Source organism: Cheilinus undulatus, linkage group 12 (genome assembly GCF_018320785.1).
Source record: "Cheilinus undulatus linkage group 12, ASM1832078v1, whole genome shotgun sequence".
Classification (NCBI taxonomy): Eukaryota; Metazoa; Chordata; class Actinopteri; order Labriformes; family Labridae; genus Cheilinus; species Cheilinus undulatus.
The window spans coordinates 8667687-8739775 of NC_054876.1; the positions used below are offsets into that span (position 1 = coordinate 8667687).

The 72089-nt window shown below is 39.0% G+C and overlaps 1 protein-coding gene across 2 annotated transcripts; it reads right to left on the reverse strand.

The window, feature by feature from the left end:
- Positions 1 to 1708: 1708 nt before the first annotated feature.
- igsf5a (immunoglobulin superfamily, member 5a) lies at positions 1709 to 34071 on the reverse strand. Of its 2 annotated transcripts, none has more exons than XM_041802142.1 (9): positions 34039 to 34071; positions 30442 to 30592; positions 26893 to 27213; positions 15157 to 15447; positions 10780 to 10899; positions 8703 to 8727; positions 8484 to 8572; positions 8295 to 8359; positions 1709 to 2352 (listed from the first exon to the last, which is right to left on the reverse strand). In XM_041802142.1, exons 2-9 carry the CDS (start codon positions 30509 to 30511, stop codon positions 2248 to 2250), a joined length of 1086 nt encoding a protein of 361 aa, XP_041658076.1. In that variant the 5' UTR covers positions 30512 to 30592; positions 34039 to 34071; the 3' UTR covers positions 1709 to 2247. The 2 variants fall into 2 exon arrangements, with proteins under 2 accessions (XP_041658076.1, XP_041658075.1); XM_041802141.1 differs by lacking the exon at positions 34039 to 34071 and adding an exon at positions 32711 to 32757.
- Between the last annotated feature and the right edge of the window lie 38018 nt (positions 34072 to 72089).

The following is a 72089-nucleotide window of genomic DNA, read 5'->3' on the forward strand; positions in this document are numbered from 1 at the left end:
CCTCATCCCCACCAGAGCAGGTATCGATGAGCATGATATGAAAAGTTTGGTTATTTTTGTCTGATTTATTATAACACAGTCTTAATAGTGGTAATGTGTGTGTTTATTACCTCTGCCAAGGAGGTTATGTGATCGGGTGGGTTTGTTTGTTTGTTTGTTCGTTTGTTAGCAACATAACTCAAAAAGTCAGGGACGGATTTTCATGAAATTTTCAGGAAATGTCAGAAATGACATAAGGAAGAACTGATTAGATTTTGGGACTGATCCGGATCTGGATCCAGGAATTTTTTAAAGGATTCTTTACAATTGGGATATAGGGCTGATGGCGGTGGTCTGTGCTGTTACCACTTTACACCAGGAGATGGCGGACATGAGTAACTTCAATCCCAGCAGCATGTTTTTAGTGTGTTTCTAATCAAAGTTTTGGAGTTTATAGAGTTTGAAAGACACACGCCCGGTCGAGGAGACAAGTCAGAATGTAAAAGAGAGAAAAACAGCGAACTGTAGCAAGAATAGGGGGAGTATTCGGCGAATAAGATTTTTGGAGTGATCCAGATCACCGTCTGGATCCAGGAATGTTTTTAAAGGATTCTTTATTATTGGGAGATAGGGCTAATGCTCTCTGAGTGCTTTTCTAGTTAAGCATGGAGTGCAGTCGCTGTCAGCTCATGTGTATAAGCGCTTTGTTTGATACAAGTCTCCAGCCATGTTTGTAAAAGCTTGCACCCCTTGGTAAGCGGAGCGAGGTACGTTTGTTTGAAATTTTATTTTTACTTTCTAATTTTAAATGTTTGATTGTTGTACAGGCGGGGTGTGCAATACTGCTGTTTTTGTTAAATTAATGTTTGAAGTAAATTAAAGATGTGCTGATTTTAAGGTAAAACAAATTTTAAATATGAAATGCTTGTTGAAATGTGAAATTATTTCATATTGATGCACGGTGTATTAATTTAAATCATCCTTATTTGATATCTGATTATTGTGATTTCTGTTTTAAGTTTCACAGTGCTTATAGAGAATAAAAGAACCCGTCAAAACTCTACATGCCTCCACCACAAAGGCTGCTACACTAATTTAAGGCACTCAAAGGGGGTTTACTGAAGTGAAACTTATGCTGTATCGGCCGTTAGACCCAGGAGTTGCATCAAACGGTTCTGAGACAGGCTAACTAGCTTCTTTGTAGCTGACCACTGGTGTGTGAACCAGTGCTATAGAGTGCTATACCATATGCCATTTCGAGAGAACTGCAGCCAGCCAAAGTTACATAGTGCTGAAATCTGGAGATCGGGCCCTCTGTGGAAATGGGATAGTCATTATTCTCAATCTTGAGAGTGGTTGTACTGGTAGATCAACAGTCAAATGACTATTTTAAAGTGCTGCTAAAATCCAGTGATTTATCTCAAAGTCACATGGTGTTCAGTGGAGCATGTCCTGTTTGTTTTTAGAGTTTATGCACTGTGTGTGAAACCACTGTGGAAAACATAAAACCATGAATGACAAAATAACATGATTTTATTATTTGTATACATCTGATATGTTCTTCATGTTGACTTTTTGAAGAACTGGCCTGTTTATTTCTCACAAGACAGTTTCATGAGTTAATAAATTATTTCCAAATGTAAAAATAGGCCACTGATCAAAGAGCAGTCCCCATCAGCGTTACATTTAAGGAGGATTAAATTTGAGGACATTTTCAGATGCTGGAGAACAAAAGAGGTTTAAGACTGCCCCCTTTGAATATTTAATTTTGAGTTACATAATGCCTCAATAAATAGATACGGCTTAGTATAAACCCGAAACACACAGCCATCAAATGGAAATACAGCCTCTGCCCAATAAGTCCAAAAGTTTATGCTGGTTCGGCTTCATTTTTGCTGCTCCAGTGGTCATTAAATTGGTTATTATGCTCGGTTTGTTTTGGTCGGTGATGAAGCTGCTGCTGCAGATACAGCAAATAATAAGGGGAGCAAATTCACAACACCCAGAACCACTCAGAGGCATGGCAATATGAATGTTTCTGTATATATGTCTGATTTCAAATGTCATATTGTGCTGATACAGCTCCATTCACTGAATAAAAACTCGTCTCTTCTTGCTGCAGTGCATCAGTCCTTGGTGGAGCAGATTCAGCCTTTCTTCACACCTTTCTTTCTTTCATCTTCAGAAACCAAAGCAGACAGGCTTCAAAGTGCTGGCTGAATACTGTCCAAACTCATATTTCTGCAGACTCTCTGCTCCTCTGTGTCCTCACACGATGGTGACATGTCTGTGTTTCTTGAAGCCGGATTCATCCACAGCGTCAGGGAACCTGAACACATTTCCAGCCTGGTTACTGTTCACAACATCAGGCATCTAAAACAACAAAAACAAAAGAATGATTGCTGTGTTTCTTCATCCGGTCCCTCCATGCTATTTAAAATCAAAGTTTATACAACACATTAACTATGAAACTTTATTGCTCCACATAAAAGGCAATCATCTTAGAATAACGAGGCAGTAATTGTGGACTTTAATAATATATTAGTTTAAGAGGCAGCTCATTCATTACATAAATGAGTTGAATGGTGAAGCTATAAATCGTAGCATGTCTGATAAATGACACGTACGATGATTTACATCTCTATGATTTAAGGTAATATATTCACAGGACTCCTCATTTCTTCATTTCATTTGTACGAGCAATGCAAAGTGATTTAAATAAATCAGCAGCTCTTTTTCTCAGTACAGGAAGAGCAAAACATTTTCAACCTAGAGGAACCATGGCTTTAATTTTAAACCTGCATTTCTTGAATGTGCCAGGATGAACACAGCATACCTTCAGTGAAACTAATATGATCTCAGATCTCTATTTATTGAGGTTTACAGTGCCTATAAAAGTATTCACCCCCTCTGATTGCATAAATCAACCATGGTCACTATAATTTGGCTTTTTTGACAAAAAATATTACAAAAACACTCTTTAATGTGTAAATAAAAACAGTTTTATACAAAGTAATGTCAATTAAATAAAAACATGTAAGATAAAATAAGTGACTGCGTAAATATTTACTCTCTTCATGTCAGTATTTAGTAGAGGCACCTCTGGCTGATATCACAGCACTGAGTCTGTGTGGATAGGTCTCCATCAGGCTTGCACATCTGGACACTGCAATTATACTCCATTCTTCTTTGCAAATCTGCTCAAGCTCTGTCAGGTTGCACGGGGATCTGGCATGAACAGCCCTTTCCTAATTCTCTATTGAAATGAAATGTTGTTGGAGATAGTGGCTGTTGAGTCCTCAGGGCTGAAGAAGAAAAGGACTATCCAAATAGCAATCAATGAAAAGTCCAAAATCCAGCATCTGTGATGTTGTTCAGGTGTATTAGTGTCCATGATACTGGTCACTTACACATCTGGTAAGGCACCATTAATACTGAGGTACAAGCAGGTTTTGGAGCAGCATATTCCTCCATCAGACGTCTTTTCCAGGGACATCCCTGCAGATTTCAGTGAGACAATACCAAGCTGCATTCTGCACTAGTTACAACCCCATGGCTTCACAGTAAAAGAGTAGATCCAGACCTGTCTCCCAATAAAAATGCACAGTCCATTAATGAGCGTGAAATGTTAAACCTTGCACTGTTGAGCAACTTAAGATGAACATCACTAAATATGGAAGAAGAATTATAAATTCAATACTTCATCAGCTAGTGCCTTCAGCCCTCAGATGTTTACAGTGTTGTTAGAATAAAAAATGATGCAATGCAGTGGTAGACAGAGTCCTGCCCCAACTTTTTGGACTATGTTGTGAGCATCAAATACAAAATGTGTGAATATTTATTTAATAGAATTTTGTCCATTAAATATCTTGTCTTTGTGCTGAATTCAACAGAATATAGCTTAAATATAATTTGCAAAATGTATTCAGTTTTTCTAAACATTTTTTGATATTTTTGTACTTGAGGTTTGCAGAATTGAGGAGATTGCAAAGCTTGTTTCTAACATTGATTGCTAAACATACTAACAGTGATGAAATTAAACCCAAGCCTCAAGTGTGATTGGAAAGCTGAGTGCTAGAAGCTGAATCAGCTTTGTCATCCTCTATGTAGGTCAAAGAACATGTCAGTTATCATTTGTGTACACTGAAACCTCCATTTCAAACTATACTAGTTCTGTTTTTTTCCTGTATCCCACAGGGGACGAAAATACATTTATGGTGTTAACAGAGAAATTTCCTCTGCTCTGCCCCCTGAGAAATAAAACACTTACCCTTCTCTGACCTCCAGTTCCCCCCAACTTATGACAGTCCATGAGGGAAATAAGATCAAACCATGGCTGAATACAAATGTCCATCCTCAGGACTCACTAAAGCACCAAACGGTAGAATGCTGAGTGATATATAAATTTATACATATATATTATTGGCAGTTACAAACATTGCAACTTTTAAACCCACAGCATGTAAAGCCAGCTTCCAGGGTTTTTTTAAAATCAAAACAACGACAAAAGATGACAATTAGAGACATGTTGCTTGGCTCCATCCACCACTGCTGAATTGAGGACTCTGTTCAATAAAACCTGCACTCTGTAAGGTGAATTGATTAAACAATAGACTGTTGTTTTCATAACACAAGACACCTTCCTGGTTCATATTGCAAGCGATCCAAGAATGCTGCATAGTTTGCACCATTTGCAAGGAAAGCCATTTTTTAAACACATTTATTTTTGGGGCATATTTGCCTTAATTTGGGAGATAGGATGGTGGATAGAGTCGGAAGCAGGACTTTAACCCAGGGAGCCCACTTATATGGGACGCGACCACTTGGCCATCTGGCCCTAGGAAGGCAACTTTTACACACTGTACAGAGTATGGATAGTATTTCAATTGGAGGAGAGTCCTCAATTAAAAAAAGAGTGAAAACAGGAGTAAACAAGTAAGGTCTCTACTTGTGTTAGTGAGGCCATAACTTAAGGACTGGCGTTTCGTGTCAAGCCTGGTGTACACCATGAGATTTTCCGCCAATTCAGTCGGATACAGATTTTTGAGTCTAACAGTTTGTCTGGGAGTCGGACTGACTTTCAGCCTGATGCTGTGTGTTTTTTGTACAGTGTACACAGGGACACAGTGGCCAACTACAGCTTAACTACATGCTCCTGACTGGTTGGATGGAATTCTGGCATGTTGGATATTTTGTTTGAGAAACACAAAGCAAATGACTGAGGATGAGTACAGCATGAAACATAAATGAGATTAAGCTACAGAATGGCATCTTACATTTGCAGTTCACACTGCACAATGAAGCAGTCCTCCACTTAACATCCTATGCCTCCACATAAACAACTAGAAAAGCACTCAGAGAGCACAGACCTCTGCCGTTAGCCCTATCTCCCAATAGTACAGAATCCTTTAAAAAACATTCCTGGATCCAGATGCTGATCCGGATCACTCCCAAAATCTTATCAGTTCTTCCTTATGCCATTTCTGACATTTCCAAAAATTTCATCAAAATCTGTCCATAACTTTTTGAGTTATGTTGCTAACAAACAAACTAACAAACTAACAAACCCTGCCGATCACATAACCTCCTACGTGGAGGTAATAAACATATCTGTCACAGTGGCTCTTTCATGGCCACCGCTGTGATAACAAATGCACCACTACAACTTCAAAAAAGGAGAATTTCTGGCTTTAAAACTGTCTGAAAAATGTGGCAATTTGACTAAATGTCCTCCAAAGTTAACTTTTCCCTATCAATGGCGCCGCTGTAGCTCTGTGATTTCCTGACCTCTCAGTGACCCTTTGCTCTCACTGCAGAATGAGACGTAATGATGATATAGTGATGATTTATTATCTGGAGTCTGTGCAATGTGTTGAATTTTGAAAGAACTGGTTATTCTACGATTGTGACTTCCTGTTTGAAGCTTTCTGATCGATGGGTATTAATGTGGTTTGGCAGCAACCAGCACTGAAAATAGACCTGCAGCGTATCTCGAACGAAGCAGAGTGGAGCTGCACTCCAGGGATGCGCTGCTGCTGCACTGGAGCGCCAGCTGAGGAAATGCTCTGATAGACTAGAGCAGGGGTTCTCAACCTTTTCAGCCCAGGACCCCCAAAATAAAGGTGCAAGAGACTGGGGACCACCACTGTACCTGAAGGTGGTTGAACACAGTCATGCACATTCAAGAATAGTTATGTGCAGAAAAGGCCGTCCATAAGGGGGGTTAAAGGGGAGAGCTTTAATCTGAAAAATAACCACTCTTACCAAAGAAGCAAGTATATTTTCTTATTCATTTGTGTAGAAGTTAGCCATCTTAAAAATGGGTTGAAATCCCTTTAGTTAAAAACAGAAATAAAATGGGTTAAAATGGCTAGAGTTGGTCAATAATGGCAAAAAAAAGGTGGAAAAGGTGGTTAAATTGGATTTTAAAAGTAGCAGAAATTGGTTAGAAGTTGCAAAATGTGATAAATTTGGGGAAAAAAATAAGGAAAAAGTGGCAAAAATTGGTTAAAGTGGCAGAAACTGGCATAGTGTTAAGGTGACTTAAAAAGTGGCTGAAATTACTTTAAATTGGCAAAAATGGATGGAAAATTTGGTGAAATGGGATGAAAAATTGATATAAACTGGCAAAAAGGGTTAACTGTGACAGAAAAATGTGCAAAAATGGCAGAAATGGGTTAAACTAAAAAAAGAGGATATCAAACAGTCAAATGTGGTTGAAATGGGCATAAAATGTGGTAAAAAGTGGTTAATAGAGGCAATACTGGTTTAACAGAGGCAACAATAGGTTCAAAGTGGCAAGACTTGGTTTAGAAGTGGCAAAAACAGGCAGAAAAAAGTGGTGGAAAGGGTTTAAAATCGGAAAAATTGTTTTTTAAGTGGCAAAAATGTGTTTAAATTGACAAAATCGTTGGGAAAAAGCAATAAAAATGGGTCAAAATTTAGCAAAATTGGTGTAAAGTGGCAACAGTCTAATTAAAAAAATTCTTCATTTTTTTTAGGGTATCTTGCGACCCCCTTTCAGTGTCTTGCGACCCCCATGGGGGTCCCGACCCCAACATTGAGAACCACTGGACTATAGAGGGAGCAATGTGCTCCGCAGTATTGTTTATAAGTATGATTTATAATAACCCCATCCATCCATCCATCCATTTTCTATACAGTTTATCCTGTTGGGGGTCGCATTATAGTAACCCCAAAACTGTAAATTTTACCACAAATACTAAAGGCATGCATTTTATTTTGTCTTATATTTTACGTAGCAATCAGATGTTTTCCATCTTTGTGTTACTCTTTTGCATCATTTTCTTCTTTTTTTAATGATTTAACCCTTTTTGCTATATTCACTATCACAGATTGTGCTGCATGAAAGAAAAACTTTTTAACTACTGCCATTTCTAAGTGAGGTGGAAAATCTTCTATTATGCATTTACAGTGCCTATAAAAAGTATTCACCCCTTAGATGTTTTACCCTTTTACTGGTTTTATAAAAATATTCCTTTCTTTTTAATGGATTTAACTGAACCCTGGGGGATGTTCATTGCCTTGGATTTTTTTATATCCATCCCCTGATTTATACTTTTCAATAACCTTTTCTCTGAGTTACTTGGAGTGTTCTTTTGTCTTCATTGTGTAATGGTAGCCAGGGATACTGATTAACCAGTGACTGGACCTTCCAGACACAAGTGTCTTTGGACTACAATCACTTGAGACACATTCACTGCACTCAGGTGATCCCCATTTCACTATCTATGAGACTAGTAGCACCGACTGGTTGGACCTCTGATGAATTAGGTCAGTCAATTTAAAGGGGGTTAATATTTATGCAGTCGCTTATTTTAGATTCTATATTTTTATTTAAAAGACATAACTTTGTAGAAATCTGTTTTCACTTTAACATTAGAGAGTTTTTTATTCTATATTTCTGTCAAAAAAAAAGAAATTATATTGACTATAAATGATTTATAAAATCAATAGAAGGGTAAAACATCCAAGGGGGTGAATACTTTTAAAGGCACTGTTGGTCTTTATCCTGTTGTACCAAACTTGTTTCAAACTGTGACCCCAAAACTAAACAAGCCAAACTGTGGTGTCTGTTTATCAAAAGTTGATAAGGGGTGCAAAAAACAAACTTCCTCCTACTAATTTTTAAATACTTTGTTCACTTTGTATTGAATATAGCAGTTGATGTTGTGTTTAGGTTTACTTCAGCTTTTCCTTTTACTTCCATTCTTTACGTATTTACATTTATTTTGTTAACATTTTTGTAATAAGATACCACTCTCTTTTTTCTGCTTAAAACATGACAACCATACCTCAAAATAACTGGATCCGTTAGCCTGAGAGAAACCACTGTCAGTGTGTTCACTGGGAGCGACGCCTATGAAGGCAAAGAGTGAGGAAAAGGAGTTTAGACCCGTTACTGTATAACAGCTCTATATGAGGTTGTGGTATGTTGTAAGAGGCTATTGTCTATTCTAGTTGTGCATTTGTTCTTATCTTACTTGTCTGACCATCGTTCACATAACCTCTGTTGACTTGACCTCGTGGTGTTCCAGTGACGGCACTTAACTGGCTCTGTGTCCTCACCCTCCTGTTACAGGTAAAAATGAACAACAGAGACGAGATTACTCTGGGTGGACAACTGTAGAAGACCATGCTGTTATGAGGAGGTGGAGGGAAGACATATTGATAAATTATTCATCATTCTGGTGTCTTCTTACCTCATTTCATCTTCATAGGTGGGCTCTAGAAAGAATTATAAAATATGAAATCAGTTCATGTAAATTTACTTACATGTCACATATTTCAAAACAATACATTCTAGGTAATTAAAAAGAAATAGAACTGCAAAGTACGAACTAAAAAAATTGTACAAGAAAGGTCTGAAGAAGAGAGATTAATCCATAAAAACTGCAGATAAACTCCTACACGCTGTTCACACAAAAACATTGCCAACATTTTGGTACTGAATGTTGCCCAAGTATTTGTGCAATTCAGACAGTGTGTAGGAGTTTATCTGCAGTTTTGGCAACTAAAAACATAAAATGACCCAATACTGGATACCTAGGACTTCTTTATTGTTTGAATTTTCCCACTATCAAATCAAAGTTTAAGATTCTTGTATAGACCTGTTACCTGAGGATGTGAATAAATCTGGAAATGAGACCCAAACACAGACTATACATGGAAACGTGCTTCGTGATGAAACTATCATAAAGTAGCCACATCCTTATCTTCTATTTGACTCTAAAGTGGAGCATAATTACTGGAAAATCTGGGGTATAAGGCACACTTTAATAAATAAAAAGGCATGAAAGGCATGCCTCTTTTACAGCTTTCCTGTCCTCTCTTGACATGAACATGCTTTTAAAGGAAACGACGATACACTATTCAGCAATGAACCTTGTGGGGATACTGTTGGATTAAAACTCAACATGAAACCTGACCAGGGAGTTGTGTCCTTCGCATATGAGCCAGTTTTAAGAGCTGGTGCCTTTTGTGAATGACTGAAGCCATCTCCTATTTGAGAGCAGGTTTCCTGTGTTCCCTGTTTATTTGTAGTCTTTGTATAGACTAAAAATAAAAAAAAGCCTAACTGGTAATAAATGAAGAGCATTTAGGGAGCAGAATGACTGTCCCTTTTTACTGAGCTGAGCCAAATAATCTTGATCTCTATTGAGAACTGCAAATCCCATCACTCCAAGAGCAGCTGGACAGACATAAATAAAGCTTTTTGCCTACTTGTAGACTACTGCAGATCAAATCAGCTGATGAAACAGTCTTAAATGCATGCTAGAATCTAAACCAGACTTTCTTAGCTGGGTGCATTCCAGCATCATCAGCGGCGTCTTTAGAATGTTTTAAATTTGACCAAGAACTGCTGTGAATTAACAGATCATGAGCTATCCCAGCATTAATACTTAAGATGGTCTCATATGCCCTTTTTCTGAAAGAGCACGAGTATCATAAAGGATTTATTTCTTTCAGTTTAGCTGTGATGCCCAAATGTGTCCAAGTGTTTTTAAGGTCCACACTCATTCAGTGAAAAGAATCATTTTAATTGTTTGAAGAGTGCTTTAATGTTGTTAATTCTGCTATTCCATGAATCCCTCTTCAGTCATAAGGATGTAGAATATTCGTTTTTCATTAATACATTTTGACTGGGGGGATTTGAGACCACCTCTGTGTGCAGTCTGAGCTATCAGATATCAAATCGTCTTCAGTGCCTACTGACATGTGTTCGCACCTAGCATTAAGGATTACCACTCTATATCTGAATACCCAAAACAGATGTTTATCCATGTTAATGCAAAATTTAAATAGGGTCAAAGACAACAAGTGGCCTGTAAAGGTGGCTTTAGGCTGTGGGTCTGTACCCGCCAAGAGCTCAACTACCATTTTATAGCTAGCAGGCAAAAACAGATATCACTTTTCTAAGCATTATCATTCAAGAAGATAGTCTAAACCTTATTTCAGGGAGAACCCAAAATAGCCTGGATCTCATTCACTCAGTGTGACTTATATTTCATGGTAACAACAGCATGCTGTATTGAGAAAGACTTGAAAGTAGAGATTAAGCCCATTAATTTGTAATTAAATTAGTTAATAAGTTAATGCATTAACTGGAACTAGGATAAATTCTCCTTCTGTTTCACTTAAAAAGTTTTTTTTTTTCACCTGCAACCATTTTAGTCGCCCCAATGTCCACTTGGAGGAATAAACACTGAAACATTTCTGCAAAGGTAAGAGTAGGCCCATTTCCTTTTGACAGTTTTGATTTTGGCTGCACACACTCACGTTTTTCTTTCCTGTGTTTGTAGCAGAAGATGATTCCTATGATGAGTAAAACCAGCAGAGCAAAACCTCCGATAGACACAACCATAGATATCAGCACGGTCCAGTCTGGGGGCTTAGGAACTGTGGGAGAAGAAAAGAAGAGATTTTAAGACCAAAGAGCCCATTATTTTTAACTCCCACTGTCAAAATTTAAAGTACTGAATGCCAAAAAGTAAGATGGAAGTAAAGTATTCACTCTGGACAAATCCTTCAAGTATGCTGACAAAAGTGAGAGCACAGAGAACCAGTGTTGTATAACTTTTCCTTTTTATTTCTCTTACATTTTTTGGATATGAAGACGGCGGAGACTGACTTGCGTAGCTGACATCTCCTGTAACTAAGCTTTAAAACTCCTATTTCATCTCTCAAACTACAAGCTTATGCTGCTTTTTTTGCTTTAATGTATTTTAATGGCTTTTTAATGCATTTTTGTTGGCTTATTTTATTATCTTTCATATTCAATTCGTAGTTTTGTGAATGTCATGTCATGTCTCCACGTCCCTGAGAGACATTTTAATTGTCTGAGTCTGAAGATTCATATAAACTAGTCTTGCTTTTTACAGAAACTGATTATGCAGCTTATCTTAAGTCTTCTCTTATCTATTATTACGGCTTATTATTAACATACCACCCTTCCTCCATCCCGGCTGTATCACATTAAACATTAAACATAGTTGTTATATAATCAAAATTCTTCTCTTCCTGTTCAGGACTTTTACTCTCTGTCAGAAATGTTTTTTTGTCCGTATAGTGAATCTGCATTGTGGTTTACATAACAATGACGCGTCTCATCAAATATTATCTTGATCTACATCTCACTATTGACTCATTCTGCTGGCGTCTCCACCTTAAAACACATTATAAGTGTTATCTCAGAGCACATCCTGGTCAAAGCTGTCCGCCGTTTATCTAATTTCTACACAGTATGTGGTAAATGTTTCTGTTTTTATTCAATTAAACCAGATTTTATCAGGTTATCATACAAACACACAGGTCATGTGTTAATGTCAGATAAGAGAGGGTCTTCTGTGGACAATTGTAAGGCATGGATGGAGAAAAGTGATTTAAAGCTTCAGAAATGTGTGCAATCACACCATTTTTGATCAGGCCGAGCAGGCAATACTTGTATCAACTTTATGTTTCTTTTGCAAAGAAATATTTTTATATAAATGACTTGAAGTTGATACTGTTGAAATAAATGTTGTTTCAAACACTCCAAAGTAAGATAAACTCTCTAGACTATCCGTCTTATTTGTTCCCCAGCCTCTGTCACAGGTTTTAAAGTATTGCTGTCGAGTTGTCATTAAAATTGGCTTAGATAATGCACTTTGTGGTGCATCTTGTGGTACGACAAGATGTTTTTTTAAACCCTACACTTGAACTTAGCAGATGGATGGTTTGATAAATCCACTGCATGGATATATTTCACATTCATCTGGAAAAGCTCCCATACAAAGGGGAGGACTTTTAAAAAAAAATTCTGAAGGTGATTGGACAAACATTCTGTCTGTCACATTCATGATGGGCCAATCAGAGCGATGAGACAAAATGAGGTAGTAAACATGCACAGCTCCAGTGCTAACCTGAGCTCTAAAAGCTAGCGCTGCTGTAGTAAACAGCAAAGCATGTTGGTGGCTAAAATTCATCCTATCAGGAGAAGAAGTGCAGAAACATCACCTCTGCTAAGAGAAGCTTTCAATCTGTCTTTTCACTCTTATTTAATAAAGAAATGTGATCGAGGTTTTATTAAACTGCAACTTTTCCACAGCTACATCCAAGCTAATGGCTGCTGGCTTGCAGTACAACTCAACAACCCCATAGTTGTCGCAAAATCACGCCAAAGCAGGTTGTAAGAAGAGTGAAAACATCTTTTCTGTCACAAAAAGCTTTCAGTGTCGCTTTTTGCCCATTTTAATGCAGAAATGTGGCACTAGAGCAGAGGCATAAAGTGCCACAGCCCGTCACATCCAGTACATCTGGCAGTTGCTTATACATAGAAAATAAATGGGGTAAACAGTTCGAAGAACATTGGATAGTGCTGGTGTGTATTGGGCTTAAGGTTGTGCAGTAATACCATAATACTATATCCTGGGGTATTTCCATGGTGTCCCATTGATTACCATCATGAAAAACCTTTGCTGTATAATGTGTGCATCCTTATAACAAAATGCCTTAGGAGTGTGTATCCGTTTCCAGCAGCAGCACCATTGCCTGTGTCTAAAGATGCTTTGAAAGTGACAACAGAACTCCTGTTAAAGATGTAGACCTCATTTGTGAGAGAAAGAAACTGTAAAGAAGAACGTGCTCTTCAGACACACCAATACTTGCACATCATGTGATGGCGCAGAGATATGGTTTCCCCTTATATTGAACTGTAGCTAGAAACCGCCGATTGTAATACAGTCTACAGTAATGCATGGTTTTAAAACACTTTATTTCTTCTTTGTTTTGGGGGTTAATTGGTAATAGGAAATTAAATGAAAGCTCAGCTCAAAGCTTGCTGTTGTCGTGCACCTATCAAGCTGTCTTGTAGGTCTTATTGAAATAAGAGAAGACCTTTAATCAAACTTTCTGACACTGAGCAGATCAAAAAGGTTCCTGTTGCAGAGACCATGGATATTAAAAGAGACTAAAGGCCGGCTCAGACTACACGATTCTTTTGGTCGTTCACGATGACACCATGTCAGACTATGCGACCAAAATCTTGTCCCGTCTTGGGCAACAGCCTGGCCACACAAGAAGAGTGGTCAGGACCGCTCAGCATATGCTGACATCACCACTGTCTCCACTGAGTGCAAGTTCACAGGTTTTTGGGGGGCGGGCCAAAGAGTGTCAATCACTCTACAACAGAAGCACTCTATATGATTGTAACAAACTTTTTAATCAAAAAAAAGAAAAGGAAAATAAGAAACAATTATGGATTGGATTATGGATATAAGTATGGATATATCAAAAGGAGGACAGTATGGACTGGCTCTCCTTCAGAAAGAACTTAAGGTATGCATGTGATATCGTAAATAAAATAAAATAAAATGTACACATTAGTTTTAGGGAATAAAAGGGGATAAAAGTGGTAAATCTTGTAAATGATGATGCAGAGATAATGAGCAAATGTTCTCCTGTTGTTAGACATCAGGATTCACGTCGTTGATGTCAGGTCAGGGTGTCAAACTAGACGACGATGTACGGAAAATTCTGACATGCTAGTCTTGTTGAATCGTGGTTGTGAGGAATCATAAGGAGTCTTGGACACGTGGTTAATTATGTCACACTACAAGACTGTTTGTCGTTCCTGACTCTCAAAATTGGGCTAGAGTTTTGAGGATGAGCTGCTACGTAACAGTCAGGCTTAAATCTGGCTGAATATGTCTAGTCTGAGCTGGCCTATAGTGAACACAGTCCAGTGTTTATTGAAGCACACAGTAACAGAGTGTATTGCAATAAAGCACCAAACAGTAATATAAACATTTATAGCCAGTCTTGATCTAATTCAAAGCACACTGAACATTTTAAGATTCTGATATTTTTTATTTTTCATAACCCTTGATCAAGAGATAAAGAGGAAAAAAAGAGTGTGTATGTGCAATTGCGCACAGAGGAAAATAAAAAAAAGATAAAACTTCATTTGATCCTCTGTGCTGGTGTCAGTTTGTTAGCCAGTGAAGTGTAAGAGCAGAGACAAAACATTCCTAGCACAACAATAGCAAACCTTTACTATCCTTACAGTTTTTTTTTTCAGTCTAGGGAAAAGAAGTATTTTGGCAAAGGATTTCACAAATTTCATATACAGTTATTATATAAATAATAAATAAAAGAATATAAATAATTAGATAAAAAGTCAGGGATATAGGAATAGAAATTATTTTGTGTTTTCATTTTATATTTTCCATTTTGCATCTCATAATTACAACTAAAACTTATGAGTTTGACTTTGTTTCAAATTTTGACATTTTATCTCATATTTTGACTTTTTTAAACTATGATTTTAACTTTTAGCTCATATTTTGACCTCTTAAAGTCATAACTTTGAATTTTATCTCATATTTTGACCTTTTAATCTCCCAACTTTCACTCTAAATCTCATATTTTGACTTTCCAAACTCATGATTTTGACTTTTATCTCATATTTCTACCTTTAAAACTCATGATTTTGATAATTAATTTGGTGTTTTGACTTTTCGAACTATTAAGTTTGACTATTTATCCCATATTTTGAGCCTGAAAACTTCATTTTGACATTTTTAATCTCACAATCATTTACCATCAGATTTTCCCACACATGATCTATCCACATGATGTTTATGAAAATCACTATAAAATGAATAAGCATCCACCTACCAACCACCAGGAACACAGAGCTTTTCTGTGGGTTTGTTAGTGTCTCCACTGTTGCCCGACACTCCACCGTGGTGTTTTTGACCGCCTTAAAGTCCAGCACACTGGTGGAGTTGTAGGAATCCCCATCCACCATGAAGGTGGTGTTAAAAAGGCTGCTGTCCACCAGCTGACCATTTAGAGCCCAGCTGACAGTCGGAGCAGGAAACCAGGCAGACATTACACACTGAAACTGTACCTGCTCGTCCTCCTCCACCTTCAGGTTTCCAGCTGTGATGTTGACTGAACCGCTCTCTGAGGAATAAAGACACAACAGTCAGTGAGAGAGCTGAGGGAAATGCAGACAGTATGTAATATTTTCCTGCATCTTCCTGTCTGTAAAGCACTTTTTATGATTAACTTTTAACTGAATTTCTTGAGGCTGGAGGACCATCATTCTTGCTTAGCTTTAGTGAGGGATCTTTATACTATTATCATTAAATCATAAGGGATTTTTCAGGGCCCTGTAAAAAGCAGTTTGATTAGATTAAAACTATCAGATTGGATACGATATTAAAAACACATTGTTCCAGCAAAAAAGGATTGCAAAATCTGATAACAGCAAGTTATCAAATCTCTGTTTTTATCCAAACAAGGCTGGACACACTTAATGATTTTAAGCCTGACTTCAGGCCAGATTCATCTTCCTTTCATGTCTGAACCGCCACAACCTGGAATCTTAAATATCAAACATGTTTGAAAATTATTATTCTCTGTCAAACTTCCTAAGCAGAATACCAACAACAACAAACAGAGCAAGCAGACAAGGCAGACTAGCCGGATCTTACAGACTTTAAGACTCACAAATGTCAACACAACTTCAGCTTCATCACAGCCAGGATTTCACTGATAACCTTTTTCTCTTTTTTTGCCACAGCTTTAAAGATATCAGAACAGCCAGCTGAAGATTTCAGTCATCCATCATGTTTCGTTTTTTTTAAGTCACAATACATCCCATGAGTTTTTCTGAGATGTCACGAGAATATTTACTTTGAAATTGTCACTACAGACAGCATGCAAGGAGTCTCATGGTCTGGTGAAGTCCTAGGTAAAAGTCAGCCTGATGAAAAGATGCTTAAATCATAAAAAGTGGATCCCAAATCAGGATCATTCTAATCAGTATAAACCCTTGAAAAACAGAGCTCTGAACAAGATCAAACAGTGTTTTATCCACAGCGGGACCACCAAGGCCGCAACAAACCAGAAGCATTTTATTTGTGCAATAATTTGATCTTTAAAAAGATAAAATAAAAATGGCCAATTAATGTGAACTTTTGTCCAGCAATGTAATTGTTTGTGTCTGTCAGTATGTATGTATTTTGGTCTTTTAAGAAACATAGTCAATAAAAGGTTGAGACAGACAGCACATGTCAGATCAGGTATCGGAGCATATGCCGATTCGACACTTCACAGGTCAACTTTGCTCCTGTACTGCTCTGGCCTCCTGATGGCCATCCTCCAGGCCTGCACCAGGCTGATGCCCCACCTCTGAGGCAGAGGTTCTCAATGTTGGGGTCGGAACCCAATTGGGGGTTGCGAGACACTGAGAGGGGGTCTCCAGATGTCTTACAAAAAATAAGAACATTTTTGCTACTTAACACCAATTTTGCCTAATCTTAACCCATTTTCATCACTTTTCCCACAATTTTGCCAATTTTAATGTATTTTTTCAACTTAAAACCAATTCTTTTTTTGTCCATTTTAAACCCTTTTCGCCCCTTTTGTCGGCCTGTTTTTGCCACTTCTAATCCATATTTGCCACTCTCTGGCTATTGTTGGCTCTGTTGACACATTATTGCCACTATAAACCCCTTTCACCACTTTCTAAGCCAAATTTCACAATTTGATATGCCCACTTTTGACAGTTTCTGACTATTTCTCCCTCAGCTAACCCTATGTTGCCCGTTTATGTCAATTTTAATCCCATTTCACCAAATTTCCACCTATTTTTGCCACTTTAATGCTATTTCAGCCACTTTTGAATCCCCTTTTACCACTTGATATGCCCATTTTTACCACTTCAACCCATTTTTGCCATTTTTTGGTTATTTATGCCACTTTTATGTAATTTTTGGTATTTCTAACCCATTTCTGCTACTTTTAAAATCTAATTTTACCATCTTTCCCACCATTTTTTGCCATTATTAACCCATTTTAACTATTTTTAACATGTTTTAATTCTGTTTTAAACAAAAGGATTTACATTTTTAGGAGAGCTACTTACAACACAAATGAATTAAAATTTGTTTCTTTGATAAGAGTGGTTATTAGTCGGGTTAAATATAAAATACCACATTTTAACTTTACCGTGGACCATAATTTTGCTGGCCCCCAGTTTGCCTGGGCCCCATAAAGCTCTCATTTTCCCCCCCTTATGGGTGGCCTTGTCTGCACATGACTATTCTTGATTGGACATGGCTGTGTTCAACCACCTTAAGGTACAGTGGGGGTCTCCGGTCACTGGCACCTTTATTTTGGGGGTCGCGGGCTGAAAAGGTTGAGAACCCCTGCTCTAAGGTATCCTGCAAGCTGACCCCTCCATGATACACACAACCACCCCTGTTGTCTGATCAGCCCCGTGCACCCATTGTGCGGTGAGCTGGATCAGGCCTGTGTAAGTGCGCCAGATGCCTGTAAAAGTTCTCTTCCCGTCCCCGCTCTCCTGAGCACGGCATTAGACACACAGTCTTGTCAATGATACCAAAGATGCACAGAAGAGAAGATGTCACAAAAGAGTCCAGTCAGCATTTATGGCCTTTAATCAATGTCCAGGCCTCACATTAGTTTAGCAAGACCAGGAGGACCAAGGACCAAAGGCTCAGATACCAGGAAAGACACACTGTCTTGCTCAGTGAACCCATATACAAGTCCAAGTCTCGGTTGATCTCAGCCTCTCAGTCAGTGGAAAGATGGATTGCGCTGTCCAAGTAGGTGAATGGCTCTACAGCTTCAACGCCCTCACCATTCACAAACACAGATTCAATGGCGACTGTTCATGGACTGTAGTCTCAGTTTAATGGGGAACATGTTCTTCCTGAGCTAAAGCAGTGCCTGCTCGGCATCTCTTATCAACATCCCTCTGCAGAAAGGAATCAATGGGCTCACCTGGCAGGTCTATTAACTGGATTTATTCACTTTGGCTGCAGGTTTGCTTCATGTAAGGAGAGTATGTCTGTAATCATGGAGGTCCTAATCTATGATGTGAGATAGAGTCCCAACTCTCTAATAATCAATAAAAATCAGAGAGTGGGGGCTGAATGTTAGACTGTGAGATTAGCTTCAGGTTACAGTTAAGATGATCTGTTAGTACATGTAGAGGAGGAGCAGACATGGAGGGTTTTCTTTGATTTACTTTATTCTGCTGTTTACAGCTTTGGTTTGAGGCTGGTTAATTGGAAAAACTGCCTCATAGAAGCATGTCGAGATGAGCTAAATACCCCCTCCTTAGTCTTCCTTCTTTTGCTTACAACCCAATATATCTTGTTTTTATTTTTAGAGAGAGTAACTTTAATCCAAAGAATTCATGTCAGAGATTTTCTCTCGGGCTCCACATCTCCATTTCTGAGCTTCTGATGTCAAAACATGTCCCACTTCTTCTACATTTATATAAACTAGTGTTGGCAAAACAGTAAACACCCCTGAAGTTATGTAATACATATTCATAAGACCACAAGTTATGCCCATTTTCCACAAGACAACTTTGAAAAGACTTTGAGAAGTGGACTTTAGCGAGGCAAGTCTGATGCCCTTACATCTGAGAAGTCTAGACTAAAGGATTCTGCAGGGTTTACTTTTCACAAAAATGTGGACCAATTTGGAGTAAATGTCCAGATTACATCACAGCATTTGCACATGGATACTGGTGGCAGAAAAACAGCATAATTAAGAGGAAAGAAACATGGAGAGGAAAGCGGGATCCCTGGTTTAAAAGGTAAAATGTCTCCTTGATCCACCTGAAGAGCAACCAATAAAAACTTTAAAACAAAAGTGTCTAAAATGTTCTTTGATACAGAAATTCAGATGTTTATGGTATATAAAGCATGATAGTCCAGCTGTTTAAGTGCAGTACATGGTAGGGCTGGCGACAGACTAGACAGTATTAAAATTTCTAAAACAATCTAAGGACATGGGAGACCACTGACATGAGGAGAGATTTAAACCTTTTTTTGCTGACCGCTGAGGTCAGCCCTACAGATTGCTCTGTCTGTGTCTGAATGAGTGACTGAGTGAGTGATCCTACTTTCGGAGTCAGACCATACAGAGTTGGGTTTGCTTGTTCTGAAAGCTGTTCATAATGGCTGCCTCCACTCTGGTAAATAGAGCCATACATACAGAGTTGTGCTATGGGTGGGGTTTAGTACTGAAAGCCCTCTAATGGCTGCCTCTACTGCTGGAAATACCTCAGATATAGCTTTAGCATCGCGTCCTTTTTCCTGGAATTGTGTCAGGTTGTCCGGTACATCCAGGGCCTGCTTGCATGTTAGCGGCAGCTAACCACCTAGACCACATTTCTTTTAAAAACAGAGCAGAGAGCCACACCAAAAGTTTGCCTTGGCAGAGAAGACGTCTCCTGTACGTGTGTGACATGTCCCCTCCCCACAAAAAGAGCACACGTTCTCACAACATTAGCGCTGTTGTTGACTAGATGTGTCCATGTTGTGGGCACGTTTCTGTGTAGCCAATCAGATGCTATAAAAAAGAAAATCAGGAGGGGAGGGGGATGATGTTGCTCAGTTCACCATTTAGTCTCCACAGAGAGAGAAAGAGGAGAAGAGGTAGCCATATATATTTAAAGGGGCTCTATGTAAGATTTTTGCTTTAAAACTTCCCACTTTTGAGTATATAATGGTGCGCACTTTATCCCGATGTGAAGAATGAGGCTCTTTATGTCTTCCTTGTTTGCCTGTATAAACCTGTGAAGTTGTTTCTCTGTGAAGAACTCGGGCCAAATTTTCCACGAAATCTCAACAGAAGTGACGTTGGGTACTACGTAATGCGCGCACCCCGTTGCTCTGTTTATACCTGACAACGGCATGTTGAATGGAGAAGGCCGCTTCCGCGAGAAAACGACCAGCTAGCTCAGCCCAAACACCCACACAAACTCTTCGAAAACATGAAAAACTAAGACAGTTTTATCTGCTGAAGCCCGTCAAGCTAAGAGAGAGTGTAACCGACGCAGGGGGAAATGGAGGATAAATATTGATGGATCATTTGAGAAATAGAGGGAGCTACGCTCAGCGCTCAGGATAAATACCGATCCAGAGATGTCCGTCTTTCTATGGAAAAGGTAAAGCATCACTCTGGACCATGAAATACAATGTAGTGTTTTATGTTGTATGAACCATATGCTACATCACGTTAGCTTGCTTACAAAGATGCTATCCAAACAACGAGAATGTCACGTTACTCATTTAGTGTTTTCCAGATAATATTTCATCTTTTTCTTGCTTCCTGGCACTGGACTCAACTTACTGAGTTTATGTTTTGATACTTAGTTTGTAAAATATCTTCAACACATAATGTCAGCTATCTGATTTCCATGGTAACCATTATCAGAGCTAAGCAACGTTAGCCCTGTTGCTTCTGCTCTAAAACGCGTCCCATTCAATACACATCACACATTACACACGTAAAAAGACAATTAAATTGGTCAGTGTTGCACTAAGTCGCTAAGTTGTTCATTCATAGAAATGGTCGCGAAAATATCGTCCTTTTTTAATAGCCTTTGTGCCGTGTCGGCATTAGAGGTTCAAATATGCTTTGTTCATTTTCATTTTTAGTTGGTGGAACTTTTAAGTGTTACTTCACTTACCTCCTCTGTATAGACGATGCCGGTAAATCACCTTGGTCTGCGTGTGTATCAGCTGATAAACCAGAGGCTCGTTCATGAGCAAGGAGCGTGCCGTCATGGACGAGCAACACAATATTGTTGTAGTTCGCCTAATGGCCGGCGGTGTCGCTACACTGATATTTTTCTAAATCTTGCATAGAGCCCCTTTAAGTAACCAGACACAGTAACTTCCATATCAATAAAGGCGGTACCACATTTTGTAACATTATGTAAAATGTACTTATTCTTTCAGTTATATGATTTATTTTATTGTCCCCATGCTCCATTTAGAGTTTCTTTTTTTTGGGAAATATTTTGACAAAGACAGGTTATTTATTTTATCATTATTTTTATTTTAATGGAACTCATAGAACAGAAGACTACTCACTGTGTTTTATGTTTTTCTGTAAAAAGAAACTCACAGCATTCAATAAGTTAAAAGTCATAGAACTGGTGCTTGATTGCAGTTAAATCAACAAAGTGGTACTGAATGAAGAGCCATTAGGGGGCCGGCTTTTCTTGCTGAACTGATCCATAAGATCTGGATCTCTGAACTGAGCAGGAATTATGATTCTTTAATTCTCAACCCACAGACATTAGAGACAGCACAATTACACACCCCATCAAAAAGTAGTTCTGCCAGAACACACAATTCAGTCAGGCTTTTCAACAGACATCCCAGATAGATGTGGTCAGCCATGTACTAGGTTTTAACCCAGTCTTGTTTACTTTAGGATGGTTAAAAATGGAGCCATGCAGGAACTGCAGCAAAGAAAAGTTAGTCTCGAGCCCTAAATGAGCCCTAGAAAAGGTCTACAGATGGTTAATATTGACCGCAAGTTCTCACAAGTTAACATGCTGCCACCAGTTTAGCATGTCGTCATGTGAACAAAACAGTCCTCGCTGCCTTTTCTGTGACATTATTTACCATTTTCTGTTCACAGATGATTTATAGAATGAGTAAATAATGATGATGTTAAATAAGACAGGGGAAATTATAGTTTATTATTTTCCTTGACTTTGAGAGCAGTTATAATATATACTTCTTTTTAATGCTAATTTAAAATGCTAAATAAATCAGTTGTTGTTTACCTTGAAGGGCTGCCACAGTCATGTATATTCTGCAAGTTATTTTACATTGTTCCCAGTAAGACACCTCAAAACTAGAGTGATTTCATATTTCTGAGTTTTTTCTGTTTTTTTTTTCTTGCATTTCAAACTCACCAGAGTACACGTTGCACCGTTCTGTGCTCCTCACTTAAATCAAAGTGAGAGCTATTTTGGTGGGAGGGGCAGAGTGCACACTGTGCTATAAAGAAAAGGAGAGTGCACTCAGTATTCCTTACATGTCAAAAACTATGGCCAAAATGAGTGCAAAACAGCATCTAGCACAGTAATTGTTAAATCTCAGTTGTCTTGTTTTATTTGGCAGCCAAAATAGCACTTGAAATTGAAAATGGATTAGTCATCCAGCATTAGTTTTACAACAATAAATTTCATTTTGTCTCCATTGTTTGTGATAGTTCACATCCGAGAGAATCAAACAGCCGGTTATTGTTATATTGTTAGTGGAAGAAGCGTCAAATGAACATGATGAACAAGACTTTTATGTTAGCAAACTAACAGAAGCAGAAAGTGAAGCAGAAAACCTGAGTTAACAGAAAAAGCTCATCCTGCTCCATAATACCTGTTTCCTCTGACTGGAGTTAAGCCAGTTCATTCAAAGAAACCCTGGATATGTTGAGAAACATGTTTGTGAAACACCCCTCTGCTATACAGAAGAAAGACGGCTCTGTTGTTTTGGTTTAGTCCATGCCTGATAATGCCTTCTTCCTCTGCACCTATTTCATTCCTGTCTGACATATTCAACAAGTCTAAGCTTTATTACCTTTGAATAGAAGGTAATGAGTGCTAGAGACAGCGATGACTCATACTGTAAATGATTTCTGTAGCTGCTTTTCCTAACAGTAGAAATCACTGCTGTTCCACTGTTGTGTTTTTGCTCTTTTATTTGAGTGATATTTTTGTGATGCAGGCTGTTAAGGCTTTAGCAGAACAACTTCCCTCTTAAAAAGCAACAGTAATTAGAGCGAAAGGTTGTTATAGTCCGAGACAGAAGTTATTACACACACCCACACACACAGTCCGCCTCAGTAAGTAGTGTTCACTGCACATTTCCTCTATATTATGCCTGTGTTGAAATCACTTTAAGATGACTGAAATGAACACAGTCCCTCCACTAAATGCAGCTCCACTTTAAAGGTGAGTGGGAGATAATGAGCCATCTACCATCATCACACCACCTCTGGATGATAGGTAACAAATTATGCCTGCATGTCTCTGTGTGTAAATGTCTGCTGTAAGAGAGAGAGGGAGGAATGTTCACAAGCACTGAAGATTACTGGAATTTAATGCTGCCCTCTAGAGTCCACTCTTGTCACTACAGTCCCCTCTCAGGGCTTATTCATATGTGTGCATGTATAAATATTAACTGATTATCAGGATAATGACCTAAAAAGACAGAATTTGACCAGACCATTTTATCCTCTGACTTCTCTAGAAGTGGCCTCTTAGTTTGTGGTGTCAGTTCATACAAAGAAATAAGAAAATATTTGGGAAAAGTGCATTTTCTCAAAATTAGACGACCCTGACTCTGCCTGCTCCTTCCATTTGTCACTCTGCAAAGATCTTACAGTCTTTTTGTATTTCGTTGACTTCATCCCAAAAAAATTCTTATGCTTTTACACCAAATTCAACCAAAAGTCCACTTAAGCATTATATTTCAAGATACAAAAAGCAAAAAATGTTGCCAGAATTGCTGCTGATGAGTGACAGAACTGCAAAATGGACATGTTGCTCTCTGTGTTAAATAAATACTCCTGTCCATAATTTCCATGTGGCAATATGTTTTTCAGATGATGTCAGGCAGCAGTGGAGAATTCCCTTTGGAAAGAAAGTAATGATTTCTGCATCAAAGATATGCCAAGCATTTAAAGAGCAAAAATAAAGACATACTTCATTTTTTATCTACTTTTGTGTTCTGGCAGTAGTGAAATATTCTGGTAAAAATGAGATGTTTAAAAAAAAAATCATGGTTAAACAGCAGCAGGAATTTAAAAAAAACGTCCACCTGAAGCCTGGACGAGTGGTGTCTTACAATGCTCGTGTACGGTCTGTTTCCACAAAGTGGTTTAATTGAGCTGGCTGTTTGGCTTCAAACCAGCTCTTTATTCAGAAACAGTTTGTCTTTTTAAATGTGGATTAAATAACAACAAAGGATGGAGGAAAGGACACTGATACTCAAGTGGATCTAGCTACAGCTGCCTACATTAAGTAGCTGTTGCGTAGAACTGGGTCATTCAGGAATGGCCATTATCACTCGGTCGCTCACCCCACATGATTTATTCGGTTGTTGGTATATGATCATTTCAATTAAAAGCATGTTTGTGGCGCGCAGATGGTCAAGTGGTTTAAGGTGCTACCCATGTGCGCAGGCGGCCCGTATTTGAATCTGGCCTGTGGCCCTTTACCGCATGTCTCTCCCCACTCTCTTCCCTGTTTCTGAGTCTATCCACTGTCCTTCCTCTAGCTAATAAAGGCATGAAAAGGCCCAAAAATAAATCTTTAAAAAAAAACAAAAGCATGTTTGTGAAAAAATAAGGATTTGTTTTTACTTGTTAAAGGGGCTGAGCTAGCCTCTTAGCTCAATACAAGACCCTTTTAGACTCTTGCCTCCCTTCATCTGACGCTAGGAGGTCTGCAGGCCTCAGTAAATTTTGCATATTGATCACCTCCAAGCCAGGTAAATAAGGTAAAGTGCAGGAAAAAAAATCACTGTTTTACTGTTTTATAAACTAAGGCATCGTACTCAATGTATGTAGTAATATTCTGATGATAACTGCAGCACACAGGTCCATTTAGAGCTTTAAAGTACTAACTTTCTTCCATTCCCATTCATTCCTAAGTGCACATTTTGTACCAGGAAAGTTAAGAAAGCTTGCCATGACATTATCAGATGAAACAAAGCAACATTTGTACCATAAGAACTGAATGGATTAACACTAGTAAACATCAGGATGAACTCCAGATGCCTCATTGTATATCCTGATGAGCATATTTTTTTACAATTCAATGGAACAATATACAAAGAGGTACTAATGTAAACATATACATCAAAATCAAGGTTTTAGCATTTTTTAACATGACATTCATGTACAGTAGAATAAATCTATTTTGTTACTTTTTCTTACTTTTACTGCTCCGAAATAAACCAAGAAAGTAGCTGTTGACTATAATACATAGTAGCTTAATGTCAGTAGCAGAACCTCTGCCATCCGCTGTTGTAAATGCCGTCTTTCCCAACAGTGAAAGGACAGTAGTGGGTTTCATGGTTGTGGGATGTTAGTAATCTTATAAATGCTTTAATGGTGCAGCTACATTTGTTGTAATACACTTAAATTAGAGAGCTAGTTAACCCCGCGAACTCCACTGCATTCCTTCACTCCTAAGCATTAGCATTGTTTACAGTATCTCAGGAACCATAAGACAGATCTCTGTGGAATAAATTGTGATTGGGAGGCCTGCTCTTTTCTTGAGCTAAAGAGGGCTCCTGGCGTCTATATCCCTTCCATAACATTTTTAATCAAGGTGTAAAGTGTTGTGTTTATGCAGAGCTTTGATACTACAATTCCACATAGCTAAATCAATGATGATAAGACTTTTTATTACATCTTTTTGTGAAGAAAAAATTAGCAGTTGCTATAAGTCCCCGATTTTCACACTAAAAGTAAAAGACAACATCTTTCTGTCAGCCTGTCAGTCAATCACACGCTCCAGTTTCTTCTTCTATTGTTTTCTTCGCTTCAGTGACCAATCAGGGACAGCCAAGGATCAACAAGAGACAAGATAACTTTATGCCAGTTTGGAAAGGAAAGAAAAGAATAGTTTTCTAAGGCCAAATAATCAAAAAGAGGACTTTTGCACTCCTAAAATGGGGTTCATGCACACTTTGAACAATAGGATACCACATGCAGGCAGCATTTAAATTGGTTTTACCAAGATAGTTGGTAGTAGTAGAGAGTTGATCGTTATAATTTCTGGGGGTCAAACTGATGCGCAAAATGAACTCTGACCTAAAAAAAAAATCCCTCAAAGCATTCTGAAATTATTTCATCCTTAAGCAAGTGATGAATATATGGCCCATTCACCTTGACCTTTGAACTCCAAAATGTAATCAGTTTATCCTAGAGTCAGACTAAACACTTGTGCAAAGTTTGAAGTGAATTCCTCGTATGATATTGCATCAAAAGGATAGTGCAGATGGGCTGTACACAGACATACAGACAATCTGTAATCATTATACCTCTGGCCTGTTGTTATATTTGGCATCATAATCAGTGAGTATTTCTCATTTTCATTTGATATTTTTGACCAGAATCAGATAAATATATTTGCTAAGATCTGAGTGTCTGGACTGCATTAAACCAGCAGGCAGAGTGGGATTATTCTGGACTAAACTAAGATGGGTACGTTTTGGATCAGTTGCTCTCTGAGTTTGTGCCAAAGATCATCTTCCTCTTGTCAGGATGCAGGACAAGTTTGTACAGGCACAGGTTTGCTGGTTCAGCACAGGCCTCTCCAATTTCATGCTGATGCATTCCTGAGTGTTAAACATGTTTGAAACTGAGATCGTACTCTCCAGGAAACAGAAACTCCCTCACAGGAGAGGCTCCGCATCCTGAGTAAACCAAACTAGATTTCTCCTCTGTGGTGTTTTAGTGAAGCTGAACTTTATCAGATGTTAATTAATTTTCCATTCCATTTAAAGAAGATCCCCACTGTAACATCCCACAGAGCAAGCATGGCCTCACCTTGTACAGAAAGCTGCGCCGTCTTTGATCCGTACTCTCCCTGCACAATGCAGACGATCGGCCCAGCGTCTCCACGGCTGACGTTTCGCATGGTGAACTCCACACAGCCGGTGTCACCAGTGGAGCAGAATCCTGCCGTGAACCGCTGTGAGGAGGACGTAACGTCACCGCTGACAGGGACAGTGACGACCAGGAGACCTGCAACTATCCAGGTCATGACCTGCCAGTTTCCCTGCAAGGTGGCGTTGAATTTGACGTCAGAGCCTCGCAGTACTGTGGAGTTGAGCGGCTCCAGCTGGAACTGATTTGGACCCGCTGAGTCTGAAAGAGGAAACATGGCATGATTCAGAAAGAATTTAACATAGATGATGAAAGATAGAATAAGTATTGTCTGCAGCTTGTTATTATGGGATGACTACTGTTTAGTTACATAATTGGATCCTTATAATTCACAATTTAAAGATGTAATGAGGTTTAACTAAACCTTTTGTCACCTGAACATCAGTCATTAGTGCTGTAAACGCTGAACAGTTTTGAAGCATTTCTGGAAGAACTGGCATTTATCTTCATGATAAACAGCCATATAAAGCCATAGCTAAATGTTTACAGTTATACTGATATGATATTTATATTGCTCTTTCAACCATTTAGTGTAGTGAATTCCACCTTTAATTTCTAAAGATGATTAGATTGGCAGGAAGAACACTGATGAAAGTTAAAGTTTATGCATTGACTAAAATTTGCTTGAAGACGCACTTTCCTCCTGGAAAACATTATTGCCTCTGTAATAAAGCAGCAAAACACCTTTTAATATGAGGATAAAAGTTTTCTTTTGAAAGTTGAAAACAGAAAAATGATGTCACAGTCCACTTAACAAATAAGTTTATATATAAGCACATTTAATACGGCAGGGATGTTGAGGATTTAATTTATCTTAGTCGAGTGCAGCATATTTTCATTTATCAGCTGTGTGCCAACACACACACTGCTGCCACATTAATGCTATGATTATCTTGTTACTGTTTCCTATTAGGTTTAGGGGATCATAGCAACTTCAGCAGCAAGCTGCTGAAAAAATCAAGGTTAGTAGGAGGAGGGAGTGCAACACCTGCCAACGTAACAACTGCCCACAAACTTAATTCAAATCTGCAGCTTTTCTTGCAATAACCCAACAAATTTTATAAACATAACATATAATAACTAATACATTTGCAGAGATTAATAGAGTTTGTGTGAAAATATTAATCACTCTCTTAGAATTGTATTGACTTCTCACAAATGTAATGTTAAAATAAAGGTTGCTGTCATTGTTTGTTGTTGTTTATTACTGCTAATGGGTTCAAGTCAGCTTAATCTCAAATGGTAATCTTTTTTTGTTTGCCATGAAATAGGAAGTTTTTCCAGAGTCTTAAAACACTGGTAGGTAGCGCAATAAATCTTAGCACAAAATTTCTGAATGACAAAGGAGAGGACTAATATCAATTTTGAAAAATTCTGCAAAATCCAAAGGGTTCTCATTTTTTCTTTTGCGAGTAAACTAAATTATCCTGAGACTAAAAACAAATTGTGAGTGTACAGGGAATTTAAGATGTCATAAAACAATACAACTGGCTGGGTGAACATTGTTTCTGTGTGTTATCTATACACAGTTATATATACCAGTGTTGTAAGACTCTGAAATAACTACTTCCTGTTTCATGGCGAACAAAAAACATGCCATGACAACATTTTTTGACATGACTTGAGCTTAAGCTAACTTGAACTAACTGGCAGTTGAAAAAACAATGAGCACAAACAATTAGTTTCCACATCTGTGGAAAATAACATTTTTTAAAGATGGAGATTTTTTTTCTTCCCACAAACATAATAATTACCTGCAAATGTGATAGCTATTACATTTGTGGGAATTTGCTATTATGCATGCGGTAGGCAACTGCTATTACATTTGTGGAAAATGTATTATGGTTGTGGTATTATTATGTTTAACTGTAGATTTGTATCATGTCTGTGGTTGACTACATTTGTGGGTAGTTTGCAGGAGTAGCACCTGGGATGCCAGGTGTTGTTGTTGAACCCTCTGGACATGTCATGGAACTCAGAACAAAACACCAAAGTAAGTAAGACCTTATTAAAAACAAAGCATGATATTTGCACTTCTACCAGAGCACGGCAGTTTCTGTGGGAGGATTTTTAGGTAAATTTGGGGCGATTGATGAATCTACACCTGACACTCCAACTATAAATACAAAGACACAAATATGATGAGTCATGTCTCATGCTTGGATTAAAAAGAGAGCCACACACTCCTTCCTTTAGCCACATCCTACCCGTGTGAAACAGTTTTTCTTTGTATGTTGATAAACTGTATGTTTATGTTTTGATATGCACTGGGAAAGAATTGGAAGACTTGAAAAATATTTGTTCAGCCAAAAGGGGCAAGAAAAGTTTGGGAGCCACTGCTAAATACCATTGATCCTACAACGTTTTTTTACTTTAGCAAAGATTAATCAGGTTTGTGAGAGGCAGCATACAGTTATAAGTAAAATACCAACAAAAGTTTTTCATGCGGAGGCCTGCAACATGAGGAACATAGTTCAAAAATGTGTCGGTGACCTCGTAAGTCAGAGATTTAACTGTGGCTGAACTTTTCATTGAATCAGGACAAAAAGAAAAAAACACTCCACATTCTTTGTTCAAATCAGTGTTGGTGTATGTTTGAGTTTGCTTAAGGAGTAAATATTGAAGGATGTTTGTTTTGTTAGTTTCTGACGGGACTGAAACTCAAACACACATTCGTCTGCACTCATCCTCGTATATAAACACTAAAAGAGTGTGAGTAGAAACACTTGAGTTTTCTCTTTGTGTGTTTCTGCTATCATTGTATCTTAAAGGAACAAATACAAAAAGTAAGTCTGTTTTTCTGTTTCTGAAATAAATAAAACTGTCCACATTAAACTGAGATTGACAAACTGGAACTGTATTCATTGGGTTAATTTCCTTCAAACAGCACAGAGAAAAAAACTAAACAAAAAAACTGTTGACCTGCTGTGTCTTGCTGCAGAAAGATTTCCTCTACACGTACTTATTGCAAACTTCTTTGCACGAAACATTTGAGTTTACATGCAAAGACTATAAAAATCAATTATGTTAGTCTTAGACTGAACAAAACTGAAATAAAAAAGTAAAGTCCAGACTTTTTTGTACTGACTTTTCCAGTATTGGAAGTATGGCTTGGATTTGTTGTTTGAGTAGAATCACTCACATCAGGAGCTAATATAGGGAAAGTGAGAAATGAATGCCTTTTCCACAGTTATCATTAAATATTTATGTAGCCTTTCTCAACTCTATTTACCTCACAGAGCTCTGAAGTTTTATTTAGTTCAGAAAATGTAGAAATAAATACATAAATTACACTTTAGAGAATGAATTACACCTTAGAATTAAGGCAACTAACCTGCAAGAACAAAAAAGCATTTAACTCTTCTACTCTGTGCCCAGTTAGCTCAAATATTCAATGATTTCTATAATGACTAGCAAATAAAAGCTTACCTCCAGTTGCAGAGAGTAATGAAAGGATGCAAAAGAAGGTAGCCCATGAGGATTTCCAGAACTGAGTCATTGTGATGTCGTTCACTGGAAGACGAGGGAGTGACAGCAGTGAGAGTCTGCAGAAAATATCCAGAGCTCACTGGAGGTTTCTCTGCAAGCGGAAAATCCTCTTTGTTAGAACAGTAACAATAAAATACGAAGAAGAAGAAAAAGATGATGATGATGATGGAGAAACGATCTGGGACTGCTGGGGACAATGGCATTGATAACGATGATGATACTGAAGTCTCATGATGATGATTTGATGTTTCATTGCTTCGTTGATGATAATATAAAACAGGAGACTCAAAGTCTGAGGTGGGCCTTCCCTGGAGGTGCCAATGCTATAAGACCACAGTCTTTATGCAAGCTAATGACAGCATGAGGTTGTGTAAACTCCAAGTCAGTGTGTGCAGGTTTTGTGTGTTTTGTCTGATCAGACTTGAAGCAGCTTGCGTCTAATGTTAATCCCTCCTCTCTAGATCATTGCTTGTGTTGTACTAACTCTCAGATGCATGTTGCTTATGACAAAAGTGTCCACTAAACAAAATTAAAGCAGCATTATTGTTACCAGTTCATCCATCCATTATCTACACCACCTTTTTGCGCCCAAGGAACACCTAAAATCAAGCAAAAATCTCAAGGCACGTCAAATCAATATCCACACTAAATAGCCTCCTCCTGACTTATGGAGTCGCACAGTTGCAGTCATAATGTATGGTTGTACAAATTCCTAGACTTGCCTCAAGACACACTGGTGTGCCTTTCCACTAAGGCTGAGTGATTTGGAAAAATAATTTAATTGCAATATCTTTTCACAATATAAAAATTTAATATGTTATTTTTATGTTTTTTTCAATTAAAAAAAAACAAGTAATAGAACATTTTATATTACTATCACAACATTAGGTAGATTAAACTAGGGCTTAACGATTCTGAAATTTTATCTAATTGTGATTATTTTGATTTGTACTGCATATTTGTTATAAACTTCTGTACTAAAGGGGACGATCATTTTTATGTCATTCTAACTCTTTCATCAACACATATACAAAGACAACAACAGTCTGAACTTTTGCAAACTATTCCAGAAAAAAATACACTTGAATGTTTGCATGATGCATAAACATCTCTGCTACAAAAATGTATTATTATTTGGTATTATAACAATTAAGGAATGACTTAATGTTTGATCCATTTTTACAGAAATCCACCTGACAGCTATTGTGGGCAAATATGATGCACAATAAACACATAAGTTCAGTCTTTAAATCAGTTTAGTTTAGTTTTTAAATCTGCAGTTTTCTGTATCATGTTTTCACTTCAGGTGCATGGAGATTGTGATTTCCCTGCCCCGGAATCAAAACAAACCAGTTCTTCCATTTGTTTTTCACCAATCAGGACACAGACTATTAGCATCAAATCTAGAGATGGGCAACACAGCAGTCCTAGAAATATGTAGCTAAAATGCCTATAAACAAAAGGGACTGATCTTACTCTTAAAGGGATACTTCAACATTTTGGCAAATTCGTCCATTGCCATAATTCCTATAGTCTTAGTAACAGGTTCGTTACCTTCAGTTGTCGGTGCAAGCTGTTTTTAGATCGGCCGCTGCCGAGTTCGGATGGTATTCCAGCTTTCCTTCATCAAACTCATCAAATACACAATCCAACAACTCCAAAACGTTCTCGAGGACAAGTTGTGACCTGTACATTCACCACGCTATGAAATAATCATGAAAACATTACGAGATGGAGATGTTTTAAAGCTAAACACAAAGCCAGAACTACACTCCAGGCATGGCTGCTGCACTGTGTCACTCCACCCAGTGGTTTACTCAAGAAATAATTCTGAGTATTCGCTTCATGCGTCGTAATGTTACATAATTATACGTTATTATTTCATAGCGTGGTGAATGTACAGGTCACAACTTGTCCACAAGAGCGTTTTGGAGTTGTTGGATTGTGTATTTGATGAGTTTGATGAGGGAAAGCTGGAATACCGTCTGCTGACATTGAGTTGGCACGGCAGGTCCGAACTCGGCAGCGGCCGATCTAAAAACAACTTGCACCTACAACTGAAGGTAATGAACCTATTACTAAGACTATAGGAATTATGGCAATGGACGAATTTGCCAAAATGTTGAAGTATCCCTTTAATGCTTAAAAATTACTTGCATTTTGAAAGAAAATACAAATTCTAATACAATAATATGTTATACGGACCAACCTTTTTATTTTAATTCATCTTATTTGAAAGTCTGGCCCCTAAAGCACCTGTCTGGCCCTTGTACAAATGTAGTTGATGACTCCAGCCATACAGAGTCGCGGGGGGGCTGGAGAGGTGGGGTACATCCTGGACTGGTCACCAGTCAATCACAGAATTGACAATCAACCAGGCACCCTTACATTTATACCTGCTGTCACTTTAGAGTCACCAACTAACCTGACAACCGCACCAACCACTGAACCACCGGGCAGCCCCACCATGATGAAGAAATGGAAGAAAAAGAAAACGACAAAGAAATACCTATAAGTGCTTCATTTAAGTACATTTCAGGGATCATAAAACACATTATCAGGTATAATTATATTAATCAAGGCCAGGGAAGATGGACTTTTAATGCAACCTATTAATACACCAAATAAAAGAGATTTTATGATTGTTTTAGAGATTAAAGCAAGGCGTCAGAGGAATTAAAATCTCTCTGGTGTGGAGTTGAACCTCTAATAAACCAAAAAAGACCAAAAGGATTTATTTGTCGGTAAGAGTTAGAAAGACATCAAGAAATACTGATTGCATCCTCAATTTGCATATTAGCTTAAATCTACTTTATGAGTTGTTGCCTTGCCTAACTGACTGGCTTTGGTATTATCTCATAATAAATCTGATTTCTGTTTTATAAAGCTGATTGATCAATCAAACAAATTCAAGTGAGTAAACACACCAAATATTTGACATGGACTTAACATAAACAATTTATACAGATTTACTCGACTTTGGAGCTCCATGAAAATGTATTTTTAATGTGAGAAATGCTTTTTTTGAGTTGTCCTTAAAAATAATTCCCATATTTAAAGGTAATAGCAAAGGACTGTGGTAACAAAATAACCAGCTAATCCATCAGAATAGAAGCTTTGTGTTATTTCTTCATTATTTAATTCAGCGTGATATATTTTGCTTCATGTAATACCTCGATCTGATGAATCATTTTTGCTTGACGTGTTACTGCTGGAATCCAAATATTTAAAACATCACTCAGTAAGTTAATCACTAATAAAAAGTTAATCATATTCAGCTACTGAAATGGGAAAAAACAAATCAAAATGGCTCTAAAACTGCTTTACCTACCCATGTAAATATATCTCTGCTCCCATATATTCTTGTTCGTTACTTCCTCACAAATCTGAGGTTAAGCACTTTCACAGCTTCTCCATACTTGTCTAGTCATGATATTGTAACATACGATCCCTCTAAATCCTCTTAGGAGATTCAATTTAAGCCTTCGTCAGTAAATATGCCTCAGGGTAACAGTATCTTAGGTTAAATAAACTTACTGTGTGAGCTCTCCCGCTGCCTTGTGTCGAATGAGCCAAAGCTTCATTTCCTGAAACAGCAGGTGAGCAGAGACTCCACCTGAGGCTGCGACACCTCGCAGGGAGCAAAGGTTCAGCTCTGGTCATGAACGCAGCTCTTATCAGCTCGCTGTCTCTCAGTCATTATGGTCCAAACAGACAATCAGCAGAGGGTGTGTCGCCACGTTTCTACCTGCTGGAGGAGCGGACAGGTGAGGTTGTATTTATTCAGCCATAGAATAATACAATGGTAGGTTTTCAATGAGTCATCTTTTATACTTTGGTGAGATTTTTTCTTAAATCTGAACGTACCTTATAACCTTCAAATATAATAAGTAAAAAAAATTAACAAAAGGGCCAAATATACTGCTTTCACTAGAATTTAAAAAAATATTGATACTGCATTTTAAAATATCGATACAGTATTGCGCCACGTAATATTGCGATATATCAGTGTATCGATATTTTCTAACACCCCTATTACTTATAATTGTAAAATATAATTGATACAAGCTTAGAGGATCAGGTTTATGTCTAGGCCCGGGCAGCAGCAGGATGGCAGCGTAGGGACAGAATGTGACTACCCCCGTCTCGCTCAAAGCGTCCCACAAGTCAGTAGAGCATGAGCCGTCACAGTCAGTGTGAGTCTCAGCCACTCCAGCCACTGAGAGGCACGAAGTCCACACTAGAATAAATCTCTTTGCTGGTAGCCCACAGGGGAGATTCCTGATCCACCAATCAGAGGAAAGTGCTACAGTTGCCTAGGATTAAAAAAAACAAAACAGTTTTTTAAAAGAAGGTAGATAATTTAAATGATTATGTCATGATCTTATATTTTCATTTAACCCTTTTAAACAGCCTTTTGTTGTAAACAATCATTAATTTGGCCTCAGAAGCAGAACTGGGGGAAACAGAGAGATTTGGTGCGTAAGGGCGAGATCTGCCCTGAAGAGATAACGACTGCTGTGATTCTAGGATTGTGGGTAATGTAGTGTTTTTGACATAACTGTGAATAGTCCTTGTTTTTTTCTAAAATTAAGTGTATAATATGAAATCTTATGTCTTCTATATGATCATTTATCTTCAACATACCTTGTCTTTTGTCAAACAAGTCTAGGTTTAAACCCAGTATGTGGCTGACCACAACGATCTGGGACGCCTGTTGAAATGCCAAACTGAATTGTGTGTTCTGGCGTGTTCTGGGGGGGGGGGGTTGTACTCTGTGTTTCAAATAAATGTTCTTGAACAAACCTACCAATAATAACTATTTTGTCTTAAATGATGTCTAAGGTATCATTGAAAAAGGTGAGTGCAACATGGGGTCAAAAGTATCTAAAACTTTGTAGGCAGGATCATGTGCTCTTCAGATAAGAGGACAAACATATAATGTAAAAAAGGGAACGATGACTTGCCCTTAACTTATCAAAAACTGAAGAGAACTGAGAATCTGAGGCACTCTGATGAATAGGGGCAAGGCTCTGTCTGCCTTGAGGTCGTTAAAATTAGATTTGCTCATATTAACAAAAATCATGGTATAACATTTGTAAATGATTCACACAAAAGTTGTTGGGTAAGGGAATTTGGGTTTGGGGCTATTTTGTTTGGATTTACAGTGCTTAACAAATTTATTAGACCACCTGTCATATTTGTCTCAGAGACCATCCAGCATCATGAAGTGCTTTAATGCAGAGTCTTTCATTTTCAGTCAGCTCTCCACGCTTTACCATTTTGAACAGAATGAGGGATTTCAAACTGAATTCACCCAACTTTGAGCTGGCTCACTGGGCTTCTCTGAGAAGTCAGAAATGAATCAAGCATAACATTCAACCACTAAAACTCATTTTTCTCTTCAGGAATGCAAGTTAATAACTATAATTTGACATATTAATCAAGAAACAATAATGTGCTTTACTATTTTTTCAGTTTTTTTGTAAATCAGTACATTTGAAAATTCAAAGATACAATAATAATTATATTTTAGCATTTAAAATATCATTTGGGTTAAAGAGCTTCTACATATTGGTGTATTAACCATTGCAGAAACATAACAAAAAATATTTTAGTAATTACCAATGCTGTTAATTTAGAGCAGCTGTGGCATAAACTTTACTTTGGTTAGGGTTAGGGTGGTCTAACAAATTTGTTAAGCACTGTATATAAAAAATAATTAAAATGTATGTTAATTTGGGGCGCAGGTGGCCTAGTGGTTAAGGCGCGCCCCATGTACGTGATGGCCCGGGTTTGAATCAGGCCTGAGTCCCTTTACCGCCTGTCTCCCTCCTGCTCTTGTCCCTGTTTCTGACTCTATCCACTGTCCTCATTTAACAAATAAAGGCACAAAGTGCCCAAAAATAAATCTAAAAAAAGAAAAAAGAAATTATGTTAATTTGGCCAAAAAGTATACCTATTTTGGTGCTGGTCCTGGGGGGCTCATGTTGTTTTAGATACAAGTGGGGGGGGGCTTTAAAGGAAAACTGTTGGGAAGCACGGGCATAAGAGATGCGTGAAAAAACATCTCCAAGTTTTTGGAGATGACCTCAATGACCATGACGTTGAGAGGATCTGGATTGGTGTGGCCAGCTGTTTTGTTAACGGGCAAATCATTGTTCCCTTTTTTACAGTGTTTAATGTATACTGTATGGAATGGGAGTGAGAATGAGCTCGACTTGAAATTGTATTTATCATTACTAGATAGTACCTGGAATTTAAAAAAATAAATCAAGTAGTATTACATTTTTAGAAAAGAAAGAAACATTTGCCTAGAATATGTCTTAAAATCATGTTGTGGTCAGCGTTACATTAGTTTGGTGGCCTGAAATATTCAACTGTGACAAATGTGAAAAATAACAACAAAACAGAAGAAGTGCAAAAACTTTTCCACAGTAAATCTGCACTGCAAACATTTCAAATCTCACCACATATATTTTTCAAATTTCTAGGCAAAATATCTCATCATTCTTAAACTAAGACACAAATACCTAAAGACTAATAATTCAGTGAGCTATAGGAACTTGTTTTTAAATAGTAAATCTTGAAAATCTTGATTGAAAGTGTGAAAACAGCATGTTTAGTCATCTCAGTTGAAACAAGTGTTTTTGGCATGCCATAATGTTTTTAAGCTACAAAAGCTGTCTGTATTTTTTACACCAGCTGATTTGGTCCATCCATCCATACTCATCTCCTCCTTACGTAAAATATAAAGATCTTCAACAACATCATCTAACTTTTATTTATCATCTGTATGGGTCAGAGGAGGCTTCAAAGAGGAGTAAATTTTTGTGTTTGGACAAAAACTTTAATGTTTTATATTTCCTGTGGACAACTATCAGTAAAAAATGTTCTTATATTGTGTGTGGCTCTGTTCCAGTAGCAGATATTATAAGGGCCGGTCAATGAAAGTTGCAAACCAGTTTAATAGACTAGTTGTTGTTGATCTTCCATGTTGTGTTTCCATGGTGATGAGAGTTCTAAACCATGAGTTCTAGACTGTTGAGTTCTAGAATGTCTATGATGTCACAGGGGCATTTATCTGTCCTTTGATCTCTGATTTAAAATCATTCTCTTCATTTGAACCAGCAGCTTCAGACCGATCAGTCTACTCTCCAGTCTGTCCAGTTCAGTTTTGCGAATTGTTTGGATTGCGTTGTTTCTGTACTTTTGTGTGATCTTTTTCTGCATCTTGAGAGCCAGAAACAGATTTAACATGAAGTTCGTCAAGGGGAGTCAAGGTCTCTACAGACCGATCAGGGCGCTGTTTAACACAACGCTCTACGAGCGTGCCATGCAGATCTGCTGGCACCAGCAATCCTTTAAAACGAAGGTCACTGTGGTGGCCGAGTTTTTACGACTGCAGCAGAAGGGCCAGCTTCCTCCTGAACTCAGTGTCGAGTCAATGACCGATCTGCTTTTGGAGGAGAGCAAGAAGTCCCTGAGAGTCCAGCTGTGGGAGTTTGAGATGGAGGACTTCGATGAGAAAGTAAAACCTCTTCTCAAAGTGGTCTGGGAGGTGAACAACAGGATGCAGAGCAGGGATGTGGAGTTCAAAGCCAGAAAACTGCTGGACTCTCCACAAAACATCCCTGCCTCCTACACACACAAGAAGATCCTCAGCCAGGCTCACAAGCTCGCCAAAGTCCTGGTGGAGCGGCAGGAGGCCGCAGTCATCAAACAGCTGAACCCATGGGAGGTAGTCCTGGAAGTGGCACCCAAAGTCCTGCAGGCACTTTGGGTGCCTAAAACAACCAACTTCAACGACATGCCCTCCCAGAAGCTCTCTGTGATGGCTGTTAGTGTCACCAAGGCCATACTGGATGAGGTCTTGTCATCATTATCACCCACGCTCCCCAAGGCCACCTTCTCCCGGCCCGACAGAGACGCCATGGCCCACGCTATCGAGGAGAAAGTCCGCCAGCACTACCCAGCTGACACTCTCAGGAAGAAACTCGATACCTTTGATGCTGAGGCTCTTCAGATCATCTTTTATGTAACAGTAGATCATGTGTGTGGTCTGTTTAAGCCACACACTCCCACTGTTCAACCTCCAGCCCAGCAACCAGATCCTGCTGCCCGGACGCCGTCCCCACAACCGAATGCCTCGCCAGCTGAAAGTCATGACATGTTTTCAGTCCTGTGGGGCGAGGTTGTGGACGAGCAGGCAGGTCTGGTAACCAAAATTAGACCTGAAGAACCAGACTCCACCGCTCTGACGGCGTCACCACAACCTGCTGATACCCTCCCAGCTGAACCTCTACCCACTGGTTCTGTCCTGGGGGGTTTGGTTGTGGTTGAGCAACACATCAAGGAACCAGCGGCAAACCTGGATCCCTCTTCGGCACATCCTGGCTCCAACAAGGATGTGGAAAAAGAGCGGTCATCAAGTAAACCAGCTGAACAACCTGCTGCTCGGACGCCGTACCCACAACCTCAGAATGTCCCACCAGCTGAATTTCATACCGTGGATTCAGTCCTGGGGGGCGAGGTTGTGGCAAAGCAGGCAACCCAAGAACAGCTGGAACCGGACTACACTGAACTGAACTTCCACCCACTGGTTCAGTCCTGGGGGTTGGGGTTGTGGATGAGTAACACATCAAAACCCCAGATCCAAACCTGGTTCCCTCCCCAGGACATCCTGGCTCCAATAAGGATGTGGAAGAAGAGGATTTATCAGGTGAACCAGCCGACTAACCTGCTGCTTGGACGCAGTCCCCACAACCTTAAACAGCCCCACCAGCTGAATTTCACACCGTGATTTTAGTCCTGGGGGGCGAGGTTATGTCAAAGCAGGCAACCCAACTGAACTCCACTGCTCAGACGCCGTCACCACAACCTGCCAATACCCTCCCAGCTGAACCTTTACCCATTAGTTCAGTCCTGGGGGGGTGGGTTGTGGATGAGCAACATATCAAAACCCCAGATCCAAACCTGGTTCCCTTCCCAGGACATCCTGGCTCCAATAAGGATGTGGAAGGAGATCGTTCATCAGGTGAACCAACCCACCAACCTGCTGCTTGGGCGCTGTCCCCACAGCCTCAATATGCCCCACCAGCTGAATTTCACACCATGGATTCAGTCCTGGGGGGGCGAGGTTGTGGCAAAGAACAACCAAAGAACCATAAAAACTGAACTCTACTGCTCAGAGACGCCGTCACCACAACCTGCCAATACCCTCCCAACTGAACCAACTGGTTTAGTCCTGGGGGGGTGGGTTGTGGATGAGCAGCTCATTCAAGACCAAGACAAAAAAAATAGTTTCTTTTCCACCTCTTTGGGTGGATTACCATGAAAATCAAGGTCTGGACTCCACAGGTGCAATACAGCCTGAGACATCTGCCGCCATTCAGACTGCAGAAAAGGAGCCGTCACGTGTGGGTGTACGACCATCGGCGCCTTTGACCCGGCCTGCTGAACCCCCCACACATGGTGCCATTCCTTGGGGATGTGGTGATCAACATGCAGCCCAAGAGATTGTCAGATTTCTTCAGATTTCTTGTAATACTGCGGAGGTCTCAGATCAGCAGCCCAGCAGAGAATCAGACCTGCAGATCCCCGCTGTGTCAGTGCAGGAGGAGGTCTCAGAAACTGTAGTCCAGTGCCTACTTAGGTGGTTTGGAAAATCCATCTTCTGCTGTGGCCAGTCTGAGAAAAAAGACTGAGACCTCTGTTAAATAATGTCAAATTTATTGCAAATAAATGTAAAAGTCAAACTTATAAATAAATGTTTTTGTGTCTCTCAATTTGCATTACTACATTTGGTTTTAATCAGTGTCATTTTGTTAAATGACACCTCAGACAAAGCTTGAAATCTTTGAAAATGTCTCTTTGTCTTTTAAGTTGGAAAAGTGAACAAATAAACAACATGACAATGGTTTCTCAAAGATATAACTTGTAGGAGACAGGTTAACAACAAGGTTTATTTAAATCAAATTCTATTAGATCAGAAAAATCTCACTGAGTGTAAGGGTCTTGTTTTCAAAAGCTGCATGGTCAAGAACAGACTAAAACCCAGATCAACCAATCCTGAGTCAGAGAGCAGAAAGACATCAGTCCCAGCATCTACAACCTGCTGCATCGCCTTCAAATAACTTTAATCTACTTATAAAATGATATAAAGACACCAGCTGGTCCAGATCTAACTCCTGCAGGAGCAGAGAACCTGAAACGTATTTTTACATTTAAAAGTGCACTTACTGGGTTGACCATCTGAGCATACAGAGTGATCTATGGTGTCTGAGTGTATGAACCTCAATGCTTCATGGAGTACAATACAGCAGTGAGAAGATCCATGAGCATTAAAAACAGTGTCTTCTTTAAAACCTGTAGGGTAGATTATCATGATGAAGAGCCATCTTAGTGAACAAGGTTGGTTTTCTTCAACTGGACAATATTTGAATAAATGTTCCCACTTGCACAGGTCCAATGGTTTGATAAATGCAATAAATTACCATAGGCTCATTTGAGTCAAGTTTATTTTCACTGTCAGCCTAACCCTGGGTTTCTCTAAGATGTTTTCAAATGAAATGCAAAATAGTTGATTTAAAAAACTGTAATATGCTGCAAAGAAAAGATCCTGAAACAGTTGCAAAAATGGGTTAAAAAGTTACAAAAAGTGTTTTTAAAGTGACAAAAATGGGTAAAAGCTGCAAAAGTGTAGCAAATGAAGTTTAAAGGGGCTCTATGTAAGATTTTTGCTTTAAAACTTCCCACCTTTGAGTATATAATGATGTGCACTTTATCCCGATGTGAAGAATGAGGCTCTTTATGTCTTCCTTGTTAGCCTGTATAAGCCTGTGGAGTCATTTCTCTGTGAAGAACTCGGGTCGAATTTTCCGCGAAATCTCAATGGAAGTGACGTCGAGTACTACGTAACGCGCGCACCCCGTTACTCTGTTTATACCTGACAACGGCGTGTTGAATGGAGAAGGCTGCTTCCGCTGGTAAACGACCGGCTAGCTCAGCCCAAATACCCACACAAACTTCTCGAAAACATAAAAAACTAAGACAGTTTTATCTGCTGAAGCCCGTCAAGCTAAAAGAGAGTGTGACTGACGCAGGGGGAAATGGAGGATAAATATCGATGGAGCACTTGAGAAATAGAGGGAGCTACGCTCGGTGCTCGAGATAAATACCAATCCAGAGACGGCCGTCTTTCTGTGGAAAAGGTAAAGCATCACCCGGGACCACGAAATACAATGTAGTGTTTTACGTTGTATAAACCGTACGCTACATCATGTTAGCTTGCTTACAAAGATGCTATCCAAACAATGAGAATGTCATGTTATTCATTTAGTGTTTTCCGGCTAATATTACATCTTTTTTTTTCTTGCTTCCTGGCACTGGACTCAACTTACTGAGTTTATGTTTTGATACTTAGTTTGTAAAATATCTTCAACACACAATGTCTGCTATCTGATTTCCGTGGTCGAGGCACCATTATCAGAGCTAAGCAACGTTAGCCCTCTTGCTTCTGCTCTAAAACGCGTCCCATTCAATACACATCACACATTACACACGTAAAAAGACAATTTAATTGGTCAGTGCTGCACTAAGTCGCTAAGTTGTTCATTCATAGAAATGGTCGCAAAAATTTCGTCCTCTTTTAATAGCCTTTGTGCCATGTCCACACTAGAGGTTCAAATATGCTTTATTCATTTTCATTTTTAGTTGGTGGAACTTTTAAGTGTTACTTCACTTTCCTCCTCTGTATAGACGATACCGGTAAATCACCTTGGTCTGCGTATCAGCTGATAAACCAGAGGCTCGTTCATGAGCAAGGAGCGTGTCGTCGTGGACGAGCAACACAATATTGCTGTAGTTCGCCTAATGGCCGGCGGTGTCGCTACATTGATATTTTTCTAAATCTTGCATAGAGCCCCTTTAAGTGACAAAAAGTGACAATCTTTAAAAGTGGCATGAATGGTTTAAAGAGGCAAAAAGATGGCAAAAATTGCATAAAACTGGCAAGAACAGTGGCGAAAAGGTCAAAGGGTAAAATAGGCTAAAAACGATAAGAATTGGGAAAAAAGGGGAAAAAACTTGTCTACAAGGGCAGAACAAAATTTTAAAAATAAGAGAAAAAAAAGAGCAATGTTGGGCAAAAGGTAAAAAGAATTGGATTACATTGGTGAGGTTGTGTTTAAGCAGCTCATCCAAGACCAAGACCTTAAAATGTTCATGCACCTCTTTTGGTGGATGACCATGGAAAACAAAATCAAGACTCCACCGCCGCAATGCAGCTTGAAACTTCAGCCAACATTCAGCCTGCAGAAAAGAAGCCATCAAATGTGAGTGTACGGCCTTTGACCCGGCCTGCTGAACCTCCACACACGGTGCCATTCCTCAGGGATGTAGTGATCAACATGCAGCCCAAGAGAACATCGGCCCTTCAGATTTCTTGTAATACTGTGGAGGTCTCAGATCAGCAGCCCAGCAGAGGATTAGCTCTGCAGATCCCTGCTGTGTCAGTGCAGGAGGAGGTCTCAGAAACTGTAGTCCAGCGCCTATTCAGGTGGTTTGGAAAATCCGTCTTCTGCTGTGGCCAGTCTGAGAAAAAAGACTGAGACCTCTGTTAAATAATGTCAAATTATGTCATTACAGACATAAATGTCTTTCAGACAAAGCTTGAAATCTTTGAAAAGGTCTCTCTGTCTTTTAAGTTGGAAAAAAGTGAACAAATCTACAACTGCCTCCTCCTCCCTGAGTCAGAGCTGCTGTCAAATGTTTACTGGTATCCGTGTGCTGGGATGGTTTCACTCAGCTTCATATGAAAGTAGTTCTCCACTGTAACTGGTATATCTGCTAAAGGTGTCTGAACCCATGTCTTGCTTGTTGCAAGTCCAAAAAGTTGAACAAAGCCTGAGTTATGGCGTGAGACTGCAGAAATTGCACACAAAATGTGAATTCGAATGAGTCTACAATTTTAATGCAGGGAAATGCTGATGAATTTACAGTGCCCTTGTAGGAAGCACAGCAAATCTTTGCATCATCCAATGCAGGGAAAATTGGTAGAAAAATGGTTTTAAAATGAGCAAAAGTTTGGATTATTTGTGCAGCAATGACCTCTGATTAAATAGCACAGAACTTGAATATTTTAGGTAGATATCTGAATCCAGCAGCCACACCAGCAGATAGATGAAAACGTAAAATTCTGACTAAACCTGCTCAGCTATTAGAGAAGTAGATCAAGTCTTACAGACATGTTATTTGTTAAGAATATGATTAGTCATGCAGGTATGTAAAACTGTGCATATAGACTTTAACCTCATGGTGTACAGTGTTCATTAAAGCAATGAGAAGAAGCATCACTGTGTTCAAGTACAGGCATAAAAGCGGAGGCAACATGTCGTCTATTGTAAAAAAGAAAAGGGGAGGTCAAAACAAAAACTCAGCATCAGTTTTAACTTCTTCTTAAGGTGTTTAATATGAAGCTTTAAAGAACCAGGAAGACCTTGTGTCTAATTTTGTAAAAACATTTTAGAAGTGTCTTCTTAGATGATAGTACATATATAGATACATAGATAGTACAGTGTGTAAAACCAGCAACATCTAACACTCAGTTCTAGATTGCGATGCTCACTTCTCTGGTGGAAACTGTGGCAACCAGTGCAGTTGAAAATAAAGTCTATCTGTTATTTGGTTTCTTCTGTGTTACCACAGAAACATGCAAAATGGAAAAAACTAAGATGGCAGAATGGTCAGCAAAATCCTAGTCCACTGTAAAGTTAGGCAGTGAAAAATGGACCAACTACATAACCACTCTTATCAAAGCAATGAAAAGTGAATTTTATTTAGCCATGTGGTGGTGCAATAATGCCTTTCCAAGATGGAAACCTCATTTCTTTAAATGGAATCAACTTTTTATCAGCTATGTTAATAATGTGGACGGGCACAATGAACCAAACTATCAGAAAAACTAAGCCAGACTTCATAAAATAAAGCAGAGAAACAGAAACAACTTTAATGGAAATGAAATGAATTATAATAAAATCAGACAAAGAAAGGAAAAAAGTGGCTAAAAAGGCAAAATTGTCACAAAAAAAGCGCAGAAAACTGGTGAAAAGAGGCAAAAAGAAGTGGCAAAAATGGGTTTGAAATGGAAAACAATTTAACAGTGACAGGATAGGGCATAAAAATAGCAATATGATACAAACAGATCCAAAAGGGTTAAAAGCAGGGTTCATATTGGTTTGAAGTGGCAAAAAAAGGCAAAAATTGGTAAAGAGTGGCAAGAAATTGGGCAAAAGGTGCAAAATTGGTTAGATGTTGCAAAAAAATATGGCAAAAATGGGTTAAAAGTGGCAAAAATAAAAAAGTGGCAAAACAGGTTACCATAGGACAGGAAAGGGGAAAAATGGGTTGCTGCAATACAGAGTGGCAAAATGGATGAAGTGGCAAAAAGGTGGCAAAAAATAGTTAGAAGTGGCAGAGAGTGCAATAAATGGTTAGATGTTGCAGAAAAAGTTCCCAAAAAAGGTGGCAAAAGCTACTTGTTACTGGTTAGTTACATTTCTATAGCTACATTTTCTCTTTCTTTCTCTCTCTCTGAGTGGAGACTGGGTGGAGACGGAGCACTGAGCAACATCATCCCCCTTCCCCTCAGCTTTTCTCTTATTGCATGTGATTGGTTAAAAGTTGTACACAAAGAATCACATGCAGCAACACAGACACATCGAGTCAACTACAGCACTGATGGTGTTAGCTGTGGCAGGACAGTGAGGAGAAAATATCCTCCCTTTATTCTGTGCGGCGAGGGGACACATCACTACCGGAGAGGTGCAAATACATCTTCTCTGCCAAGAAAAGCCTTCAGTGTGGCTCTCTGCTCTGATTTTAGAGAGAAATGTGGTCCAGTTCTGATTAAACTGCCTTGTTCCTACAGTGACATCTGAGCTAACAGCTACCACTGCAGTAGGCCCTGGATACACCAGACAAGATCACCATAATGATAGCAAACCCACGCTGAAACAGAGCAGGAGTAGAGAGAAAACATCTAGAGAGTTCAGTGTTGCTCTCTGCACTTGTTTTAATAAAGACACGTCCAGTTCAGACAAAAACTGCCTCCGTGCCTAAGTCCGAGCTAATCACTCCACTAGCAGGCCTTGTATACAAATAAAGGTATTTGGCAGCACCTGTTAATTGATGAATTCAGACATTTCAATCAGACCTGTTACCACAGGTGTATAAAACCAAGCACCTAGTCATTCTACATTAGTGATACTAAACGTGTCGTTCTGAAGAGCTCAGTGACTTCAAGTCTGGCACTGTGATAGATGCCAGCTTTGCAATAAGACAGTTTGTGAAATTTCATCCCTGCTGGATATTCCACGGTCAACTTTACATGATATTATTAGAAAGTGGAAGTGTTTAGGAACAACAGAAACTAAGCCACAAAGCGGAAGACCACGTAAAGTAACAGAGTGGGGTCATCTGCTAAGGCCACGGTACGTAAAATGCTCTGCCAGCTGAAGAGTTTCAAACTTCCACTGGTTTTAATGTAAGCTCAACAAGTGTGTGGTGGGAGCTTCATAGAATGGCTTTCCATGGCCGAGCAGCTGCATGCAAGCCTCACATCACCAAGTCTTACGCCAGGCATTGGATGGAGTGATGTAAAGCACACTGACACTGGACAATAGAGCAGTGGAAACATGTTCTATGAGTGAGTGAGTGATGATTCAGCAGGCTTCTTTCACATTATCTGTTAGCCGCTAAGCTATCGCTATGATGCTCAGGTTTGTCATGTTGTCCAAGTATTTAACTGGCTTGGAATATCTTACAAATGACTTGTCTCTTGTATAAGTCTGTGCCATCTTTAATCTTTTGGAAGCCAAAACAAGTCCACATATCCGCTGCAAATGCAGCAGAAGCTGCACTGCTGGGTAGCCATGAGCAACCGGCTCGCTCAGACTGGAAGTCCAACGTGATCTCATTGTATAAGCAGAGGACATAGACATAACATACGTAGATGCCTCATTGGCCAATGGGTTGTACGTCAATGCCGCTGACATCTTGCCAGAGGTATTCCACGTTATATACAAACGACTCATAATGACCACTTAAATGTAAACTTGTGTGTTTTTAATCACAAAACCCTTCATCCCTCATTGACTTACATTGTTTATGGAACGGTCTTTCCTCTGGTAATATGGTGGACAGTTGACGTATAGCGGCAGCAGGCAAACACAGTCAATGAGGCGTCTACCTACATATTATGTCTATGAGCAGAGGAGAAGAGGGAATAGTCAACTGCCTGCTGCCAACTTGTGGTCAGGGGGTGAAATTACACCACAAACTACTGCACCAACAAAGTAAATTATTGATTAATATACCATGGTTGATCTTAAATTCATATAAAAAGGCTGAATTTAATGAACTAAAAGCATGTTACAAGGTACAATTTTTCAATAAATTCTGTGCATTAATTTAAAATGACTATTCTATGTCTTTAAAGCCAGAGTGCTTCCTAATTTGTATAGTTATAATGGTCTGTGTTTTGTTATGGTGGCCACCAAGAAATAGCTGTTGCAACACAAAGTGTTTATTATTCACATGGAAACACCAGATATTATGTCAAAGACTGCTACATAAGGAAAAGAGAACCACTACTGGAAGCTACCGCTGTTGTTGTTGCTCACTGGTGCTTTGTAAAGCTCGCTTGTGATGGATCAAAACTTTGTAAGTACACCTTATGCTTAATGAAAATAGTAAATGGATTCCATTCAATGTAAGATACTTGACACAGTATAGTAAAGTTTATATTCATGTTTGGTTGGCCAATGGTATCCTTTGCTGAATTTTAATGCACAAATAACCCATTCTTAAACTCTTGAACTAATAGATAGCTTACTGAAAATGATAATATACGATAGAGCACAGGTGTCAAACTCAACCCCCGGGGGCCAAATCCAGCCCGCAAGATGATCTCATATTTCTGTTATAACTGGCCCATCAGTTTGAGGTTTGCACATTTCCTCAGGTATAAAAATGTAAACTTACCCTTGATGATTTAAGATATCCCTGTTAAGTCACAAAATCTGAAAACATAAGGAATAAAAATACTTAGATAAGAAGTCAGGAATGAGGGAAAAATAAATTAATTTTGTTTTAATTTCACATTTTCAATTTGTCATCTCAAGATTAGGACTCACACCCTACTATAGAACTTCTTAAATATCTTAAAGGAGGATTGAGCTGTGGTCTTCCTCGCTACTTATTTGTCCCAACTGTGTATTTTTAATTTAGCTCTGAAAACTATCCCCTAACCCCCTTCACTTTTAGCAATTATGTAACATTATAGCCTTTCTCTTCTTAATCTACACTCAGTACCCATCAATGACAAAGTGGAAACATCATTTTAGAGATTTCAGCAAATATATTAAAAATAAAAAACTGAAATATCACATTAACTTCAGTATTGAAATTTAGCTCAGGTTCCTCCCATGTCTCTTGACCATCAGGTTCTTGGTCACCTCTCTGACTGAGGCTCTTCTCCCCTGATCGCTCATTTTAGCCAGACCAGCTTTTGGAAGAGTCCTAATTGTGCCAAACTTCTTTCATAGGAGAATTATAAGGCCTCTGTGCTCTTGGGAACCTTTGGTGCAAAAAATTTTTTGTAGCCTTCCCCACATCTGTGCCTATCAACAATCCTGTCTCTGAGCTCTGCATGCGGATCTTTTGACCTCATGGCTCTGATATGCATTGCTGTGAGGCCTCCTATAAAGAGATGTGTGCCATTCAAAATCATGTCAAGTCAACTGGATTTACCACAGATGGACTCCAATCAAGGTGCAGAAACATCTCTGCTAACCTGACATGCCAGATGGATTTGTTTCACACATCCATCTGGGAAAGCTTCAATAGGAAACGCTTGAGAAAAGGTAGAGGATTTGAAAAAAAAAGTCAGAGGGTGATTGGATGAACGTTCTGTCACATCTCTACGGGCCAATAAGAGCAACAAAACACGTGACAAAGCTGCTATTGAGCTGCGCCTGCGCAGCTACTGAGGAATGACGCGAAACATGGCAACTGTAGACACGTAAGCACTCGACTTTAGTCAATTTTGAAAAGAAAACAGCTCACTGCAGTTCTTTGTTCTTCTTTTAACGAAGAAATATGGTGACGTTCTGATAAAACTGGTGCTTTAGCAGCATCCACGCTAATCTCTTCCTCCGTAACTGCACCAGCTCTTGCTGCTGCTTGTTTACGTCACGACTCTGCTGCGCCTGAAAGTACTGCCCCTCGTCGCTGATTGGTCCTGTCACTTTCTAACCGGGCCCAAACGGTTCAGGCAGGAGCTTTGCAAGATGGATCCGCCAGTGAGAAACAAGGAAACGGGCATCCATCTGCTTTGCAAGGTTACATCTCTGCAATGATACAGAAAAATTGGAGGAACATGTCTGAGTCTGAATCCTGATGCCAGTGTGATACTTGAGTTTCTTTCCGTTTTATTAAATTTGCAAAAAATTCTAAAATGAAACAAAGCCTGCGAGTTATTTCTGTCAGTAATCTCGAGCACAGTCATTCACACCTGACATGCATCTTAATCAAATCACATGACTCACATCCTCCTAAACTAGTGGGCTATTTAAGCTGCAAGATTTCCTCTCTCGTCCTCTGCTGCATCGCTGCACCTGGATCAACACTGTACTCTCGCTTTCAACCCACCTCCACCCCAGCATCCACCTGTTGGCTTCGACTTGGGGGTTAAAGCTGTTATCTTTTCACTCCTCAAATTAAGTTTGTAAAATCTGTGAGGAGTGATTAAGTCAGAACCTGACGCCAAACATATTACGTTGCATAATAAATGCTTAAACAAACTTCAACGTGAGATTATTCAGTGAAATTCTGTTTTCACTCTCATTCAACAAATGTATGTTTTATTTTATTTTGTTTGCCTTATAACATCTGGCAGAGGGACTACCAAAGAAAATCAGCATCTTGGCTAACTCGGGTACATTTACATTCGTTTGAATGTTGATTAATGTATAATGTCCCTTTTCAAACAAACAAAAAAAAAATAAAAATAAATGGGGTACCGAGTATGGATTAATGAGAATAAAATTAAAAATTTAAAGTTTCTTATCAGGATGCAGGAACAAAATACATTAAAGGGGGTCTGCATCTATTTAGCACATGTCTGTAACATTTTTAAAGTATAAAAACCTGCTATGAACATTATAAAGCATATGGCTCGGTTTTAAGTCATCAAGTTACTTACTGCATTTTTTTCTATTTTCAAAATGTATTTATTTATGTTTATAACATTTGATGGTCAAATTTTTAAAAGGTGTAATGTGTTCTCAATGCACATTGGTTCGTTTACATTTAATAAACACTGCAATAAAAATCAGGAGCATAAGGCCATGATTTTTGTTTTTTAAGAAATGAACTATTTATTAGGTACCAAAGGCTAACGTTAGCATCCAAAACACCTAGCTAACATTCTAGTAGGGTAACGTTACAATTACATAGTTAGCTCACTTTGTACAGGAACCACCTCTTATTTTTCAATAAAGTTAGATTTTATTTATATATATGTAACTCTTATTCTATCTTTCAACAAATTGCAACGATTTAATGAATGTCAGTTAAATATTTTGAGAGATTTAAACAAATAATACATATGTCTTTTATCTGGTATTTTAATATATTTCATAATTTTCTATTTCATACAGAACCGTTAGCCTTTCCAAATAACGTTAATTAGTTAATGTTAGCAAGGCAGACGATAAATACCATCATTAGCTTTTTATTCTGAACAGCAGCTAACTTCCTAGTCTTCTTGTTTTCAGTCTATTTATCCATCCATCCATCTATCTGGAATAGAATTCATGTTGATCTTTAAAATATTATTTATTCTAAAAGAATAAACTTAATTCCATCTTAAATTAAGGTGATCCTCTTTACCTGTTGCAGGTACAGATGTCGCTGTAGAGTTTCGTCAGAACCGGTTCAGGTCACATATTTTAGAGAGTCCTGCAGACCCGTTTTAAATGTTATAGCTGTCAGTGGTGGAAACAAACTCCTCACCACCCGGGTCATCCTGACTGTGAAGTTTGAACTGTGCTGTTTTCTAACTATGTTGGTGCATGTCCCTCTGTCGCTCTGACCCTGTTCATAAACTAGTCTGAACTTAATGGGTGCTGTTACCCGAGGTGGCCACTAGAGTTCACTGTAGGATCATGTTCTGCTCACACAGCTGCCACACATCATTTATGCAACTACGTATTCATTTTACCCAAACTCTGTTTGGTCATTATCATTTTGTGTAACTTTGCTATTGGAAAGGTTACTGAACAGAACATGAAGTAATATTTTATTTATACCTAAACCTTTCAGCATAACAGTAACTGTGAATTAACTCCACAGAAATAAGTTTAATGTTTGCTTTCATGCAGCACTCTGCATAAACGTTTATTCCTGTTTCCTGCCGTGTATGATTCAGCTGACACTTTGTTAGAAGCAGGCCATGTGCATGCCATGCTGACTGAAAGGCAAAGAAATAATTAATATCAAACAGTGGTTTCAAAGTTATAAAACAGTAAAAGACAACTGTGTTTTTTCACAACAACAAACACAACATGAAAATATTAAAACAGAAAGTGAGTAAGGTATTATAATCAGGGAGAATGTAGGAAGCTAAGGTTTAATGAATAATACAATAAAAGACACTACATGCATAGAAAAGCGTGTAAAATATACAATACAAACTTTGTTTAAAGCCCTGGCTTTTATTTTCTCTAGTATTCATGAATATGTAAATAAATATGTGAGAAAACTTTGAATGAATTATGTAAAAAAAAACACCAGTTATTTTACTTCTACCCAAGTAAATTGTACCAGGGCTGCTACCAATATTGATTATTAGTTTATCGTGAAACTGATCAGTGATGTATTATGAAGTGTTCAACTGAGATTTGACCCATTAAAATCTTTGATACTTTGTAGAGGCTGCCACAGTTTCAGGTCACACCTGTGGCTCCTTTGCTGCATGTCAATTCTCACCACCTTTTCATGATTTCCTTCACTATCCTCTGTACCGTCCTCTTCGAATTAAGGCAGACAGTTACAACAAGGGTGGCGGTGTAGCTCAGTGCATAGAGCAGGTACCCATAAGCAGAGGCTGTAGCCTGTAATGAACTGGTCCCAGTCTGGTTTGGTGCAGGTCTTCCCGCATTTTCTCTCCCTGTTTGTTGTCCTAGAGCTGTCCTATAAAATAAAGAGGAATTGACCCAAAATATTCTCAAAAGTCCCAAAAAGAAATCTTTTTGTCCCCAAAACGGTTAGTAATTGGAACATTGAAAGTTGAGCCTATGGGCAGAGTCAAAGGATTAGTCTTTTCTTCTTCAGGTTATTTTTCCCACAGGCTCACTAGCTAAGGTCTGTAACCACTTCTTACATAGCTTCTTGTTTAATATTAACCCTTAGGTGCAAAAGTGGGTTAAAATGACCTGCTGAGTTGTTTTCTTGCAATATATTTGCAATGAAAAGTTACTTTCCGGTGTTAAAAAGTGAAAAAAATGCTGGCTCAAGCTTGAAATCTTCTGGTGTGGACTAAAATGCAGTACTGAATACAATAACAGAGAATAGCATTGACCAAAATGACCAAAAGTGAACAGAAACATGTTAATGCAGGTCACATTTGAACTACTTAAGGAATGGAGTTTTGTCCAAAAACGTGCACATTTTATAAAATAACTACATTGTAAAGAATACAGACTAAGCAACATTTTATCATTAAAACAGGGAAAGGTAGGAGGTCTAACCCCGGGATAAATATGTATATTAGCAGTAGATACTACGACTGTAGCACGCTGTAGGCTCCTTAGCTAAGTATGCTAGCTATGTGGTTACTATATGAGCCATTGGTTTCCAACCTGGGGACACCCCTGTGGGGGGCAGGGGGGTACCAAAGATCTCATGGGGGTAAGGCTTGGTCTGCTACTAAGGTTGTCTAAATTAGATTTGCACGTATTAGGTAAAATCATGATAAAACACTTAATAAACCATTTATACATTGGTCTTTTGGTAAGAAATACATGTAGAGCCATTTTCTCAGGGTTTTATTGATGAAAGCGTTAAAAGGAAGATAATTTTTGGCAACATTATGTTAAGTTGCTGGTCTTGAGAGGGGCTCAGCCTCTCTTTGATACAAGTAGAGCGGGCTCCCAGGAAAAATGGTTGGGAACCTCAGATGTAAGCAAATGTAGCAAAGTTAGCTTAGCAAACATGGCAAAACCTAACGTAGAAACCTAAGCTATTTAGCTCACAAAGTTAACGTTAGCTTTGTAGCTTTGTTAGTATGGATATCCATGGGCTTCATCTTCATTAGCTTTAGCTATGCTAGCTATGTAGCTACATTATCTATGTAGCTTACACAGCTAGTGGAGCCATGTAAGCTATGTTAGCTACGTTTGCTATGGTAGAATGTTTTCATAGAGGACGAGCCTTTGTTTTCCTAAAGCAGACTGTTTACTCAGCTTTATTCAGTGTTTTCTAATTAGTTTTTGCAGGTCAACTTTTAACTTTTTGTATCCTGTCACCTTAACCCTTACCCTAACATAACTGAAGTTTAATCTGATGGTTTTGCGAGAAGGGGCATCGTTAGAGTTACGGTCTGTTGCCAGACCCCTCTGGATAACGGGTGTAAAGCCAAAACTGATAATCAGCTTTTAAAGCTGATGTCTGCATTGTACATCCCTGATTCAAAAAAACCTAATAATGATTAATGTACTTTTATACTGAAGGGTTTACAGAATATTATCAAAATGACCATGAAAAAAAACAATACACCCATAAATGAAGTACATCTGCAAAAAAAAGGACATACTGTCTTTCATTTCCTTACAAAATAATCTCACATAACAGAGTTCCTCAGGAGCTGACCACCTTTACAGGTCACATCCTAAAACCAGCTGAGGTAGTTTTGAAGAAGTTGACTGATTTAAGGCCTGTTTGAGGCACATAATGCACTTTTAACCGGTTAAAATCTATACAGGAGTGGTTTTTGTTGGAAAATTTTAGAGACCTTCAACGGAAGTTTATTATGTTTATCAGTTCTGATTTTTTTTTTTGTCATTTTCATTGAGATTGGGGATTTTTTTCACTTTTTTCTTGCATTTTTGAAGATTGGAATTACCATGTTTTTTGAGAATTTGGTGATATTTTTTGTGTTGGGGTTTGATTTCAAATTGTTAGGTATTTTAGTGAAAATTTGGGGTATCTAGTTGTACTTTTTTGAAAATTTGGTCGGGGATTTGAGGCTAGGGTGTCTTTTGACATTTTCAAGAATTTTCAATGAGATTTGTTTCAGGGAATTTTCTATCATTTTCATGGAAATTATGGAAATATATTTTTTAAATTTTGCTTAATTTGATAAAAAAAAATTTAATGGGGTTCTTGCTTTATATTTTCCAGGTATTTTCAATGAATTTTGGGGCAATCTTTATTAGAATGTTTAGACTTCTTTCTAAAGTTTCACTGAAACATTTTGAAGAATTCTTAAGAAATATTGGTGTACTTTTTCTGCGATACTTTAGAGAATGTTTTTATGAATTTTCTGGGAAATATTAGGGAATTTCTTTGGATATTTGGGGAAAGTTTGGAAGGGAAAATATCCCAAAAATTAAGAACAAGTTCATGTTGTGCAACTTTAGAATAAGAGGAAAAGCGACTCCACCATACGTTTCTCTGGGACTGACACCATATCTTACTGGCGGAGGACTCCCAACAATTGGCAAAACATCTGCTCTAAAACCGATCAGCACTGTATTTGCAGCAGAAACAGGACTTTCAGGAGATTTGTGGATATGTTTTAATAAAAACTCATTCCTGTTAAAAGACAAAGCTCAAGGTTTAAACTTATCTGGTCCGACTGATCCCAAATAAGTGAGAGAAACTAAAACTGCATTCCAAACCAAAGCTCAGGTCTCAGGAGGATGAAGCAGAATTTGGCATATATTAAAACTGAAGTGTTTTAATGCATAATCTACCATATATTAAATTGAATGTAACCACATGGGCATCCTAGGCTGCATTTGATTGGCCAATGCCAGTCTTTTGTTTCAGATGTAACCTCTATGTTCACATGTAGTGCTAAATTCTCGTCACAGAGAACATATTTGATTCACAAAACTCCATTCAACTGCATGTTTAATATGCTTTCTGTAGTTTTAAATGCCACATAAAATGCATTTTTGTGTCAAATTACCAGAAGTGTTTTAGTTTAATTATGTGCAAAAATATGACAGAAAATGTCAGACTTTATTTTACATTTTCTTTCCCTTTTCCTCTGGATCGTTTCATTGTTTCAACAGAGCAAAACCTGGTCAAAGACAACACAAAGCTCTCATGAAGCCGGGGCTGAAATTGGCGGGTAAATCCTTTCAAAAGCCGTCAGCGGCGCAGCCTCCTGATTAGCATTTCTCATATGATGCAGCGGGGGGAGATGCAATGAGATCTGCCTATTTGCCCCTCTGTTTATTGGCTCCTTGGCCCACATAAGGGCGGCGGTATAGGGCGAGCTGGAATGTCTCCAGACACAGCTGGTATTGTATAGGCAGAAGCAAGCAGACAAGCATGAAAAACAGGAAGTAGATAGTGGGGGAGGGTCAGTAACAGCATGTGGCCTGCAGTGAGAGGCCTCCTCAGCCACCAGAGCCGCCGTGTCAGAGATCAGCAGTCATAACTCATCATACGGGCTCCATCTTGTGTCGGCTGCTTGACTTCTCGGGCGTTGGAGCGTCCTATTGTTTCATTTCATTGTCTGCAGCCACAGATTAGTTCCATTCAATTGCCCCCGTTATCTGAGAGTATAAGATACGACCCCCACAATGCATGGCTGTACCAACAAAAAGGGGCACGCCTTGGCTCATTCATTAACAGTCATTGTGGGATTTGTTTTTGTTATGTCAGCTGTTGGCTAATCAATGCTTAAAGCCGGCTTTGGTTTATTGTAACTGAGCTTATTAGGGTGTGTTGGTGCAGGCCTAGCCCCCGCCCGCTCTCTCATATAGATGTGTGTGTGCTAAAGGCAGGTCACAGGCACTCCCCTCCTCACACACATTCCTTTCACTGCTGAGTGGACAAATACAACACCACGTCTTATTTTTAGAAACTACATGTGACTCAGGTCACATATGTCATTTTCAACAGTTTCTATTACATTTTATGATTCTCATTTTCATAATATTCACGAGAAATTCCAACTTTTACCTTCACTGTAGCAGCATTTTTAGCTTGTAAGGACTCCCAACTGTTCTCCATACAAATAAATAAGCAAAATGTAGGTCACAGGACACTTCTGCACACGACATGCTTCATATCAACAAAATACAACATACAGATAAAAACTATGAGAATAGGGGGAGCAAACGGACTAGTGGCCTAAGGCGCTCCCCATATACGCGGGCGGCCCAGGTTTGAATCCAGCCTGAGGCCCTTTACCACATATCTCTCCCCCACTTTTGACCCTGTTTCCGACTCTATCCACTGTCGTCTTCTATCAAATAAAGGCACAAAAATGCCCAAAAATAAAAAAAAAAAAAAAAAAACTATAAGAATAGGTGGGCTCATGCGGCATCCTGCAAGCCTAAAAATGCTTACCTGGCATGCAGGACAGACCGTTTCATGTATCTGTTGTATGGTGATTGGACAAACGTTCTGTCTGTCACATTCATGATGGGCCAATCAGAGCAACAAGACAAAATGAGGTAGCACGGATGTGCAGCTCCAGTACTAGCCTGAGCAGTACGTGCTAGCACTGCCGTAGTTTATGAAAGTAGGACTGTGTCAGCGGCTAAAATTCTTGCCGAAACCTATCATGACACATGCAAAACCTCCTTCTCTGCCTTTAGAAGCTTCCGGTGAGGCTCTTTGCTGTTGTTTTGATAAATAAATGTGGCCGGGGTCAGATTAAACTTCTGCAATTACATCCAAGCTAATAGCTACAGCAGTACCAGCCATTGTATACACCAGCTTATAGCACGATTTAACCTAAGGTGGCTGTACAACACGATTTAGGGAAGGACAATTCTGTTTTCAGGCTTTGTGTCCCAACAAAAAAACAGCAATAGAACACCAATATATTCCCATTTTTCAACAACCCCTCTCCTGTTTTCAGCAAATTGAAATGGGGAAATACCAAAACATTGCAGCATGCACCATAGCTGCAACACTTTCATTTTCTCTGTATTACTATTGATCAACTGGAGGCCCAGGGGCCAAATCAGGCCCCCCACACAGCGTCCCATCTGGCCCCCAGAAGATTATTAAATTCAGAAAATGTGTGGCAAATGTGTAATGGTATTTGTGTTTTTTCATTTTCAAAAATCTCGACAGCTATTGAAAGAACCCCAAAATTAAGGAAGATGGAGAAATATTTTTCTGGATTTGGCTTGATGCCAGCACAATTTTACAAAAATCCCCTATCAGCCAGTATTAGTAATTAGTAAATATATACTCATCAGTCCATTCTTGATTAAAGCTGCTGGTTACAGGATAAACCTACCAATGTAGGTGCTTTAAGAATTTATTTTCCCTGCCTAGATATCAAAAACAAAAGACCTGTTTAGTGCATGTTTTTTCAGCAATCAGGATTAGACATATATGATTCAAACCCAGTGATGAACAATGTGACAGCTCTAAAATATGTGGCAAAATATCTCAATTGCCCCCTTGTGGCTGGCTGCAGTATAGGCAAGAGGGACTGAATTGACAAGGAAATTAATGACATTTAAATAGATTTTATTTGCTTATTTGCCCTCACAATGTCTGCCAAGAAAAAATCTGGCCCTTGTGCAAATGTAGTTGGTGATCCCTGCTGTATAAAGTCACCAGCCACTTTATTAGGTACACCTTGAAAGTATCAGGTTGGACCCCTTTTTACTGCCTTAAATTCTTGGAGGCATGGTTTCAACAAGATGTTGGAGATTTTGGTCCATATTGACATGATAGCATCAGGCAGTTGCGGTCGGCTGCACATCCATGATGAGAAACTCCCGTTCCACCTCATCCCATCAGTGCTCTATTTGATTGAGGTCTGGTAACTGTGGAGACCATTAGAGTACAGTGAACTCACTGGCATGATCAAGAAACCAGTTTGAGATGATTTGAGCTTTGTGACATGGTGCATTATCCTGGAAGTAGCCATCAGAAGATGGGTACACTGTGGTCATTAAGGGATGGACATGGCTAGCAACAATACTCAGCTAGGCTGAGTGCTCAATAGGTACTAAGGGGCCCAAAGTGTGCCAAGAAAATATCTTCCTCATCATTACACCACCACCAGCCTGAACCATTACAAGACAGGATGGATGCATGCTTTCGTGTTCTTTACGCCAAATTCTTTGAATCTTTGCAAAAACATTAAGTTATATTGCTATGAAGTAGGGAAAGATTAAACCTTGTTAAAAACTGATTTATTTTTAAAGGGAAGACCAGACATTTTTGAGTTTTTATTTTTAGGCTCACCTTGTTTCTGTAAAACAACACCAATAATGATAAAAATATGAATGATAATAATATTACTACTATAATTGGTGGTGTGTCTTTATCTGTCTGTCCTGATTTGCACACCACACCATTGTCCCAGTTGTCCTTGATACCTCTCAGAAGAATTCTTGGGTGTACTGGATCGAAACTGGTGCCATAAAAAAATCATAAATATGTACAGATTTTTTATAAAACCCCCCAAATGATGCACCAAGTTATCATTCAAGAACCCCTTCTTCTTCTCTGCGTTATTAGTGGTTTGCAAACTTTTTGTACAGGTGCATATTGCCACACACTGTGCAGGAGTGTGCAACATACACTTCAGGTGAGGACTTCTCTTGTAACTTGCCACTTCTCTCTCCTCTCCATTCTCCTATCACATCCACAAGTGGCTGTTGTGGCACCGTCCCCTTCCTTCTGTCATGTTATAACATCTTTGGTTCTGGCAATTTCTTGTGGAATTACCTTGTTTCTTGGGAAAGCTTTGTTACACCAAGAAAAGGGGATAGATAACTTTAAAATCTTGAGAATTTTTTCTAGACTCACAGAAAAGAGCTCCACAACCCACTTACTGGCCCAGACCCACCACATAAGAACCACTGCAACGGGGCATGTAGGGAGTATACAGAGCTGTAAAACTGTTCACCTTTTTGCCATTCAACACACATCCTGTTTTTATAATTGACCATAAAAATAAAAAAGGCTGATTGGCCTGAAGGATGTGTCACAGGTCACCAGACTCTCTGACCACAAGCTCATGCTGATGCAGGTCAGGAGAAGAGTGAAAACATCTAATATGTCATGAAGAGCCTTCAGTGTGGCTCTTTGTTCTTGTTTTAATACAGAAATGCTAACGATCCAAGAGCAACTATTGTATATAGCGACACACTACAACCACTCATGCAAACTAATACTGAAGCAGGAAGGTAGTAGAGTGAAAATGTGTTGTCCATCATGGCAAAAGCTCTCAGAGTTTTTCTTTGCTATTTATTTTACAAATAAATGTGGAGTAGTTCTGATAAAACTGCTGGTACAACTAAACCCTGCCCCTACCACCTCATTCTCCTCATGTAACACTCAGGTTGCTCCAATTTCGATACCAGTAGTGCAGATGTGTCCGATACTGCTTAAAATACAGGTACTGGCATTGGTGAGTACAAGAGTTTATGCACCGATCCGATTCATGTGGCTTTTGGGGACTTTCATGATTAAATCTACATCAGTAAACCCAATAATGAACGTCTTTTTATCCATTTTGATCCAATTAAGATCATTTAGCACCGCTAGCACAAATGCTAATTCAAATGCTAACTGCCATATTGTTTACCCTTTGTGAGGATCTGTCAGCCAGTTGTAGGCTGTTTCTTAATCAAGTGATGCTGCCCGACTAGAGCATCATGGAGAGATAGAGAGAGCCTGTAATGCACCCCCCTGTATTATTACCTTAATATTTAGGGGTGAAACTCAGTAGTCAGCAGAAAAACAAGTCTGCACAGTCAGTCCAGAAAGTTCACACTGGTATCGGATCAGGTCTTGGTATCGGCCGATACCCAACAACTTATCAGAATCACATCAGGAAGGAAAATATGGTATCAGAACATCCCTAGTTAATGCTGATCAGTCCAAACTGTTTTGGGAAGTGCGACAAAGTTGTAGATTGACGCTTTGAAAGATAGATCTACCTGATGACAGACATGGAAAAGTGAATCCAAATTAGCGAATACTTAGGAAAAAATTATCGAGTTTGCACTATGTAAACATATTTAGGATGTTAAATTATGAGATTTTTCAGATGTTTGTTGTGTATTATGGACGAATGTAATGCCAAGCCCGCAGGTAGGACATAAACCACAGCTGTACAAGATCTGGACTATCATTAACAAGATGGCAAGCTTCACTTTTATGTCTTAGTAACCTTTAACCTTGTTGAGATTGTCATAATTTGTTTAATATATGTCAGAACATAAAAATATTTGTAAGAAATGCTGTCTCAACTAAGTGATGTTCCAAAGAAAATTTCAAATCTGGCTCAACTCAAATTATAATTTTGTTTAGCCAGCAAATCTAACGTCAAGTAAACCAGCTTCACACTGCAGCCATACACCACAACGATGCAGAGTTGGTTTGCAGAATGTGGCAGTGCTAGCACAACTGGCCCCCAATCTTCGATCAGATTTTTTTTTCTAGAACATAATAGGGCTAAACTGCAATGTTCCTGTGAGATGCTATCAGTGCTATCAGTTAACGGTTGTTTTTATCAAAGAAAAGAGCCTTGTTGCAGCAAGGCAGTAGTCAGTAACAACAATTACAGTGACTACTAGTGGTGGGTACTTCAGATTAGAACGAGCCTTTGACTGGGATTCTGGGCCTGAACTGATAAAATAAATCAAGCATATGACATTAGTTTAGGCAGATCACAGTTAAGCATTGCAAATAATTAAAATCAGCTGATCTCACGCAAGCCGTCATCAGCTGACGGCAGCTGATTAACTCTAGCATGTTACTGGTTAATGGCTTTCATGCTGCCATATTTAAACTGCTCTAGCCTGGCCAAGCTTTGCTGCTCCCGCTGCAAGCTGTTTTTGCAACCCTCCTCCACCCCAGCTCCTCCTTTATTCTGCTTCTGACTCAATCAATGTCATTCTGTTGTCACTACTGCCTGCTGTGCTCTGGGTGGTTTTTCTGCTTCTCTCCCTGCCTCAGGCTTTTCTTGTAGGCACATGAAAGGCAAGAACGTGTGTCGTACCCACTTGATACTTTTATAACCTGAATTATGTGTGTTTTTTGACACAGTGGTCCTGACTGAAGTATTTACAGCCATAGATGTTTTTGTTTTCCTTTAAAAAAACATCTTTGGTGGTGGTATTCTACAGAAATAGATAGTGGATTATGATTTTCATGCTTTGCATGCTTATTCTGAAATACAACAGAATACGACATTTCTTCTTTTATATCAGGGCTCTGGTCTGCTCCTAGTGTTTCTCCACTTATTTTCTGTCGCCACTGTGCACATGCAACAGTTTTAATGTAAACTTTACATCCACTCTACACTGGTCTGTTCCCATCTCATCCACAGTGGCCATCTCATCCGTCACTGCCTGTGAAGAGAGAACCACTATCTGTAAAATATTCTCTATTGTGACTAAGAAAACCAAGAGAACAGTGTTAAAGCCAAGGTACAATGAAGGTATAGAATATGGTAAAAGAAAGGCAAACTATTTGAGCTTCTGTCCTTAACAGGCCCATCTAAAGTAGAAACGCTGGCACAGTGCCTGTCTACACAAACCTGAGAAATGTAGCGGAAAGAAGCTGTGATTGTAGTTATGTAAAGTTGGAGCTGAAGTGGCACAGAGCCATCGATTCCCAACAAATTTATGAGTCTGATTCCCTCTTTTTAAAGAGGTGAATTCTGCTAGAAATGTTAGTTTATGTTTTCTACTCTACCTGAAGTAAGCTGAAACTTTTAACTGGTTTAAAACTGAATTATCTACACAAACACAACAGAGGTTACTATGGGAATACAGGATATTGGATTTTTTTCCTCCTAACATCCGACATGCCCGTATTTTGTTTCATTTTGGCAGATTGCTGATGCAGATATATGCACATGTTTTTGTCCACTGAAAAAAAAAACTCAAATCTTAGCGAGTAAATTTGTCTACTTCCTTGTCAAAATTATCCACATGCACTTACAATGAGCTGCATTCTTTATAAACATCTTATCTCAAGATACAAAAGCAAAACATCATGCCTTAACTGCTTGTAATAAGCAAAATGCAAGTGCAAGAAGAAGGAGCATATCAGTCATACAGCTCACTTCAACACACTCAAGTCAAATCTGCTGGCTGCACTGACATGTTTTTATTCATTACAAGTACTTACCATGCTATTTTTGTATATTCAAATAAGATGTTTACCTGGACCTCGGCTTTGACTATAAATCAAACAAATTAACTCGCTAGGACTTGAGTTCTGCAGATGAACAGTGGTTAAAGTCTCGCCTACAACACGACACATATAGGTACCCTATAGCAGCGGTTCCCTAACGGCCTGCTGAGGCACACTGTTGTGCTCTGAGGCAAGTCAAGATGTGCCGTGGGAATTTATGTAACCATACATAATGACTACAACTAAGAAAACAACCAAAGATATCAAAGCATGTGAGGTTATTTTGCAAGTTGTGCCTTGAGTTTTTGGCTTGATCTTAGGTGTGCCTTAGGCAAAGAACTTTGTAAATCCCTGCACTAAAAAAATCTGTGTGGTTTAGTGGCTCTACTTTGTTTGGGTGTGTCTGGCGGTGAAATATGTAGCCTGCAATGGATCTTGACTTATCTATCTCTTTATCTTAGGTTAACAACGTTGGCTTTCTTACAAGCTCATTTCATAAGATTTCGGCACAATGCCTGAGACTAACCTGCTCAGCATTGTTGGACAGAGTTAAACTGATAAAAAAGCAAAGATCTAAAGAAAACTGAATGGAATTTAATTGTTATGATGAAAAGAACATGAATGCATGTTCTCTTAGGGCTTGCACAGCCTTCATGCAGATGAAAAATCTCCCTACATTTTCAAAATGAGGTGCATGTGTGAATGCAAACAGCAACTGAGTTAACCCGGGCCTTTTTTTCCCCTGCAGGCTTTGTATAATAACCACAAGTCAAGGTTAGCCAATGTGTGATCGCAGCAGAAAATATTTAGGCAGTCTGCCAAGAGAGCTGGCAGGGATGATAAAGTTTTTGTCCTGCAGTCGCTGCACGACCAGTTCAGTCATTTTACACGTAGTAGGGCTGCTTTTACTCTTTTCTGCTTGCCTGTTGTTTTTATTCATTTGTTGATACTTGGTTCATTTATGCAGGTGGAAAAAATCAAATGATCGTGTTAGTTTAATTATTTAAAATACATGTAAACCTTTATGATCTGTCTGAAATCATATTGAACCTCAAAAGCAGACTAACACACCTCGATAATACGGTTGGAGACTGAGTTATAATAGCATGCATACATCTGAACCGGAGCAGACCGGACTAGTCATTCTGAGCATGCTCAAACAGTCACCATGCCAGGCTTTGGCTTGAAAGTTGAACAGCGTAAATGCTTAGCATAGCAGAGGTTGCACTGTTGTCTGCCTTTTGATATCACCATTAGCTAGAGCTGGGGTTTTCAAAGTGTGGGAGAGTGAGCCTCCGCTGAAAGAAAATAATGAATAGAGAATGAAGAAGAATACAGTCTAATATCTACAGTATGGGAAAAGTATTTGGCCACACCCATTAATTATGAAATTCATGTGTGTCAATCAGACCTGTTGCTGCAGGTGTGTGAATTCAAGCACCTGTGGCAATGCAGTCTCCATTTGCAAACATTTGTGATCCTAAATGGGTTGTTCTGAAGAGCTCAGTGACTTCAAGCATGGTACTGTGATGGATGCCACCTATGCAACAAGACTCAGCCATAAAGCAGAAAACCACATAAAATCACAGAGCCGAGTCGATGACTGCTAAGGAACATGGTGCTTAAGTTGCTAACACTCTGCTGACTCCATAACTCAAGAGTTCTGAACTTCCACTGGCATTAATATTAACACAAAACTGTGTAGAAGAAGTTTCATGAATGGCTTTCCATTGCCGAGCAGCTGCATGAAAGCCTCATATCACCAAGTCGAATGCCAAGCATCAGATAGAGTGGTATAAGGCACAATGACTCTGGACTCTGGAGAAGTGGAAACGTGTTCTGTGTGGCAGTCAGATGGGTGAGTCTGGGTTTATCAGATCCAAGGAGACAGTACCCGCCTGACTGCATAATTCCAACTATAAAGTTTGATAGAGGAGGGATAATCGTATTGGACTGATTTTCAGGGTTTTGGCTAGACCTCCTTAACTCCAGTGAAGGCCAGTCTTAGTGCACCAGCATACCAAGACATTTTGAACAATGCTACATTTCCAACTTTGTGGCAACAGTTTGTGGCAGGCCTTTTTCTATTCCAAAATGACTGTGCCCAAACGCAAGAACTATAAAGACATGGTTTGATGGGCTCAGTGTGTAAGAACTTGACTGGCCAGCACAAAGCCCTGATCTCAACCTCAGCATTCACCTTTGGGATGGGCTGGACTAGAGATTGCAAGGCAGGCATTCTCGTCCAACATCAGTGCCTTACCTTATAAATTGAACAGGTATAAATTCCCTCAGATATATGCACAAATTTTAAGGAAAGCCTTCCAAGAAAAGTGGAGGCTGTTATAGCTGCAAAAACGGGGCCAACTCCATCTTAAAGTACATGTGTTTGAATATTATGTCATTAAAGTCCTTGTTGGTGTAATGGTCAATCAGCTGAATACTTTTGTCCATATAGTGTATGTCTCTACTCTAAACATACATTTACAATTTGTAAAAATATCTTTATCATATATTTCCATTAAACATCCATCTTTTTGAGGCAGTTTATTGTTTCATGGATTTGCAGTGCCCCCACATGTCACACAGCAAACGTTTGAGGGTTGAAAACAGTTTAATATAAGCAACGGTTTGGATCGTAGGCACACGAACTCTCACTTAATTGTTGATCTTGACTGAGAAACAAGATCTTACTATAATACTATAGTTCTTGATTTTCTTTTTTAACTTTACTTTGGGACTTTTTATTCTTTCATTGTAGAGATAGGGCAGTGGTAGAAGCTAGAATGGGACAGTGGGAAATAACATGCAGTTAAAAAAGACACAGGCCCGACCTGAACCAGTAGTTCTCAAATGGTGTGGTAAGGCACACCAGTGAGCCAAGTCTTGGTGTGCTGTAGCAATTTGTACAACCATACATAATTACTGCAACTATACGATAACTTAAGTTCTGTCAGGACCATTTTTGAAGAAACACTCATGATTTGCGGTCACAAATAGTTTTCCTTTATTAGAAGTTGTAAATTTGCACTTATTGCTGTTATTCATACGTGGCTGTTCTTGGAAGGAAGAGCTGGGGTGGAGGAGGGTTGTAAAAAGAGGCTTGGAGAGGGAGCAGCGAAGCATAGCCACGTTACCTCCAATTTCCACATACAGCAAATGCGCTGCGAACCGCCAGCAAATTGTACTGCGCAGCACATTGCTCCCCCTCTAGTCTATCAGAGCATTTACACAGCCGGCGCTCCAGACCGGCAGTGGCGTGTGCCTGGACCGACACTTTTGTCTGCTTCATTCAAAATACGCTGTAGTTCTATTTTCATCACCAGCCACTGCCAAACTGCGTCAATACTCATCTATCAGAAAGCTCCAGAAGAGGAAGTCACCAGCATAGAATAACCGGTTCTTTCAAAATACAACACAATGCACGGACTCCCGGTCGTAAATCATTACTATATCAACATTACGTTTCATCCTGCAGTGAGAGCTAAGGGCCCTCGAGAGGTTAGTGGGTCACAGAGCTACAATGGCACCATTGACAAGGAAAAGTTAACTTTCGAAGACATTTGGCCAAAGAATTTTGCATAAAACCACAGATCCTTAAGCAAACATAACCTTTTAACTTCCTAATGTACTCATGCAATGGCAGAAGCAATAATATCATGGACTTACACCGGAAAGGATAATAAAATTAAGCCCCAAAGGTAAAATATAGTCCGCTGTTGACATACTAATCCTGCGTGAACTCGCAGTTCTCCTGTGATCTCTTCCTGCTGATCAGGTCTGTGCGATGCGGCGCAGCACTCTAGACTCGCCTCCAGTGGGCGAGGTCGCTTGCCTTCGGTCAAACCAAACCCACAGCGCTTCTGTGCGCGGCACAGTCGTCCTATGTGGAAATTGCGGGTAAGAGCAGTTTAAATATGGCAGCATGAGTGTGATTAGCCAGTCGCGTGCTATAATCGCAATCAGTTGATGAGGGCTTGCGTGAGATCAGTGCTGGACTCCATTGCCTGCCTGAACTAATGCTATACACTTGATTTACTGTTTACATGTTTAAATAGGCAATTTTGTATAACTATGGTTTTGGTGTGCCTTGAAATTTTGGCTAGATCTTAGGTATGCCTGGTGTGCACCAGGTCATTTACACCCCAATTCTTGATTTTCATAATATACCTCATTTCATTGTGTTGCTTCTTTAAATGAAGTGTCATAATTTCCAACCCTGCTGTGGCTGCAGAGACACACACATGGTTTAACCTGACTAAAGTGTACTGAAACGGACAATAAACCTTGCATTTGATCTTTAAAAAAAAGTTCACTAATTGCGGGCCTTAATTATCATGATTGATCTTGGCAGCCCTAACAAAGCTGTCTTTGTGTGTGATTAACATTGCTGCAGCTTCTTTTTATGTCACATCTCACCACCTAAGAGGCTGAAATGTCCATGTAATCCAGCTCTAAAGAGTTTCCCTCCTTATTAAGTGAAAAATTAAGAAAAGCCCCTCTAACATAGGTGTCATGTTGAAGAATTAATGTAATGTTTTCACAACATTAAGAAATGTCCATACTGCCACCTACTGTCTCTGGAGGTGCAGTGACTGGCATTATATAATGTTTAAATTAACACATATGACATTACATTACTGTTTTCTAGATAATACGTGCAGAATTGTCTATATCAGTTTAACTCCATGTTTTATTTTGAAGGATTTCCTGCCTAAATAATAATATCAAACACCCCTTAACAGCACAGTTAAAGTGACTGCATTGGAGGCTGAAACAGCTGCTGATTTTTGTTGAATGAAGGGGTTTGGTGTGGGAACAATGGTGGCACTGGAGCCCTACTCACACATACTGGTGTAATCTGGCTTTACCTGCTGCTCCATATGGAGCGGTTGTATTCGCTGCATGAGAGAAATCCACTTAGGAAGAGAGCGAGAGAGACTTTCCTTACACCCAGCTGATCCATTCACCGTCTTCTCCCGCCTGCAGCTCATTCTTCCACTCTGGTTTCTTTGCCTGGCGGCAGAAACGAGGGTGTGTTTGTTTACATCACAGCTGCCCAGTCTAACCTGTTTCTGCAAAATCTTCCTGACCACAACCTCACAAGTGTGTGTTAAAGAGAGGAAGCTAAATGGAGGAGTCACTCTCCGTCAAAGAGGCTTTGGATGAGGTCACCTTTACGTTCATCCTGTCACCTTAAACAGAAGATTATGCCAGTCTTTCTGCCCCAGTTACCTCTGAGACCAGCCTAAGCTTTATTTATTCTTTCATTTATTCTGATACATGAATGTCTCCGCCCCAGAAACATAAAACAACACGGCTGCTTTGCTTTCTTTGCTCACTGAGTGAGATAAATCAATCCTGTTTCAAAGAATGTGCAGTTGTTGGCGCAGCAGCCCTGGTTTTCTCCTCCCACCGCTCTTTGGAGTTGAAGAGGGAAAACGACAGAGTAAAAAGGAGGGAAAAGACAGCAACAGGCAGCAGCTGTGACGGAGGGGCTCCTCCACGCTCCTCACAACAACAGCATTGTTATCTGAGAACTACCTCACGCCTTTCCCCCTCCCCTCAGCCCTGCCTTTGTATCTTTTCCCTCCTTTACGTCACGTACGTATGTACAGTTTCTATACGGAGAGGCTCCAGCAGAGAGCTGCAGGACATTTTTACAACGTGCTGATTGGAACAGCCAGTTTTTCAAAAAGCAACACAGAAATGTAGGGCAAAAGTACAGCTCTGCAAGTTGATTTTCATGTCAGTGGTGTAGGAACTTGCATTATCAACTCTTGGGACAGGTTTGTGATGTTGAAATCAGTGGATAGCAGACATATAAGAAAACCCTGCTGCAACTTCTCCCTCCATTTTGAATTGTGCTTGCAGAAAAACAGCTCAAAGTAGAGAGCAGACTCCATGTTGTTCTGAACACAAGGTTGATCAATAGCCTGCAGTTCCTCTTTACATTCACTCTGGATTCTTGCTTTCCCCCTATGTTTATCTAAGCAGGGGGCTACCTCAGCTCCCACGTGTGCCATACTTTTATATCCTTATTTTAAAGTTGTAAGCAGTGTTTTTCCAAAGGGAGTGCAATTGCCATAGGGAGCCTACTTCAGCTAACTTGTACTGCAGGAGTACTTGAAAATGTTCTAAAAAAAAAAAAAAAGGCTTTAAAAGAAGAAGAAGCAGTCATGCATTTTTTTTTTTACTAAATAGACTGAGACAGATTTGATTAAAGGAAAATGTCCCTACTAATAAACAAGTCTTTATCTATATTTTGCAAATCAATAGAAAACAGACAAATGTCAAATATGGCAGTTTTCTTCGCTTTGTGTTGCAGAAACACAAATTTAAGTTTGTGTATTTGTCTAATATCCAGTTGAACAAACCAATTATACCTACTACGGGCAAAATTCATCTGAAACAGCCAGATAAAAGTCTTATTTCAAAGCAACAAAAGGCATACATTGCTTGTAATACAACCTTTCCTGAACTTCATTGCACTGTGGCCCACTTTGAGAGCTGAAAATCTTCAAAATTTCAAAACAAATTCCTAGTTTTCAGACAGCAACACCACATTCTATGGAAGCCCTAAAGGGCCATGTATTCACATATATTATTTACTCTGTTTTCCCATGATAACAGAATAAATCAACTCATTATATTGCCCCATGATAACACAAAAATTAAGTCATAAACACAAGAAAACCAGTGCTATCTCATGATAACAAAAAATAAGTCAAGATCACAAGAAACCCACTGTTGATAATTTGAGATAACAAATAAGTCGAGTTCACTAAAAAATCACGAGATCACGGAGTAGATAATATATATTTAAATATATGGCCTTTTAGGGCTCCCGTATCATCCGTATCAAAAGGCATTTGTAAAGCCACTTATATATTCTATTCATGTATTAATCTCTTAAAATGTACATTTGAACTCTTTGTACATTTGAGTGTCACTAGTTAATCCATCACAATTTAAACATTGACACCTGTACTGTAGAAAATACATGATTAAAAGGTGAGGTGTTAGTTAAATATTCTGGCAAATTAACATGTGTTCATGTAAATATGGTCATTTAAACTTGATTTAAATTTTTAAAATTATTTTTTGGTTTTTAAATGAGGTACAAAACCTCTCCCGGCCAACCTGGAATGCCTCCGAGGCCCAAAAAAATGAGAGAGAAAATATATTCAAATGAGGCTAGCAAATTGTAGTAGCGAGTTTTTTCCACATTGGTCAGTATATATCTAGACTTTAATCTCCTACAACCCTTCATCCTCATATAAGATCATGACAAAAAAATGTTCGACAATCTCAACACAAAAGTGTTAAATGTGCAAAAACAATGTAATGAAACTTGTTTATTTATAGGTACAAGCTACAACACCTCTACACAGCAGGGCCTTACAGTATATGTGGGTGCTAGGACTTGGTTGTTGTTTTATTCTTCAGTATAGCTTGGGAAGAATTTTAATTGAAAACAGTTTTCAAGACAGTCTCGCTGCAGCCTGTTTCTGACGGCCACCATCAGGACTGTCGTACGCCGTATTACTCAGAACGGATATACACACTAAAACTTTAGAAATAAGATCAGATTAAACTTCCGTTTCAGGTTAGGATAAGGGTTAAGGCGACCGTTAGGATATCAAAAGTAAAAAACAGAAATGGTCTGTTAAACCTAGCTACAAAACTTTTAAAAAGTCAAGTAAATTGTCTGATTAAAGGATAAAGGCCTCCATGGAAACATTCCAACACAGCCAACGTATCTAAAGCAGCTTCGTTAGCCGCACAATTTACATAGCTAAGCTCAAGAAGCAGCTACATAAGCTTCAAAGGTACATTATCTATGAAGCTATGTTAGCTTTAGCTATGTTCATGTTGTTAAAACTAGTAATACAAAGTCTGGCAGTTACATTCGTGATATAAAGACATTGTTTACATTACAGACAAAGTAAAATAACAAATAAAACAGAATAAAAGTCTGAAATCTAATCTAGGACTGAATTATTTAAAGACCTGTTCTAGAAATAGATACACTAATGGTGGCTTTCTTAATCTTTGTTAGCTTTAGCTAAAAGTGAATATAGCTTTGCTAGCTACATAATTAACTGTACTATGCATAGATACTACGAAAGCCAATCAGCTTTAGCAAAAACTTTAGCTAGAGCTAACATAGCTTAAGCAAGCCATAACATAACTACTTCTAAAACCAGTTCAGCTTAGTAAACATTGTACAGTCTAATTTAGCATACATAGCTTTGTTTACTCCAGCTTAAGCCATATTTGTATGTAGCTATGTTACCTACCTGTCTCTTATAGCCTGGCTTTAGATTAAGCTATGCAGCTACATTACCTACATAGCTTCATTAGCTTTGGATTTAGCTTACATTTTAGCTACATTATCTTTGTAACATAGCTTTGTTTGCTTTAGCCTTAGTTACATTAGCTGCATTAGAGTGTTTTCATAGTGGACAAGCTTTTTGCCTGTATGCACAATGTTTATACGGCTTTATTAAATGCTTTGTAAATAGGTTCATCAGGTCAGGTTTTTGACTTTCAACTTTAATATCCTAACCCTTACCCTAACCCAGCGGTTCCCAAAGTGGGCTGTGGGCCACCCCAGGGGGTTGCGGTGTCATGGTAGGGGAGGCACGGCAAGGCAAGGAAATAAAACACCATCTGATGGATCTAGCACTGCAGAAAGGGAGCAGTTCTTGATGTTACCTCAGATTCAACAATGAAGTTGCACTCCAGGTCCAAGACACTAAGCAGGAGGGCCCAAGCCCTCCTTTTGCAATATCCTACCAGTGTGAGGTAGGTTTTCAAGCTGTTGCCTTAATCAAGACAAATACAGATTAAAGCTAGACACTGAAAATGAACCAAGAGCGGCAGTTTCACAGCTGCACCCAGATCCTGAGAAGATGTGTAGCATAAAATAAGCGAGGAGTAGTCAGTGAAATTACTGCAGGACTTTAGGTATGAATCTTAAAAATGTTGACAAACTTTTTATTTACAGGGAATTGTTTATCTTCAGAAAGTCAGGGTTTTTTCTAACTCTGTTTAAGCCAATGATTGTTGTTATTTCTACAGAAATTTGAAGTTCTATGTTGCAGTCACTAAAACAAAATAGGATTTTTTATTTTTTTTTTTTTTCAAAAACTGAGACTGACAATGTGACTTTTACAAGTTTAGGAACCACTGCCCTAACCCTAACCCTTAAAGGAAGTTTAATCTTACTTTATTTTGAAAGTTTAAGTGTGTATTGTAGTTCTGACAGGTGCGGCATCTCACAGTAGTGGTCTGCAGGCCAGACTGTCTTGAATTCGAGGCTTTTCACAAACAGGCTTTGTCCAGATGATTCTCAAGAGTGCAATATCAATATGACTTTTTACTGCTCTTGATCAACTTGGAGTCAACTTGAAATAAAATTTTGAATAAAAAAACATGTTTGATATTTAACAGTATTGGTCAGAGTGCCTCTGATGGAATACAACACAACAACCAATGAAAGCGGACGGACCAGGTAGCATCATCAACCAGATGTTATGTTCATTTCCAGTTCACAAGCATGAGCATGACTATACACTTTTCTCTCCCAGGATTTCACCTTCTTTATTTATTTATTTTTGCTCTAACTGTAATTCCTGCCAGATCAGCCAGCTGAAAATAGCTGATGTCCTCCATGCTTGTTTTTCTTGTGAAATCGCATTTTATTTTTTGAGTTTCTGTGTGACCTCGAATAGCCACTGTAATATCTTTACTACAGCTGACAGGTGTGTGAGCACTACTGTCAGTCAGGATTGTTGACTTGAAGTGTTTGAAGGTCTCGGCTTGTTAATATAGTTGTAACTGCTTTACATGTGATATTATAACAACCGGCCTTTTACAATACAGGACTACTGTCCGTGTCCTTGAATTCATAGTTTTCATGTGACGTCACACCCACGCCCCCTGGCTGGCAAGAAAGGCTTCCTACTGTTGCACCATATTGAGAAGTTGGCAGTCTCAGTTGTTGCCAGCCTGTTTTAGCCCATTTTTATCTCTATTTATGTTAAAGACAGAAAGTTGTTCAACTGGATTTACAAACAGATGAGGAAACAAGCCATGGTTGTCATTCAACAGAGCCCCAGCTAGCGTTGTAGCTCCAGGGCAGTGACTGAAAACTG

Excerpts from the sequence above, each read along its gene's own strand:
- igsf5a (XM_041802142.1), bottom strand. The coding sequence starts at position 30,511 with ATGACTCAGTTCTGGAAATCCTCATGGGCTACCTTCTTTTGCATCCTT. Across the intron at positions 15,448-26,892 it reads GGCGCAGCTTTCTGTACAAG|AGAGCGGTTCAGTCAACATC; the intron begins GTGAGGCCATGC and ends TTTATTCCTCAG. Across the intron at positions 2,353-8,294 it reads ACGGATCCAGTTATTTTGAG|ATGCCTGATGTTGTGAACAG; the intron begins GTATGGTTGTCA and ends TTGTTGTTTTAG.